Source organism: Chiloscyllium plagiosum, unplaced genomic scaffold (assembly GCF_037043375.1).
Source record: "Chiloscyllium plagiosum isolate Xiang-an unplaced genomic scaffold, Cpla_swu_hap1 HiC_scaffold_27, whole genome shotgun sequence".
Lineage (NCBI taxonomy): Eukaryota > Metazoa > Chordata > Chondrichthyes > Orectolobiformes > Hemiscylliidae > Chiloscyllium > Chiloscyllium plagiosum.
Window position 1 is genome coordinate 28,498,552 of NW_028270165.1, and position 72,089 is coordinate 28,570,640.

The window sequence follows — 72,089 nt, forward strand, 5'->3', positions numbered from 1 at the left end:
GACAACCACACCCTCTCTGCTGATCTGCTGATCTTTTCAATAGGATGTATATCCTTAAATATTCACCTCCTGATCCTGATCCCTTTGCCGCCATTTCACCACCACAACCTACCTGCCAATATCGATCTACGCCATGAGCTCAATTACCTTATGCCTCATACTGCCTGCAATCAGACCGTCCCTCTCCTCATTGTCATTCGTTTGTCCAGTGTGCTTGAAGGTTGATTGTCATCCCTTTCCAAACAGTCTGTCCTATTTGTGTCTGTGCCAGAGATTTTAACAACCTCTCACGAGTTCTGCATTCTTATGTCCTCCTTCAATTCAGGTTTTCTAATTTCCCCGCAAACTGATTCCCCCACCCCTTCACCCCTATTTCGTTTAAAGTCTTGTCTACAGCTATAGTTTACTAGGACACTGGCCCCAGCACGGTTCAGATCAAGGCCGTCGCATCAGAACAAGTCCCTTCTTTCCAATACTGATGCCAGTATCCCATGAATTCAAATGCATTTCTCCCACACTAACCTTTGAGCCATGCATTTACCTGCTTAATGTTATTGACTCTGTGCCAATTAGCTCCTGGCTCAGGTAGTCATCCAGAGATTATTACCTTTTTAGTTCCTTTTCTTGTTTTAGCTCATAACTGTTCATTCTCCCCTCGTAGAACCTATGCCCTAGTTTTATCTTCACCGTAGACAAAGACCACTGGATATTTACCCTCCCACTCCAAGTTCCTCAGCAGCCAACTCCTGTTCCTGGGCACCGGCAGGCAACACAACCTTTGGAATTCTTGATTCTGGTCGTAGAGATCAGCGTCTATGCCCCTAACTACACTATCCCCAATCACAACATCTGTCTTCTCTCCCTCCACTTGAAGGGTTCCCTCCATCAGTTAGTGCTGCGTTCGGTTGGCTCATCCTCTCTGCAGTCCCCGTTCCTGTCCACACAGGGAGCAAAAGCTTTGAATCTTTTGGACAAGGACAGGGACTGAAGCTCGAGCAGCTCTACCTCCTGGATCCTTCTCCCTGCCTCACTCACTGCCACAACCTCCTGTCCCTGATCACTGACCGCATTTGAGTTAGCTCGTCTAAGGGGTGTGCCTGTCTCCAGAAACACAGCTTTCAGGTAACTCTTCCCCTCCCTGATGTATCACAATGTTTGAAGGTCAGACTCTAGCTCATCCAATCTGAGCTGGAGTTCTTCCAGCAACTAACATTTGCCAGAGACATGGTCAGTGGGAAACATAATGGAGGATCCTTGGACCCGCAGCATTCACTCTGCTTTCTCTCCATAGTTGTTGACATGACCTTAAGTGGATTCAAACTACTTTATTTATCGCTTCAGAGACAGTAGTATGCAAGACATTACAAATTGCGGAAAGTCTAATAAAATTCACAATGCCTCCCTACAAAACGGTTCAGAAAAAATGAATGGGTAACGAGCAGAGGGATACAGATTTTTAGAAAATAGGCGACAGGTATAGATAGAAGGTCTGGATCAGTGCAGGCTTAGAGGGCCAAAGGGCAAGGTTCTTTGCAGTAATTTTCTTTGTTCTTTGTTCCCTCAGAGGTGCCCTGGACACAGTTGGAGTGGAAATCCTCTATTTGATGCATTTCATTTCAGCACTCCTGTGCAAAGACAAATACTTTTCAAATTCCACTGTGATCATATTTTGCTGAGCATATTTCATCCTCAGGGATCTCTTTAGACAAATGCAATCCTCGCCACACCAGCATAATGTTTGTGTGTGTGTCTCCTTGTGTGTGTTTATATCTCTGTGGTGCACGTGTTTATACCTGCGTGATGTTTGTGTGTTTATACCTGTTTTGTGCGTGTGTGTGTGTGTTTATATCTGTGTGGTATGTGTGTGTGTGTATGTCTCTGGTGTGCGTGTGTCTGTGTGATATGTGTGCCTGTGTCTGTGGGGTATGTCTGTCTGTGTCTGTTGATGCTATTGTGATCTACTTTTCCCTCTATCTCCTTTCTCTCTACTACTCTCTCTCCCTCTATCTCTGCCTCTATCTCTGTCTCTCTCCATCTATTTTTCACACTCTCCTTCTCATTGCTTTGCTCCCCCTCTCTCTCTCTCTCCCTTTCACTCTAACCCTCTGTCTCTCAGTAACTCTCCATCCCTCTCACCCTTCCATTTCTCTCTCTCGCACTCTCTGTCTCTCAACTTAACTCTCTCTGTCTCTCTCTCTCTCCTTCTAGCTCTAACATTCTGTCTCTCCTTCTCTCCCACATTGCTACCTCCCTCGTCGCCCCTACACTTCCGTTGTCTCTCCTTCTGTCTTTCACGCTGTCTCCCCCTCCCTCGAGTGCTCTCCCCATTTCTCACCCTCACTCCCTCTCTCCTTCTTCCTCTCCCATTTGCTCCCTTTCTCTCTCTCTCAGTCTGTCTCTCACTCTCATTGTCTGGATGTCTCCCTCTCTCGCCCACTCTCTCTGTCTCGCACCCTTCCTCTCACTGTCTCTATCTATTCCTCTCCCCCACTCTCCCTTCTTCTTTTCCTTTATTTCTCCCTTTATCTCTGTCTATCTCTCTTCCTCTATCTCTCAACCTCTCCCTCTCTCTCCGTTCCTCGCTCTCTCTGTTTCTCGTGCTGTCTTTCGTTATCTCTCTGTTTCTCTCCGTCGCTCTGTATCCCAACCTGGAAACACCAGATGCTTGGCGGGGCAATTGAAACTCAGCCTCCAGCCATCAGGAACCACGGAGTACCGGGATAATATAGCTCTGGGCAATCGGGAACAGTGACTCTCCGAATCAGGAGAAGAGAATAACAGTCTCAGAATAGGCTCTTCCTGGTTTCATACTCGTTCCCACGATATGGAATCAGGGCAATCCCACCAGCGAAGAACAGGGTGACTACCTCGGTCTGGAGGGTGTCCAACCGTTCGCCAACACTACAGGGCTGCAGGAAGTCGCCTAAGAAACGGACCACAGGTGAATAGGCCAGACACTTGGAATTGTGGACAGCAGCCATTTCAGAATGTTGTCAAGGAATACAGCGTACCTCGATCAGTTCCAGACATGGGTGGAGAAATAGCAGATGGTGTTTAAAACGGGCAAGTGTGAGCATGCGTTCTTTGAGGATGTGACGAGACAAGTTAACAAAGGTCGAGCCATGGATGTGGTGTAGATGGATTTCAGTAAGGCATTTGATAAAGTTCTCCACGGTAAGCTCATTCAGAAAGTTAGGAGGTATGGGATACAGGGGCGTTTTGGCTGTCTGGTTACAGAATTGGCTGGTCAAAAGAAGATAACGAGAGGTAGTGGATGGAAAATATTCTGCCTGGAGGTTGGTGACGAGTGGTGTCCCACAGGCCCTCTGTTCTTGGGCCTCTGCTCTTTGTAGTTTTCATGAATGAAGAGCTGGAAGGGTGGGGTAGAGTATGGTTGCCAATAACGCAAAAGTCGGTGGTATTGTAGATAGTGTCGAGGTCTGTTGCAGACTACAACTACACATTGACAGGATGTAGAACTGGGCTGAGAAATGGCAGATGGAGTTCAACCTGACTGAATGCGAAGTGATTCATTTTGGACGGTCGTACTTCAATGCTGAGTACAGGGTTCAAAACAGGATTCTTGGCAGCGTGGAGGAACAGCAGCATCTTGGGATCCACACACGTAGATTAGTCAAAGTTGGCATCCAAGTTGATAGAGTTGTTAAGAAGGCGTATGGTGTTTTGGCTTTCGTTAGCAGGGGGATTTGCGTTTAAGGTTTTGCTGCAGCTCTATAAAACCGAGGTTTGACTCCACTTGGAATATTGTGTCGAGTTGTGGTCACCTCATCATAATAAGGATGTAGATGCTTTAGGGAGGGTGCACAGGAGATTTACCAGGATGCTGCCTGGACTGGAGTGCATGTCTTCTGAAGAGAGGCTGAGTGAGTTCCGGCTTTTCACACTGGAGAGAAGAAGGAAGTGAGTGACTTGATGGTGGTGTCCAAGGTAATGAGATCTATCGGTAGAGTAGTCAGAGACATTTTCCAAGGGCAGAAATGGCTGTTACGAGGGGTCATCATTTTAAGATGATTGGAGGAAGGTTTCGGGAAGATGCCAGAGGCAGATTCTTTATGCAGAGAGCAGAATGCACTGCCAGCGCCGGCAGTAGAGTCAAATACATTTAAGCGACTGCTGGACCAGCACATGGACGGCACTAAATTGAGGGGTGTGAAGGTTAGGCTGATCATACAGTAAGATAAATGCTTGGCACAACATCCTGGGCTGAAGGGCCTGTACTCTGCTGCACTGTTCTATGTTCTCCATAGCGATAGAGATCGTAGTTCTCTCCTGCAACCCCGTCAGCCAATTGGGAATGTGAAATCGATTGGAAAGTTGGCTCGTGTCTCTCAGCGTTGTCTGGTTTCTTTTTCTGAGAATTATTGAGTGAGTCGAATAATGGGAGTGCAGGGATATTTCAATACAGTCTTCAGATGCTCTCTGAACTTCGTCTGGGTCACGGAATAAATCAGAGTGTTCGTGCAGCAACTGAGGAGCTGCAACATGAAGCCTAATTCCTGGACGAAATCATGTAACCAGATAGACAGATAGCCTAAAGACGACATTCGGCTCCAAACCGAATACATCATTATCACTGACCACAGCAGGACGAAATTTGCTGAGATGACAAAGAGTAAAATGATGGATTTCCTTCGACTCTCCATCTCTGGGTCGCTGGTGCTCTGGCGAATGAGCCTCCCGCGGGCTTTGCTGGTCACAAGAATCTGTCGGACAGTGAAAATATTCAGCAGCAGAATCAGGACGAACGGGAGAGCCGGGGTGAGAATGTGATGGAGAAACTCGATTGTGACCCAGACCCGAGATTTCCGAACGTCTTCGCTTACACGACAAAACCAGGGCCTGTTCAACAACCAATACCGATCTGTTAACATAAAGTACCAGAAAGTGTTCTTTAAACAGCTCAGTACTGTCACTGTTCCTAGAAACACAGCGACTGTTTTCGCGTTGCAATATTTGCTTTTCAGCTTCTGGCAACAGATGGCCAAAAATCGATCAAAGGTGAAGGTGACTGTGAACCAGACACAACAGTCAGTGACTGCATAAAGCAGAACGGCATGAATATTACAGATGGGGATAGACTCAAGGAAGATAAAATGGACGAAATAAACGATTGGCAGTTGTCTCAATATCAAGTCGATGATAATGACCAGTAGATCTGTTGCTGCCATGGCCACCAGGTAATAGGTGACACATGTGGAGAGCCCACACTTGTTGCGAGATAGGATCACTATTGTTATTATGTTAACTGTAAGGAAGGAAAAGCAATAAAAGTACACATCAGGCAACACAAAACCTGAACGCAACACTCCAGGTGTGTTCTCACCAACACCTAACATGATTGTAAAAGCACTTCTTCACTTTTATAATCCAGTCCTTTTGTAATAAATGTCAGAACACCATGTGTCTTTTTCTTTTTGTTTTATGCTGCACCTGCATGCCCACTTTCTGTGATTCATACACAAGCGCATCCAGATCCCTTTGCACTGACGCGCTTTGAATTTGATTCCCATTTAAATAATAATTTGCCCTTCTTCGTTTTCCAGTCAAACTGGACAATCTCGTATCTATCCACATTAAACAGCATCTGCCACATTGTGCCCCATTCTCTTAGACTATCAATATCCACCTGCAAACTCTTTATCTCATCCTTACTATCTGACATTTGCAACCTATTTCAATATCATCCATAAATGTTGCTCTGTTGCATCTGTCCCTGTTTGCTGATCAAGTACATCGATTGTTAACAGTAGCAGCGCAGTAACTGATCCAATAGGTGCTCCACCTGTTACGTTTCGCCTTTCAATGAAGAACCAAACTATAAAGGCCCTCTGTTTTCTGTCCGTCAGATAATCCCTCTCCAAACCAAGAGGACGCCAGACTTCATTGTTGATCACTTTGATCACTCAGAAAAAAAAATCCCCACATAAGAAGTCAGATTTGAGGTCCTTATTATGAGACATTGGCACGATTGTTTCATCTTGAGTCATTTAACTGTCGCCCTTGCCTTCCACATTACGACGAACTGATTTCGCACTTTTCCAATCCCCATTCCTGTTCTAGCATCACCGTGGCCTAACAGCTCAGAAAAAAGGCCCTTCGGCCCATTGAGTGTTCACGGGTCAAAAACATTCACCTAACTATTCGAGTCGCATTACTCAGCCCTTTGCCCATGGCATAGTCTGTCTTGGCATCGCAATGACTACTTCGATTTGTTGAGATTTCTGCATTGTACAGGCAGATTCTAGATTCTCACCATCCTCATTTTTCTTTCTCGTCCTCAGAACCTACTGCCCCTCACCTTAAGTCTATGACCCTTCATCATTGATACCTTCATGAAAGAGAAAAGTTTCTTCCTGTCTATCCTATCTATGCCCATCGTCATTTGATACATCTCATCAATGTGCCTGTCAATCTGCCACTCTGACGGAAACAACCCCGGTCTATCAAATTTCTTCTCATCATTGAAATTCTCAAAACTGGGCAAAATCCCTCTGCGCCCTCTCCAGTGCTATAATATTTCTCTTATAGTGTGGATCTCAGAACTGCCTCTGAACTTTGAGTTGCAAACTTTGGATTTAAGCAGGGAACTAGTGAAATAAATAAAAGCAAAGGGATGAATATAAGGGGAATGGACAGGGAATTGGAGTCCATTTGAAAGATGGGAGGTCATTTGACACGAAGACTGAGAAAATTGATATTCTGCTGAAACCAGATCAGGTAGATAGTCGATAGATAGTGAGGGTAGGCGTGAAGACTGAAGTGAGTGGGCATACTCTTGCGAGGGAAGCATTGGGGGAGGTGGAGGTGCTTGGTATTTGAACGCAAAACAAAATGAAATGCTTTTTTAGAAGCTGTAGACAGAGGAACAGCATATTGGGATCAGAAACAGGCTCAGATATATGTCATAGAATCAGCGAGGCCTACAGCACAGGAAAAATACTTTCAGCCTATGCTCTCACTGTCCAAGAGAGAAAACACGCCACTATTTCACTCCCACTTTTGCTCATAGCCTTCTCCATCGCACATTGAAATATTTGCTCAATGTTATGGGTGTTTCAGACTTGACCACTCTCTCGAGGCAGAGAGGTGTGATTGTGCACTTCATTCATCATTAACAAAGTCTCAACTTCAGATATGTATCAAAAACTAATTCCACCACCTACCGTAGTGGATTTGAACCCAGCTACCCGGGACCTTAATTGGGAAAATTTCCTGAATAAGAACAAATGAAATTACCACTCAGTCATCGTTTGAACTCAAGTAAACTTGCGCCTGAGACAGAACCTTTCAAATAGGAAGGGGAATCAAGGGGAAAAGGCAGAAAAGTGGGAGTCGAGGAGAATCGGGTCAGTCACTGAGTGGGCTGAACGTCCTTTCCCTTTGGTGATGTCAATCTGCTTCTACGTCTCACACTGTCATGGTGCAGTAGACGTTGGGGCTTGGGATTAGTACTGGGAAAGGGATGTCACACTTCAGAAAATCTAAATAAAAACGCTGCTGGAGTTAAACAGGCTGCCTTAGAATTGACAGATGGAAGAAAATATAATCATAGAGTCATACACCAATGAAGCAGACCCTTCGGCTCGATTCGTCCATGCTGATTAGATTTCTACTCAAGCTGAACTAGTGTGTTTTGCCTGCGTTTAGCCCTTATCCCTCTAAACATTTCTCATCAATGTCTTTTAAATGTTGCAGTCTTTCCAACCTTTACCCCTTCATCTGGCAGTTCCATACATGCCCCACCATCGGCACGAAAGGTTAGCCCTTAGGTGCCTTTTAAGGCTATTCCCGCTTAGTTTAAGCCAATGCTTTCTAGTTTTGGATTGCTCCACCTTGGGGTGGGAAAACCTTGACTATTCACCATATCTATGCCTCTTGTGATTTTATAAATTGTTATAATGTCACCCCTGAATCTCCCACACTCCAGACAAACAAGGTGCAGTGTGTGCTGTCCCTCTTTTCAACTGAAAACTGGTAACATCCTTGTAAATCTTTTCTCCTCGCCCTTTCCAGTCTCATAACATCTTTCCAGTAGCAGAACGAGCAGGGTTGAGCGCGGTTTTCTGAAAACAAAATGTCTCAGAAAATACTTACCAGGAACGCCAAGAATGGCTAGAATTGGATAGTAGACGCCCTGAATAATCCAAAGCACGTCCTGAATCCGCGCTGGAACAGATATCCAGCCTTGGGAAAGCCAGTAAAGTCCTTCATAGAAGCTTCGATCCATTGTCGTAATTACTCCAGTTGGTTGCTTTCAGAATCCAATCTCTCCCTCTCTCTGGAAAAACCAGTCCTCATTTAAATCAGGGAACTGGCATTCTGGCTGGCAGCAACCGGTAACACGCTGTACAGCCTCCCTCATTAATAAAGGAGGAGAACGCCCTCCAAGGACACAGTGAGAATTCGTAGAAACTGATGTTAATGAGAGATGCTGAGCAAGCAGGTTCCATTAACCTCTTGCAGTCCAGCAGCTTTGTATTACATGATAAAACAGAGCATCTATCCAGGACCAATTTCACTTGTGTGGGTTACTGAGGGTGTGGATGGGGAAATGGGCGGGTGCGGGGAGGGGTGACTATTGCCTTTAAACAGTTTTCTGATAACGGAGTTGGTTCAGAAAAATAGAGGGTTGTAAATGTCCCATCCTGTTTATTAAGCAACAACGATTTGTTTTATATTTAATTCATTCACTGGCCCCAGCATTTACAGCCCGTCCCGAGTTGACCCCTTTAGAAGGTGGTGGTCTGTCATTTGAGTGAATCTCAAACGTCAAGTTGCAGGTGACATATGGGACCCCACTGAGCCTCTCTCCATCTGAGCCTCTCTCCATCTTGGCTTGGAAACGTACCACTGTTCCTTCAGCGTCACTGAACCAAAGTCTTGGAACTCCCCACTTAAGGGACATTTTTAACCTAACTACAGCACATCGATTGCAGCAACTCAAGAATGTGGTTAAGCAGCACCTTCACGCACACAGAAACAGACATACACATAGACACAGACATAGAGTCATAGAGGTGGAAAACGAGGAAACAGACCTTTCGTTCCAACTCGCCTATGCCAGACAGGTATCCCAAATCAATCTAGTCCCATTTGCCATCACTCGGCCTATATCCCACCAAACCATTCCTATTCATAAACCCTTGCAGATGCTTTTCAAATGTTGCCATTGTACCAGCCTCACCACTTCCTCTGGCAGCCCATTCCACACATGCACCACCCTCTATATGAAAACGTCGCCCCTTAGGTCTCTTTTATATCTTTCCCCTCTCACCCTAAACCTATGCCCTCTAGTTCTGGACTCCCCCGCCCCAGAGACAACGACCTTGTCTATTTACCCTATCCATGCCCCTCATGATTTTATACATCTCTATAGGGTCACCCCTCAGCCTCCGATGCTCCAGGGCAAACCACCCTAGCCTATTCAACCTCTCCTTATAGTTCAAGTCCTCCTACCCTGGCAACATGCATGTAAGTGTTTTCTCTTCCCTTTCAAATTTCATAATAACTATCCGATAGAAAGGAGACCAGAAATGAATGCAATATTCCAAAAATTGCCTAACCAAAATCTTCAACAGCCAAAACATGACCGCCAAACCCCTGTATTCAATACTCTGACCAATGAAAGAAAGCATATCAAATGCCTTTTTCACTATCTTATCTACCTGTGACTCTACTTTCAAGGAGATATGAACATGCACTCCAAGGTCTCTTTGTTCAGCAATATTGCCTCAGACCTTGGGTCCCATTTCCATAGATTCCTCAAAGTTGCCACACAAGTTGGTAGGGTTGTTAAGAAGGCATATGGTGTTTTGGCTTTCATTAATGGGTAATTGTGTTTAAAAGCCGTGAGGTTTTGCTGCAGCGGTCTAGAGCCCTGGTTAGACGACAATGTAAGTATTGTGTTGAGTTCTGATCACCTCATTTTAGGAATAATATGGAAGCTTTAGAGAGGGTGCAGAGGAAATTTACCAGGATACTATCTGAACAGGATACCAGCTTGTCTTATCAACAGAGTTTGGGAGCCAGGGGTTTTCTCATTGGAGTGAAGAAGGATAAGAGGTGAATTGATTGAGGAGTAGAAGAAAATGAGAGGCATAGATAGAGGGGATAGTCCGATGCCTTTTTCCCAGGGTGGAAATGGCTATCACTTGAGGACATACTTTTCATGGAATCATAGAATGCCTGCTGTGTGAAAACAGGCCATTAGCCCCAGAAGCCCAGACCAATCCTCTGAAGAATATCACAACCAGAACGCTTCCTCTACACTATTTAACTACATTTCTCATAACTAATGCATGTAACCTACACAGCACTGAACTCAGTGGGTAATTTAACGCGGCCAAATGGAGCACCTGAAGGAAATCCAAGCAGACACAGGCAGAATGTGCAAACTCCACGCAGGCTGGAAGGAAACTTGTGTCCCTCGCTCTGTGTGGCAGCAGTGCAGCCACTGAGTTCTAACACAGAATATTAAAAAAATACAAATAAAAAGAGTGATCAGAGAAAGGTTTTGGGAAGTTGACAGAGGTAAGTTCTTTATACAGAGAGTAGTGGGTTCGTGGAATGCACTACCAGCAGTGGTAGTAAAGTCAGATACATTAGAGATATTTAAGGGTCTCTTGTATAGGCGCATTGATGATAGTAAAATGAAGAGTATGTAGGTTAGTTGGTCTTAGAGTAGAATAAAAGGACGGCACAACATCAAGGGCCGAAGGGCCTGTAATGAGCTGTACTGTTCTATACTCTTTTGGCAGAAATGTTTCTGTTCCCTCTACACACTGGTGAGGACGCATAGGACAAGAATAGCTAATGTTTGTTCTTTCTTTAAGAAAAGGAGCCTAGATAATTCAGGAAATTATAGATCACTCTGCCATACATCCGTACGACGGTAGTTATTGTATAAGATGATTAATGGGGAGGATTGAGTCTCATGCGAAGAGGATAATACGCTGAAAATGGCCAGAGCCTAAGGAGCATTGATGGACTAAGGGTCTATGATGTAGGTCCCTGAAAATGAATAAGATGAGAAAGAAGGCAGATGGCAGGATAACCTTCTTAGGTGTGGATACTGATAATTAAAGTATTTAGACATATTGCAAATGTATAAGACTTGCATCAGGCCACATTTGGAGTACTGTGCACTTTTCTCCTCGCTAGATGAGCGGAAGATGATGCAGGCTTTGAAGAGAATGCAGAAGAGGTTTAGCAGAGTATTGTCCGGATTGTAATGTATGGCTATAAGGAAATGTTGGCCAAACAGAAGCATAAACAGACAGAGAAAAGAAGGATTTTAGACCATATGAAGGCAGATGGGATCAATTTAGAACACTATCCTGGTCGATACAAGCAAGTCTGACTGTAAAGCCAATTCCATGCTATACATTTCAATGAAATTATCATAACGTTTGTTGTGCACTAGGCCAGACGACTCCAAACATTCTTCAGCAGGCAGTCCAGACAATAACGTTGCAATTTGTTTGATAAGTGTACAGTAAAAATTACCCGGATTAAGTTAGCAAGGTTGACTACCATGTTTGAAAGACAAAAACAAAATCTATTCACAATATTACACAATGAAACACGACGAACAGAATAAAGAACCCTGAAAAAACTCAATCTATCCAAACTAGACTTAAATATGAGATGCTGGTTCCTGGTAAGGTTAATTTGGGCATGACATATAACTTAATGGTAATGTCCTGGAGAGTGTGTCGAGCAAAGAGACCTTTCTCTGGAGGTTCACAGTTCACTGGAAGTGGAGTCGCTGGTTGGTAGCGCAGTGAAGAAGGCGATTGGTACGCTTGATCAGTGCATTGACTATTGGGGTTGAGGCGTCATGTTGTGGCTGTACAGGATATTGGTTTGGACATTTTTGTAACACTGCTTTCACTTCTGGTGTTCCTGCTGTAGGAAAGATGTTGTGAAACTTGAATGGGTTCAGGAAATATAAAGAAGGAGGTTGCCAGAACTGAAACATTTGAGCAATAGGGAGAGAGTGAACAGGCTTCAAAGTGTCAGAGGCTGAGGGGTGACCTAATAATGGTTTATTAAATCATGAGGCGCATGAATGGGGTGCATAGTGAAGGTGTGTCTGCTGGTGTAGAAAGAGTCAAATCGAGAGACCATAGATTTAAGGTGTGAGGGTTAAGATTAAAAAGGGATCTAAGAGGGAATACTTTCACACAGAGGGTGGTGCATGTATGGAATGAAGTGGCAGAGGAGGTAGTGGAGGCTGGCAAAATTGCAATGTTTAAAAGGCATCTAGACTGGAACATGAATGGGAAGAATTCAGAGGGAAAAGAGCTGGATGCTGTCAAATGTGACGAGATTAATTTAGAATATCTGGTCTGCATGGATGAGTTGGACCAAACAGCCTGTTTCAATGCTGCATATATCTATGACTAGATAACTCCAAGTTACGCTTTTTCAATCTGTTGAGATTTTTAGATTCGGGGCCGAAAGTATTATTATGTGCAGCATTGGAGAGTCTGAATGTATGGCGTGAATTTCGTTGATAATGTACGAGAAGATATATTCTGTGTAAAACAGATGACGTGAGAACACAAGCATGGGAAACAGCAACACTCGTACTTTTGAGGCATAGCATGTTGGTTTTGGGTGGTGCATGGGCTGGTGAACAGACAAAGAAGGAACCTATATATGATCGGTGAAAATCAAGGAACTGGCTGCTTGGTGATTGCAAAAGGTGATCGTGTTAAGCAGCCCTGGAAAAATGAGATTTAACAAACTTCAAGAAAGAATGCTTGCTTGAATTGAAATTTGCACAGAATTGTAGATGGATGACTGGGGAGGAAACCATTAAAATATTCATTTCTAACTGTAACAGAGTTTATTGCAACACCATACGTGCAGAAGTCAGGATAGTTCTATAACAGCATTAGGTGTTCCTGCCGATTGGATAAGCAGTCTCAGAACTGAGAGATAATGGAATTGGTAGCTTTGCGCTGGTGTCAGACCCTGCAGCCAGTTTGGAAATCAGTTCCATTGTTCGGAATATACGTGTAAGCAGCTGTTGCGCTGATGGAAGCTTTACTTTTCCCAGACAAAAGCAAAAATTACGCTTGTTATTAGCTGAGGAAAATAGCTTAAGAGGAAAGAGGTTGTGCAGAAACATCAGGGGATGGTTACGATTGCACTGAAGAGAGTGAAGAGGAGATATAACAGAGTTTTTCCTGAGATGGAGAAATTTAGTTATGCAGACAATTTGACAAGAAAAGACCAAGATTATTTTCTGTTGAATAGAGGACACTGATAATGGGCAGGATCTAAATATATAAAATTGCAATGTGAACAGATATGGCAGACAATAAGGAAGCTATCTCCGAAGTGAAGATATCAGTTGCCATTTGGCATTAAATGTAACGTAATCGACAGAAGAATTAGAGTGACAAGAGGCTACTCCTTTTCATCTAGACAGTTGTGGACATCTGCAGCTCGTTTGCAACAAGTGTGGTAGAGACAGAAACCGTCATAAAATGCATTAAATGTGTCCTTTGTGATACCATGGATTACAGATGTGCTGGGAAATGAGATTAGAGCATTTGGTTGCTTCTTCTGGCAAAGGCTGGGTGAGCTCCATGGCCTTTTTTATGTTCTGAAGACTCTTCAAATTGATTTTAGTCCTTTCTATCTGAGTGAAGATAGACATTAATCTGCAATGGCTTGTCCACTGTCGGGAATTATATCTATGCAAGTACCCAAAGAGCTATACCAGTCACTCCAATATTCATGTTGCCTTTGAATTACTTTGTACTCAGATACACGTTTGTTCACATTCCATGTATCTCTACGTCACGTCTACCTCTCTTCAACACATCACCCGTTCGCAACTGTGATATTGCTAGCCTGGCTTCGATTGTTGATAATGTAGTCTGTGTGGTTTGAAAGTGGTTTGAAAACAATTAGGTTGTGGAGATTAGCTGGATATGGCATTCACTCCCTCCTATGGTTCGTCCTTGGTCGATATCACGACTGCTTCATCTTGGTTGCATGGTCCCTCTCCCTGAAAGCTGTGGAAAGCTGAAGCATACTGATCACATTCTCGAGTGTTCGGTTTACCACAATGTGATTTTATTGCGAACATTATGACTAATGCCATCGATTTACACATCTTAATATTGGTGGACTACGGCCATAATTCAACATTGCTGACACCCTCATCTTTATTAAGTTTTGATCCGTCTTATGAAGCCTTAGCTTCCTTCCTTATACTCTCTTCATGTCCTGTCGATCAACAGTTGGCAAATATTGAGCTGCATCAATTCTGGACTTCTGACCATACTGAATTTAATTGGCTCAATCCAGTCGATAACAGTTGGCTTTCCGAAGACTACAACATTCTGAAATCAAATTTTAAAACTTATTTTTCTCTCAACGTCGTCTTGTTCGCATGATTTTTCAAAGCAAACACTTAATCACGTTTATAGCTGACTCAATAAGAATCTCATTAATCACTTCTCTGTGAACATTATCGTGGCGTCGCTCCTGTATATGTTTTGCAATGTCTTATGCAACTACAGTTAATGGCTAAAAATATGTGGTTGAATGAAGGATGAAACAGGATTTATTTGGGACAAAGATGTAGTTCTCAGTGCTTTAAAATGGAGCAAACATTGAATGAAGTAATCATTGAATCACTGACAGTCAGAAACCGTGTGACAGGATACACAAAGGAAAACTCCAAATGATTGCGCAATAATTCACAAAGTATTCAAAACAGAAAGGGAAACTGAAGCAGGCAGCACCGGATGCAATAAGACATTCTGAAACATATCTCCACTCTACATTCTCGCTTCAAGGATACATTCAATCGATTAGTATTGAAAGAAGTCATATTTCATAACTTTTCACACGGGAACATTAAGAAATGTTTTTTTTTCCTGTGCCTATACACTATGTTGGATTGAGTGATGAAGGGAATGTGTAATGAATGTAGAATGATATGTATTACTCTCGAACAGAACTCTTGCAGTTAAGGCTGGCAGATGGTGTAAACCTTTATGCTGGTCGAATGTAGATTTATTACAAAATGGCTTGGGGCTCAATTGTGATGATTCCATAGATTCCATAGACACCGAAGTGATTTGAAAACAATTGAGTTGTGGAAATTCACTGGATATGACATTCCCTCCCCCACACGGAACGAATTCAGGATCAGTTTGGTTGAAAGATGTGAAGTGCACCAGAAATGAATTATCTCTCTGCGAATGCCCTCCAGCACCATTGGGTCACCAAGACGATTGTTCCCAGCAAAAGGATGTGAGAATTAAATGTTCTTGTTTTCCCAGTACATTGTAGGTGATGCGTCATGTTGATGTTTATACACTGAACAGAGAAAAAAGAACATTTACAGCCCAGGAACAGGCCCTTCGGCCCTCCAAAACTAAGTCAACCCAAATCCACTGTTTAAACCTATCGCCCAATTCTTAACCATCTGTATCACTCTGCTCCCCAGATGCATCTTAAATAATCTACCGTGCCTGTATTTACTACCTCTATTGGCAACGCGCTCTGGGCACATACAACCCTCCATGTAAAGTATTTGCCGTGTGTATCCCACTTGAACATTTCACCTCTCTTTATTGAATCCTTCACCTGGGAAAAAAAGCTTATATCTGTCTACCCTGTCAATACATGATTTTGTAGACCTCAGTCAGGTTTCTCCTCAATCTCCTTTTTTCGAATGAAAACAAGCCTAACCTATTCAATCTCTCTTCATAGCTAGCAGCTTCCATACCTGGCAACATCCTCGTAAAACCTTTTTGCACCCTCTCCAAAGCGCCCACGTCCTTTTGGTAATGTGGCGAGCAGAATTGTACACAGTATTCTAAATGTCTGTACGATTTGAACATGACCTGCCAGCTCTTATACTCAATACCCCGTCCGACGAAGAAAAGCATACCAAATGCCTTCTTAACCACTCTATCCAACTATGCAGCAACTATCAGGGTATAATGGACCTGAACTTCCAGATCTCTCCGCTCATCAACATTCCCAAGGCTCTTCCATTTACTGTATAATTCACTGCAGAATTAGACTTTCAAAAATGCATCACCTCACATTAGCCTGGATTGAACTCCATCTGCCACTTCTCCACCCAACTCTCCAGTCTATCTGTATTCGACTGAATTCTTTGACAGTCCCCTACGCTTTCTGCTACTCCACCAATCTTCGGGTCATTTGCAAACTTGCTGCTCATACCAACAGTGCCCTCTTCCAGATCATTCTTCCAGATATCATAAACAGCAGTGGCTCCAGCACTAATCCCTGTGGAATACCACTTATCACCTTTCTCCTTTTCGAGAAACTCCCTTCAACTACTACTCTCTGACTCCTTTTGCTCAACCAGTTCTTTATCCACCGAGCTCGAACATCGTGCACACCGCGTGACTTCACTCATTTCATTAGTTTACCAGGGGGAACATTATCAAACGCCTTACTAAAGTCCATGTATATGACATCTACAGCTCTTCCTTCATCTGTCAACTTGGTCACTTCCTCAAAGAATTCTATGAAGTTGGTAAGGCACGATCTCCCCCGCACCAAACCATTTTGCCTATCACTGATAATCCCATTCTTTTCCAAATATAAAGATACGTGGGAAGAATATAGAGCAGCGACAGGAATTGACCTAAACAGTCCTTGATGTTCACGTGCTGCATGGAGCATGAAAAGCAATTCTTTCCTCTATTCCAAAATGCTTTTCTATGGAGTTATTCCTCTGTCAGGTGCATAACAAGTTTGGCATTAAAGGTGACATTGGTAGTCCATTGTCAGTAATCGAGCTGATGTAAATATTTGCCTGCATGTCAAAAAGGACTTATTTCATCTTATGTATCCAACCACTATAAATATGATTCCTGCCTGTGTCCCTCAAGCTTTTCACGATTGAAGAAGGAAAGAGTGCTTGATTTCTATACACTTCCTACCAGACTTCACCACCTGAGACACCAAAACTGCCCATGTATTTCCTTGTATTTGTACTTTTCACGATTTTCCTGAGTAGGTACAATATTCTGTAATTTGCTTTCAACTGCAACATATGAAATTGTCTTGAGTAACAAAATTCAATTTGTTTCTAGAATGGGCCATGACGTCAGCACCGGACCCAAAGGATCACCCCTTCCAGTGCTCTGCAAATCTGACAATCTACTTTCACCACATACGTTCTGTGTGCTGTCAGTTTCTTCTTCTGAACAGTTGCACATGCTCAATCTTATCACATGATTACACTGGAACCTTTCTGAAATTCCTTGTAATCTCCATGCACAATGCATCTTCTGGCTTACTTCTATGTACTAGTTCTGTCATTTCTTTCAATTGTTTATTCTGGCATGAAATGTATGATGAACAAAAAAACAAAAACTAAAAACTACAGATGCTGGAAATGTGAAACGCAAAGAGAAATGTCTCGGGAAAATCTTTAAGTCTGGCAGAATCTGTTGAGACAAAACAGAGTCAAAGTTTTGGATTCACATTGACTCTGCTCTCTATTCACCGATTCTGCCAGACCTGTTGAGTTTGTCCAGCCATTCCTGCTTTTATATCATGTGTGATGTTCGGTTCGATACCGTATGTTGGACATCAGGCGTCAAACATAGGTATGCACCGAAAACATAAGCAATTTATCAATCTGGATGTCTGTTATTGTATGAACAGGGTACAAGGCGAAGCGGTTGGTGAATGGAAATCATCGCTGTCAGAAGAGAGTGGAAATGTTCTACAATGGGACCTGAGGGACAGTGGGATCAGATGGCCTGGAGTCACACAATGAGAAAATGAGAAATTGCGCTGTGGTGCTGACAAATATATTGATTATGACACTCATTCGGAGCAGGAACAGGCCATGTTTGGCTCGATGAGATGGAGTGTTTGTCATACGGGTCTGTCCTGTGGCAATTTCAGACAGAACCGTGGGGCCAGCAGTACAAAGATGCAAGTATTGTATGCTCAAGTAGCAAGATAGACCTCAATATTCGGTTATTATTTCAAATATTTACATCCAATAAAGTAAGCATCTTTCTCCTCTTAGCAGTGATTGATGTGAGAAAGGAGCTGCCCCTCAGTTCAAATTCCTGCCATCAACAATCCCGTCCTAATCATGAATATGTCAACTCTCGAAATGAAATTTCTGCTTTGTACTGCGTTCAATAACAATCGGCTCTGTGCCGCAGATTCACGACACTGCGTTTGCCTGGATGGAGAAAGCAGCTACTGATCTAAGAAGCTGGAGATCATGTGCGATGAAAGCCGGGGGACATTGTGTGGTAATTCCTAGTACAAAACTGATGCCAATGTTGTCTGCATTCAGCTGAGATGTGGATCGACTCTACTCGCTCAAGGAGTGTCTACTCGCTGTCTCCCTGGGTAAAGACCTGATCTGACAAAATGATGAGATGTTGAAGGGAAGGGAATCCTTTCTGTCCGACTGTCTCTCCTTAGCTCCAGCTCAAAGGGACTGCAATCACAAGGAAACTGCCAGTGTGATCTATTCTGTTATGCTGACTGGTCCCAACCAGTAATCAAAAACGTCGCAAATTAATGTCAGCAATTGTCTTCCGAAATTAACTTTCGCGTTCATGAGTGCTTGTGCAATCTATCCCTCTAGAACAGAGCTGCTGCCAACTTTTCCTGTACGTCCACTTGAATGTATTCATGATTGAGTCAATTGTTAATATTTGAGTTAATGTTCGGTCCCTGACTAATGACATTGATGGTTTTGGCATTTTCATTGTTTGAAGTTAATGCCGGTGTTTCCATATTGATGGATTTGCTACAATTATACAAGACAGCTCATAACTAAGCTAAATCTCTGTAATCCCTTCTTCAATGACAGGAACGTGAATCTATTTCGGTACCTGTTATGGCCTGCCTGCGAGTCCTGTTCGTCAGTGATTTGATTCCAATACAGGGAGCGATGCAGAGAAAATTACGAATGAAAGTTAAGCCTTATCTCTACTGACTGAGCTAACACTGAATCACTATTTTTCTTCCTGGATGGCAATGATTGTGTGGACGTCTCTGGATATTTGTTTTCTACAAGGGCTTTAGCCATTGAAATGCTAAGTTTAAATTAACACTGAGGTAAAAAACGTCAAGCCAGTAAATGGAAGTTAAAACAAGAGTACAACGACACGAAGTATTCATCAAATTCCTCAATATCTTTGGAGTGAAAAAGAATTAACTTTTAATGTGGAGTTGTCCCAAATGATTATCATTGAGAAATAAATTCAAAGACTGTACATGCTTACCTTTCAATCAGCCTGTAAACTACACTCCAGAACAAGTTACTGATCGCGTCGATGTTTCTTTAAGTTTCCTAGTTCTTAGAAGATAGCACTGTACAGCATTGTAAAAGCCCTTCGCCATCGATATTGAGCCGACATTTTGTCCAAACTAAGATCAAACAGCCTGCAGACTCTTCATTTTAATATCATCAATGAGCCTATCCAAGAGTAGCTTAAATGTCCCAAATGTATCTGACTCTACTATATTGATGGCAGCCACCACTGTCTGTGTAAAGAAGCTACCTCTGACAATTTCCAGAAACCTTCCTCCAATCACCTTAAAATTATGCCCCCTCGTAATAGCCATTTACGCCCTAGGAACAAAGATTCTGGCTATCCACTCTTTTTCTACATCTCAGTATTTTGGACACATCTGTCAAGTCACCACTCATTCATCTTCACTCCAATGTGAAACGCCATAGCTTCCTCAAACATTTTCATAAGAAATGCCCTTCAGTCCAGGCGGCATTCTAGTTAATCTCCTCTGCATCCTCTCTGACGCTTCCACACTATTCCTATAATGAGACGACCAGAACTGAACACAATATTCTCAGCGTGGTCTTACCAGGGCTTTATAGAGTTGCAGCATAACTTCGCAGCTCTTAAACTGAATACCCTTGCAAAATGAAAGACAACACATCATATGCTTTCTCAACAAGCCTATCAAATTGGGTGGCAACTTTGAGGTTCTTAGATTCCAAGATCTATTGTTTTCCCACATCACCAAGAATCCTGTCCTTAACCCTGTAATCTGCATTCAAATTTGACCTTCAAAATTAATCACTTCACACTTTTCCAGGTTGAACTCCATCTGGCACTTCTCCGCTCAGTTCTGCATCCTGTAAATGCCCCTTTGCAACCTACAACAGCCATAATCAACTCTATCAGTCTTCGTGTCATTGGCAAACTTAGCAATGCACCTTTCCATTTCCTCATTCCAAGTCAGTTATAAAAAACACAAACAGTAGAGGTCTCAGAACAGAAACCCTGTGGAGCACCACTGGTCACCGAGCTCCAAGCTGAATTATTTCTACCTACCAACACACTCTGTCTTCAATGGCCGGCCAATTCTGTATCGAGACAGCCAAAGTTCCCTGTGACCCATGCCTCCTTACTATCGCTTCGACCCGACCATGGGGAACCTTATCAAACGTCATTTTAAACCCTATGTACGCCAAATCCACTGCTCTATCTTCATCAACGTGCTTTGTCACATCATCAAAGGCATGCTGCCTAATTGTAATCAAACAAGGCTTTTCCAAATAATGATAAATCCTGTCTCTCAGAATCTTCTTCAATACTTTGCCTACCACCAATATCAGACTGACTGGTCTGTAATGCCTAGGGTTATTCATACTCCCTTTCTTGAATAAGGGAATAACATTTGCCATCCCCCAAATGGTACGACTCCTGTGGACAGTGAGGATGCAAAGACGTAGCAATCTCTTCCCTCCCTTCCTGAAATAAAATTGGGTACATCCCCTCTGTTCCAGGAGACTTATCTGTCCACATGTGTTTCAAAATTTCCAACCAATCCTACTTCTTAACATCAACCAGTACGAGACTATCAACGTGTTTCACGCTGTCCTGACGAATGGGAACGTCTCTCTCACTATTGAATACTGAAGCAACATATTCATTAAGGGCCTCCCCTACTTCCTCTGACTCCAGGCACAAATTCCAACCACGGTCCCTTATCAACCCAACCCTTACTCTGGCCATCCTCTTGTTTCTCACATAAGTGTCGAACGCCTTGCGGTTTTCATTAAACATACTTGTCAAGGCTTTGTCATACCTACTTCCCACTCTCCTAAGTCTACAATTTTCTTTCCTGGCTAGCTTGTAACCCTATAGAGCACTGTCTGATCCTTGCTTCCTCAACCTTGATAAACTTCCTTCTTCCTCTTGACTACAGGTTCCACACCTCTTGTCATCCAAGGTTCCTTCACCCCTACTATCCCTTCCTTACCTCAATAGGACAAACCTGTCAAAGCACTCGCAGCTAGCACTCCCAAAACAACCTTCACGTTTCTGTCGTGAATTTCCCTGAGAATATCTGCTTCCAATATATGCTTCACACTTCTAGCCTAATAGCATTGGAATTCACCCACCTCAATTAAATGCTTTTCTAAACCGTGTGCTCCTTCCCTTTCTATGACTATTGTGAATGTCAGGGAGCTGGAACCATTATCAATGAAATGCTCTCCGACCGAGATATTTGACACCTAACCATGTTCAATGCCAAACACCAAATCCCATATGGCCTCCCCTCTAGACAAACTATCAACGCATTGTGTCAGCAGGTTTTCCTGGACACATCTGACAAAAACTGCTCCATCCAAACTTTACGAACTAAGGAAGTTCCAATGAATGTTAGAGAAGTCGAGGTCACCCATGACAACAACCCTTTTACTTCTGTACCTTTCCAAAATCTATCTCCCAATCTTCTTCTCCGTGTCTGTTTTACTATTGGGGATCGATAGAAAACTCATAATAAAGTTACTGCCCCTTTCCTCTTTCTGACTGTCACCCATAATGACTCATTGGACAAACCCTCCTCAACAACCTCCATTTCTTCAGCTGTTGTACTATTCCTGATTAGCAATGCCACCCACCCAACTCTTTTAGCTCCTGCACTATTCCTTTTGAAACATCAAAACCCGGACCGCCTAACAACCCTTCTTGCCCTTGCGATATCGAAGTCTCCGTCACGGTCACAACATCGTAGCTCCAAGTACTGATCCACGTTCTAAGTTCTTGTCTTTTATTCCTGCCACTTCTTGCGTTAAAACAGACATACCTCAACCATCATAATAACTGCAGCTTTGCCCTGTCTATCTTTCTTCACAACATTGTTATCGTGCAATTTTTCAACCGGACGGTATCTTGAACATTGATTTGTAACCTCCTCACGGTCATCAAGTTTATTTTTTTTCTTTGTCGATAAATTATTACCGTTTTCATTTGTTCATTGCATTAAACAGTTTCAATTCCTGCAGTCAACATTTACGCTCACGCTGTAGCTGAGAATTTTATTGAATAAACTTTTGTATATGAAACATTTGAACAGAACTGCCCATATACGTTCCAAAAAACAACATCTCACTCTTATGTTTAACATACTAAGTTTCACACACTTTTGAGATACAGCCATTAATCGTGGTTTGCTCAGTCGTTTTTGCAAACTCTTCCTGCCCTCAGTGATCAGTCAATATTGTGTCAATGTCCTCTTCTACAGGATTGCGTGAACTCATGTTTTATACTAATGTTGCGTCACAAATAAACACAGTGTTGTTGCGGGTGTTCAACTATAAATGCTTACCCATCTATCCTTCCTTCAACAGATATTTCTTGCAGAGGCTTTAGTCTTGCTTCGTACCAAGGAATTTATGCAGGAATTGAAAATATTCACCCTGACAAGAAGACAGTTCAGAAACTTGGAATAGGTATATATTCCCTACTTCATAATGAATCATGACTGAATAAGAATGGCCTGACTTCAAGTTCCAGTTTTCAATGATTAGTGAAGTGAATGAACATGATCATTTGTCAAATTACTGTCCTCATGTGAGAGAAGCTATCACAGAAAATGTGTCTCTTCCTGTGTTTCGTGCAAGGAAGAAATTCCGACTGCTCTCCATTTTTGTTAGATTATTTCTGACGTTTATTTGCAAATACAAACACAACTACGCTTTTTCACTTCGTCCCTGGTTCCACGCTGACCCCTTCAGATATCTGAACAATTAATACATTTGTGATTGGTTTTACAATAATATAATCATGCTAATAAGTCTGGGTTACATAGCACCTGATAGTGCAAGGAAAACTGAGGAATTATGATGCACAGAAAAATGGTGAAGTACAGAAGTCTGAATAGTGCAAACTGAAGCCGTTCCGCCCATTGTGCCTCGACTTGTTCTAATACCTGATGCCAAAGAATAATAGACCAGTGAAACGTTTTACATCTATGATGTCACTTGTGTGATATTTGGGGAAGATCCGATAAATGGACATATATATATGAAAAGGTAATACGATTTGAGTCTACCAAGATTGTAAAAATCCCACCGGAGAACTTGATCAAGATGCATCATACATCTTGAATTAAAATAGCAAACTCTCGATAGGTTCAATAACAAGGGGGCATATATTAACAGTGAAAGCAAGGAAATCGAGGAGATGTGAGGAAAATATTCAATGTTGTGGTTCTGTTCGCCGAGCTGGGAATTTGTGTTGCAGACGTTTCGTCCCCTGTCTAGGTGACATCCTCAGTGCTTGGGAGCCTCCTGTGAAGCGCTTCTGTGATGTTTCCTCCGGCATTTATAGTGGTTTGTCTCTGTCGCTTCCGGTTGTCAACTCCAGCTGTCCGCTGCTGTGGTCGGTATATTGGGTCCAGGTCGATGTGTTTGTTGATAGCATCTGTGGATGAGTGCCATGCCTCTAGGAATTCCCTGGCTGTTCTCTGTTTGGCTTGTCCTATAATAGTATTGTCCCAGTCGAACTCATGTTGCTTGTCATCCGCGTGTGTGGCTACTAAGGATAGCTGGTCGTGACGTTTCGTGGCTAGTTGGTGTTCATGGATGTGGATCGTTAGCTGTCTTCCTGTTTGTCCTATGTAGTGTTTTGTGCAGTCCTTGCATGGGAATTTGTATATACGTTGGTTTTGCTCATGCTGGGTATTGGGTCCTTTGTCTTGGTGAGTTGATGTCTGAGAGTGGCTGTTGGTTTGTGTACTGTTATGAGTCCCAGTGGTCGTAGTAGTCTGGCTGTCAGTTCAGAAATGTTCTTGATGTATGGTAACGTGGCTTGTCCTTTGGGTTGTGGAATGTCCTCATTCCGTTGTCTTTCCCTTAGGCATCTGTTGATGAAATTGCGGGGGTATCCGTTTTTGGCGAATACATTGTAGAGATGTTCTTCTTCCTCCTTTTGCAGTTCTGGTGTGCTGCAGAAGAAGAACACCTCTGCAATATACAGTCCTCCTGAATGCCACACCAGCATTGTTCAGCTTCCTGACAGCTCTGAAAGGAGCCAATTATTACTTGAATCATCTCAGTCAGGTCATCACTTGCAATGGCTGGTGTTGCAGTCTTACCTGTGTTGCACTCTCAGAAAATCCACCTTTTTCTTTCTGGTAACAGACGTTCCCATGATGCCTTTAACACTGACATGCACGGGAAATGTGATACACAATTTTAAAAAGTCCAGATCAAACTGATAAGAGTTACATTTTACTGCTGTTCCAGTGTTGCTGATGCAGAGGAGAGAATGGGATTCTCTGGTGCTTTGTGGAATTGTGAAATATATTGAAAATCATTATAGAAAGCTTGACATTTAGTTTTCATTTCAGCAGTTGATACATGTGATGTGAATTTTCAAATTAATAAGGAAAATAATTCTTATCCTGTCACAGAGATGATTGAAATTGTTTTACCAGAGCGGAAAGAAACACGACAGAATTTTCTTTATGTTGTACTTTCTACAAACATCCCACCTGCAAAATCACGCATGGCAAATGATGTACGTTTGCAAATGTCCTCTCTGCTGTGATTTAGTTTAAGCCGCATACAGCATGTGCATAGCAAATTCTCACAAATCAGTAGGTGATACCTATTACACAATAAGTTCAGTATGATTGTTGATTACAGACTAGGTATTGGCTGAGTGACCACTTGCTGCCCACTCCTCTGATAATCTTCAGAATCGATTCCAGGCTGTCTTTTGCATCCAGCTAACCGCATAGATAGAGACACGCATCAATGCACCTTTTAAACATGGCCCGTCTTCAGTCTGACATTACAGAGGCACTTTCAGTTTCCCCCCCCCCCCCCCCCCCCCCCCCCCGAAGCCCTGGATTGAGAGCTTCAGCTGTGAATTGACAGGCTTATGTTTTGCAAATAGCGCCAAAGGTGACTTGAACTCAAATGGATTCAAATTATGTACTTTATCATTTCAGTAAAATTTCAATGTCTATTTCAACACGGGACTTGCTGCAGCAGATAATATTGAGAGAATTTGTCCACTATCGATCCAAACAGCCAAATATTTTTTTCTTAGTGTAAGTTGAACTTGATTGTAATTCACCAGCATTTACTTTGTTACTGAAATTGCTATATTTGCATTCTCCATCTTTTTAAGTTCACCTTGTCTTTTTTAATATCGGGCGATTGTGCCTATGATTTATCAAAGAAGTATTTAAGAAATTCTATGTGCTTTTGCATAACCCATGGAGGAGAATTTTAAAACTTGTCGAGATAAAGAATTCTACAAAGTGTTCTGTCGCTATTTAGTGAATGCAATGAGCGAGGTCTTAAATAAATACTTTGTGTATGTATTGAGCAAAGCATTCCAATCGCTGGAAGATGATCTCAGAGCAAAGATGACGAATTTCTAACACAACTTGCTTTTAAAAGGGAAGAGATGGTGCACATTAAAAATGTATTAAGGTGGATAAGTCCCTTGGTCGTTAGGAGATCTATCCAAGATTGTTGATGGAGGTAAGAGAATACTTGCTGGAACATTGACGGACATCTTCGTACTCTCTTTGGACACAGGCAAGGTCCCAGAGGACTAGAAAATAGCCAATTGTTTAAGTAGGGTAGCAGGAATAATCCAGGAAATTACAGCTCTGTGAGTATCACGTCTGTGATTGCGAAAATATTGGAGAAAGTTCTCAGGGACAAGATCTTTCTGAATTTTAAAGCAGTTGGACATTTTAGCAACATACAACGTCATTTTTGCATGGGGGAAGTTGTGCCTCACTAACTTGATTGTGTGTTTTGGGTAGGGGACAAAGATGTTTGATGACGGAAAAGTGTTTGATGTTGCCTACATGGTCTTCTGTAAAGTGTTTGACAAGGTCCCTCATGGCAGACTGGCAGAACATGAAATTATATGGTATCGGATTGAGCTGGCAAGATGGGTACAGAACTGGTTTAGTCATAGGAGATAAAGGGTAGCAGTGGAAAACTGCTCTTTGGAATGAAGGGTTGTGACTAGTAGTGTTCCACAGGCATGAATCCTGGGACTTCTGCTGTTCGTGGTCTACCTAAATGATTTGGAGGAAAACGTAGCTGCGCCAGCAGTAAATTTGCAGAGGATGCCAAGATTGGTGGAGTTGCAGATACTGAGAATGACCATTAGAGGATACAGTAGGGTGTAGATCATATGGAGGTATGGGCAGAAAGAAAATGGCAGGAAGAGGTTAATCCAGAAACGTGGAAGGTCAAGTACAAGCGGAAACTGTACAGTGAATGGCAGAATGCTTAAGCGTATTGATTTGCAAAGGGATCAGAGGTGCATGTTGACAGATCACTGAAGGTGGCAGCTCAGGTAGATAAATTAATTTTAAAAATGCCTATGGCATGCTTGCCTTCATGGGAAGTAGCATTGAGTATTAGGATAAGCAATTTATATTGCAGCCTTATAGAACTTTAATTAGTTCACACGTCCAGTACTGCAGACATTTACGGTCAGCGTACTACCAGAAAAATGCGGATGCTTTGAAGAGAGTACAGAAAAGCTTTTCCAGCATGTCGCCTGGGATGAGGGATTTTAGCTCTGAAGAAAATTTGGATAATCTGGGTTTATTTTCATTTGAATGCAGGAGTTGGAGGGCGACGTAATAGATATTTATACAATAGTAAATGGCATGGCTAGAGTGTAAAGTATGAGTCTTTTTTTCCAGGGTGGGGTGGGGGTCAATTATTAGGTAACACAGATTCAACATGGTGGGGGTTGGAGGGTAAGTTTAAAATAAATGTGCGACACAGGTTTTTCAGACAAAGGGTGTTGAGTGGCTGCATGGAGCTTCCACAAAAGGTGGCGGAACCAGACACAGTAACAGTGTCCAAGAAGACATGGACGAGAAGGTAATAGAGGGACATTTATCCTGTAAGTGTACAAAGCTTTACCATGGAAGGAGAAAATGGCTTGGAGGCCCTCCTGTGCTGTCCTGTTCTTTGTTCTTTGTTTCCAATCAGAACAAATTTAGACGATATGAAATGATAGACTGGTATCCATTACTCAGCAATTAGATGGTAGCACAAAAGCAGAAGTTGAAAATTCATTAAACGTCCCTTCACAATACATGATCTCAGAGTTCCATGCCACCTCTCACTATTCTTTTGGACCAACGTGGATGCAATCGGTCAAATGTCTTTTATCATTAGCGTAGATCTCTGTGACTCTTTAATGCCTCAGTTAGACACTCTTTTTTTATCCTTGACATGTTAGGAGCTGCGCCCTATCAACCTCATGATTTATGCAGAATTACACAGGATGAGCACGAAGGGAAGGTGGCAGAAATGGAGGTGGAGATGGAGATAAATAAGGAGGAAGGAAGAAGCAGGAAGGTAACAATCAGAAATGGATGAAGAATATGTAAAACTAAACCGAGGAACAAGAAGGGGGAATAAAACAAAGTGCAAGAATGGTTCTTCAGGATTCTACACTTAATTAAAGACAGTGAGACTCATTATTCTTTTGGATGTTTTATTCTTCCATTTAACGCTGTCTTTTATAACGCAAGAATGCAAGGCAAAACAAAAATATTTTAAAAAACGCAAACTTCAGAAAAAATCTTCTTGATAAGACTATTTTTCTGGTCAGAGAATGAGGATGTTTTCAATGCAGGATAGTACCTATTTATCCCATACAATATGCCAGCGCAAATCCATCCAAGTTCCTGGTTGGTACCATGGCAATTTTAAAAGTCCCAAAGGAGAGCTGACTCAATCAGCTAACATAGGCGTTTAGGATAATTTATGACTGCTTACAATTCCTTGTCAACACGGGGGTTGCATTTCATTAACTAATCAGTATATTCAAGACATAGATAGATGGATTTCTGTAAGTATTACAAAGAACTGCCTATACTCAAAATCTGAAACAAAAGAAACACTGAAAGCCTTAGGAAACTCCCAGCAGGTCTGGTAGCATCTATGGAGAGCCTTCAGAAGAAAGAGCAAAGAACTCGAAATGTCAATTCTGTTTTGTCTCCACGTCGACTGCCAGACCTGCTGAATTTCTCCAGGCATTTCTGTTGATAGATTTCTAGATTTAGAACCACTCAAAAGAGACAGTGACATGGCAAGAGAATGACATTGGAATAGATCATCTATAATCAAATGAAATAATGGAGCACATTTAACGATAAGTCACATGCTTCCACCATTCTTTCCTCTTCAAATACATTCTTCAATTCAAGCACTGGATAAAGAAAGTGCAACTTGATAGGAGGATATTACGTTCGAAGACAATTTTGGGATATGGTGCAAACCCAACAGGAGTTCAATATGGATTATTCTATTTGCGAAAAAGAAATAGTTTGACAAAGTATCTAAGGATGCATCTAACGCCACTTCTGAACTCATCTCTGAATTTTCGCTGGGTTCCAGCATAAATAAAAGGATTGATGCAGGAGCTCAATAATTGCAACATATATCCACTTTGTTGGAGAATGTATACAAAATTGCGGTTATCTAAACCTGAGGAATAAGTTGTGTTTGCTATTCGGACATAAAGCATTGTTACAAAAGACACCACATACAATAGAATGAAACTGGCTGAGATGGCAAAGAGTAACACAATGGACTTTCTCCGCTTTTCCATCTCTGGGTCAATCAGATTCACGCCACTGTTCTGGTTCCGAAGTCTCGTACGGGCTTTATTGGCCACTCGAATGTGTCTGACTGTCAGAGCATTGAGCAGCAAAACCAGAATGAATGGGAGGAAAGGGGTTAATATAGAGCATATCCAGGCATAGACAATCCATGCTGGAAAGGTATAAATTATATCTTTTATGTTACAGAACCAGGGTATATTGTCAATTATGTATCTAGGTTCCAATTGAAAATAGATAAAGATATTTTTTACGCAGCTGAGTATGCACACGGTTCCTATAATGCGTGATGCCATTTTCTTGGTGCAGTATTTTATTTTCAGCTTCTGACAGGAAATAGATACAAATCGATCCATGGTGAAGACTACCGTTAACCAGGCAGAACTGTCAATTGCTGCAATATTTAGGGCGGAACGAACACTGCACACGGGTGTGATCGACAGGAAACTGGATGAGAAATAAATCCCAGCAATCCGGTTTAATATTACAGCTGTTATCATAACCAGAAGATCTGCCACCGCCATAGAAACCAGGTAATACGTGATACACCCAGTGAGACCACATCGGCTTCGAGACAGAATCATGATCACGGCAAAGTTAGCTGTAATAATGAGGCAGAGAGTGAGGGAGGAGTAGGAGAGTGCTGTGAGAGCGTATGAATGAGAACTGGATGTTATTACTTCAAATTCCAACACAATTAGATCTTTCGCAGTCTTCTACGCTAAATTGCAATGTTTTGTCATAATATTAAGGTAACAATTACCCCTTACCCTCAGATCGAACAATTACTGATTTTGAAATAGCAACCAAGATTTAACTTCAAGGAGGGAAATAGCATAATGGGACAATGGGGACAAGTTTAGCGCACTCAGTCCCTCAAACATGTTCTGGCTTTCATTGGAATCATGGCAGATCTCTGGCCTAACTCAATTTACCTGTTTTATCCATTGTTACCCTTCGTTAATAAAAAAAAACTATCACCAATTTCGAATTTAACAATGGAACAATACGTCAACATAGCCTAATAGGAACCAACAGAGGTCAACAAGAAATCAAATTCACATCACAAGCAAAACAAAAGACATCAAATACACAAGGAAAATAGTACATTAAAAACCTAATGTGGAGAATATCAATGCAATGAAATAACGGAAATTGCCAAATTGTACAAACGAACTCAAACACAGATTGTACTTTACTGAGGGCCAATTGTTTTCGTTGGAATAAATTATTTTAATACCGTTCACTGTTGGAAAAGTTGAAAAGTACTTTGCTCAAAACTGTTGTGAAACAGAAGAAAGTGGATGAAGATTTCATGTTTCTACCAGTTTTCAGGTCAGGTGTCAGTGACATTGTGTACCGGTGGCTTGAGGATCCCTGGGGGTGTTATGAACGGAACTGAACTGCTGAATGTCGTCAATGAAGATGCGTCCCTCTGACAAAACCTTTTCGTGCAATGCAAAACCTTCATGATACTTAACACACCGAGAATAATTGATTCATGTTGGCCCAACTGAACGTTTGAATAAAAAGATTTATAGTGAATGCGAGGTTCAACGGTTATGACGTCTCTCTTCATGTGAATAAAATAGTGAAGGTGTGAACAACCTGAGACATTACCAATTGCGAAGAGTAGAAAATAATATCTCTCGTAAGCAGTCATACGAACTCAGAAATAAATAAATTAATATGTCAGTATAGGAACGGGAAACGACTACTGTGTCCCTTTAGCTTCATCCATTAGTCAACAGGATCATGGATGGTCTGATTGTGGCAATAAATCCATTTTGCAACCTGCCATTCTTCTCTGTGCCTCTTTTGTTCATCAACACTATATTACAAAATTCAAAGAACATGGCTACACCACTCTCTGTGGGAGCCAGAATTCCATGGATTCAGGGGCCTTTATTAGAAATAACCGGGAACATTGTTAGAACTCCACCTCAGATGTGGGATCCATTATTTTTAAATAGCATCCACTTTTCTCGAGGAAATATTATTTTACAATTCATCAGTCATGTCCCCTCGGTGCCTCTCATGTTCCAGGAAAATCAGCTGCCATTCTTCTGAAGTCCAATGAATACAGACTGCAGCTGTACAATCTTTAATCATCACGCGTTCATTAGTGTTCCATGAACTGTTCTTGCGCAATATTGTCCCTTCTTAAATAAGAAGACTAAAGCGTTACCTAACTCTGGATATGGTTTCACTGCATAACTGCGGCTAAACAACAGTGTTCAAGTTTCATTTCACTAGCAATATTAGACACCATTCAATATCTTGTGTCTGGAAACCCTTTGTTTATTTTTTCTGTAAAAGGACATACAAATCCACTTGTACTCGACTTTTCTGCAAATTCTCCCATTTTCCTACATGCCTTGCGATTCTATTTCGTCCTATCAATGATATCAAGTTCATACTTTCTCACATTGTCTCCATCAGTCATATCTTTATCCATTCATTTGACCTATCTATTTACATTTGGTGACTCTGTAAGTCCTCTCCATAATCATGAGCCTTCTAGTTATCGTTGTGCAATGAATAAAATGTGGAATTATGCATTGGATCTATTTGTTCAATCATGAGACCATACAGTACGGAAGTAGCCTTTCAGCCCATTGACTCTGTACCATCAAAATTGCACTGTCGCATTCCCCTGTGCCACTTTCCCATACTTGTCATGCTCTACGTGCTCGTCTACTTCCTTTTCAGAGGTGTGAGGTTTCTCGCTTAATTACCCTCCTGCAAATGCATTCCAGACTCCCAGAAGATGTGCAGGTCAGGTGAATTGGCCACGCTAAATTGTCCGTAGTGTTAGGTAAGGGGTAAATGTAGGGGTATGGGTGGGTTGCGCTTCGGCGGGTCGGTGTGGACTTGTTGGGCCGAAGGGCCTGTTTCCACACTGTAAAGTAATCTAAACTGTCTGGGTGCAAACTATTACCCCTAATCTACACGAAAGTTCACTCTTTTCGCTTTAGAAAGACAACCTTTTCAGTGACTTTTGACGAATGAGAACAGCCGTTCTCCATATACTTTAGCTGTGACCCTCAGAATCTTATCGACCTCTATTAGATGCCTCCTCAACCTTCTCTACTTCAACGAAAATAGCCCGGGCTCACCTAGTATCTCGTTAAAGCTGAAATACTCCACGCTGGAACATCGTGCTGAACGTACTTTACACCCGACCAGTGCAATCCCAATTCATCCCAATGTTGACCAGTGTGGAATTCTACGTGTCATGTCTTGTTAACCAGAAAATGTATGTCTTCTCTGCATTTCATAGTAGCTGAACGATAATATGTTCATGCTTTTGAATTACACCAGAAATCAGCAATTATTCGATTGTCGAACTTGTAACTTCAAAATTGGGTAATTTTCAATGAAGCAATCTGCAAATATGACATGTTTTATAGACTGAGAATAGAAACGATGTCAATTCCAGACAAATACTACTGTGCATGGACGGGCAACGATAAGGCAGTTCGCAGAACTGCCAAAATGGAGGTCCAAATGGTGTTTGTTCCCTACATTTACACAGTTGGAAATTATTTAATGGTTCAGTACACTTCAATGCTGTGTTAATTTGTGGAAATTATTCCGTCATGATTACTGACAGCAATTGCAATGTGATAATGCATCTGCACATACACTTGCAATCAAATAACATAGCTCCATTCACCAGCAAGATCAACGGGCATACCACAAGGCAACTACACTTAAGTGAAATGTGTGAAAACTGACCAACAAAGATATTTCAACCTGACATCAGAACCACAGTCATACTGTAGTAATAACTCAGTCGCAAGAAATTTATGATTGATAGATCAAACTACATTCATACCAGATGTTTAGCATCCTAACACAATAGCATCGATTATAACACAAGGCAATCGTAATATTTGTGAGAACAAGTGTTGTCATCATGCCAAAAATGCAACAAAATCTAATTGCATTGTAAATGTGAGAATAATCCACTGTCAATACGATAAAATATTAATTACAAAGTGTAACAAAAAGCTGGCAAATTCGACATAACGAGTTTTTTTGCAAGGGTCTGAAATTAGAATGTTTAGTGGAATGAATTAGACATATATTGGTAGAAATATATGCAAAAACACCGAAGAAATTATAACGATTGTAAAAAACTGATGCTATAAAATAACGAAAATGATAGGAAGAAAGATATATCATGTAAAATATAGGTATTAAATGGGTGAATAGGACAATACATCATATTCAATGAAATAAAGCAGATCAGGAAAGTACAATGCGCTACTGGCAAAATGTAAAAATTGTTGCAGTTACCAAATATCGACAGCATTTTACCTGGAACTCCGATCATTGCAATCACGGGATAGTAAATGGCAAACAGCAGGCCTGATGGCACTTGGTGCATTTTTATCAACGACCTTCTCTGCATTCTACCTTTCACTCTATTTAGTCCTTGTTATAGATCATTAAGGACTCCTGGGAAGTAAGAACTTGGGTTGGTTTTGCATGAATTAAAGCGATTACAAAAACAGGTTAGTGCAGCTGATGCCCGGCAGGTTTTAAGGTTTGATTGAACTGAATGTTTATATTTTCATGGGAACAGAGCATGGCCCTGTCAGGAAATACCCAGAAATTGTCGCAGTAGTATTGTGCACAGATATAGAAACTGTCTATATATGGGTCAATGTCAAAGCAGTGGTTTTCATTGTTGACCACATTTGATAAGTACCAATATTCTGAGGGAGACATGATTAGTTTCTCGCTTCAGCTCATTTCTCTGTCCACATAATTGCTGACGAGATGCAACATGTTTCCAGATCTCGGTCAAACGCTTTTTGTCAGCAGTCCAGGTCCTTTGGCCTTTAAAGTTGTGCCGACCTTTTCTCCTACTATTTATATAAGGCCAGCCTATCAAAGAATCGCTTAAATGCCCCGACTGTGCCTGACTCAACTACCAATGCTGGCAGTGAATTCAACTCTCTGTGTGAAGAACCTTCCTCTCACATCTCTCCTAAACCTTCCTCCAATCACATTAAAATTATGGCCCCTTGTGATCGATAATTCAGCCATTTCCAGTCATTTCAATGCAAAAATTTCTGCAATTATTGCAGATAGGTCCAGTCTAAGATGATTGCATTTAATATATAAAGGCTCAGTTCTTTATTAAAATATTCGCTATGGACTTTAGCTTGGGACCTCCTAATGATCAATGTGGAGAGTGCCAGCTCACCATGAACAGGTGACAACACAGTCATGTTCAGTATCAATATGCCCTAATCATTACGTGTAAATTCAATGTACAAGTTTTTTTAAAAACTAATGACATACATATGTACAGATTTTGATCCTTGAGGCTGCGTTCAGTGAGTACAAAATTGATTCAAATAATTGCAGACCTATCACATTCAACGTGTAGGAAGCTCGGTGGAACAGAGGCAGCTTGGGATGTTTGTCCACAGATCCCTGAATACAGCAGGACAGATAACTTGGCTAGATAACAAGGCATAAAGGACACTTGCATTTATGAGTTGTGATGAAGATTATATGAGGATGGAGGTTATGTTGGCGCCTAACAGCAATTTAGCTATGCCACAGCTGTAGTACTCTGTAAAGTTCTAGTCACTACACGAGACGAAGGGTGTCGTTGCATTTTGTCGACAATGTAGAAGCTATTTGTCAGAATGCTTGATATGAAGCGTTTCAGCTATGAAGAAAAGCCAGATCAAAGCTAGGTCAAATCAAAGTGTTCATCTTCAGAGCAGTGAGGAATAGTTGACCACAATTCAGTTCAGTGTGGACAAATCCTGTTCCACAATCTTAAAATTAATATGTACTTAGATGGGTCAGTATGGTTTTGTCAGCTGCGGAGAAAATCATTCAATAATGCATTCTGAGATTTAAATCAAATTAACAAATATTTTCCACATGGGCTAGTGAAATTCAGAATGCTTAAATGATGATATATTCATCTGAAAGTGCTTGATTTCAGCGCAGATATGTCCAAATCCATACAGGTATATTCTGAGGTGACTAGGTTCCCTTCAACCCAATAAAATTAACAGATCACTTCAATAAAACCAACACACTGTGTATGCGAGAATTAAATTAAACTACAAACAGAGTAGGAGAGGGAGCATTGATGGAGAGATAAAGGATTAATACTGTGAACACAAATGTCTCAACCAAGATCCACAAAGAAAATTACAGCACTGGAACAAGCCCATCGACCCTCTAAGCCGGCACTGATCCAGATCCTCCATCTGAACCTGTCGCCCATTTTATCCCTCTGCTCCCTACACATTCATGTATCTAGATATATCTTAAAAAGAACGTTATCATGCCCGCCTCTACCATCAATGCTGGCAACGCGCTCCAGGCACCCACCAACGTCTGTGTAAAGAACTTTCCATGCGTATTTCCATTAAATTTTCCCCTCTCGCTTTGAAATTAGACCCCTAGTAATTGAGTCCCCCATTCTGGGAAAAACCTTCTTGCTATCCACTCTGATTATACCTCTCATGATTTTTTAGACCTGTCAGGTCCCCCCTCAACCTTCGTTTTTCGAATGAAAATAATCCTAATCTACTCAACCTTTCTTCACCCTTCACAGCCTCAATACCAAGCAACTTCCTGGTGAACCTCCTCTGCACCCTCTCCAAAACATCCACATCATGGTGGTGACCAGGACTGTATGCAGGATTCCAAATGTAGCCTAACTTATATAACTATAACATGAACTGCCAACTCTTGCACTCAATACCACATCTGATGAAGGAAGCATGACATATGCATTTTGACCACTCTATCGACCTGCGTTGCAACCTTCAGGGAACAATGGACCTGAACACCTAGATCTCTCTGTACACAAAGTTTCTACAGGATACTACCATTTACTGTATAATTCGCTCTTGAATTGGATCTTCCAAAATGCATCACCTCGGATTCAGATTGAACCCCATCTGCCGTTTCTCTGCCCAACTCTCCAATCTATCCAAATTTTGTTGGGTTTTCTGACAGTCCCCTTCACTACCTGCTACACCACCAATGTTAGTTTCATCTGCAGACTAGCTAATCAGACCACCCATACTTTATTCCAGATCAGCTATGTAAATTACAAACAACAGTCATCCCAGCACGGATCCTTGTGGAACACCACCAGTCACATTTCTCCGCTTGGAGAAACTCCCTTCGACTATTACTCTCTGTCCCCTGTTGCCCAGCCAGTTCTTTATCCATCTAGCTAGTACACCGTGGACCCCCTGCGACTTCACTTCCTCCATCAGCCTACCATGGGGAACCTTATCAAATGCCGTACTGAAGCCCATGTTTCTGACATCTACAGCTCTTCCCTCAGCAATACGTTTTGTCTCTTTCTCAGAAATTCTACTAAATTGGTGAGACATAACCTTGCCTGCACAAAACCATGTTGCCTATCACCGATAAGTCCATTTTCTTCCAAATGGGAACAGATCTTATCCCTCAGTGTATTCTCCAGCAGTTTCCCTACCACTAACATCGAGCTTACCGGTCTATGACTAGCTTGATTATCTCTACTAAGCTTCTAAAACAAGGGGACAACATTAGCAATTCGGCAGTCCTCCGGTACCTCACCCGTGTTCAATGATGCTGCAAAGATATCTCATAAGGCCCAAGCTATTTCCTCTCTTGATTCCCCCAGTGACCTGGAAAATATCCTATCCGGTCCTGGGGACTTGTCTATATTAATTCCGTTTAGAATACCCAACACTTCCTCCCTCCTTATGCCGACATTATCTACAGTAATCAAACATCTATCCCTATCCTCAAAATCCGTCATGTCCCTCTCTTTAGTGAATGCCGATGCAAAGTACTCACTCAGAATCTCACACATTTACTCTGACTCAATGAATTACTTTCCTCCTTTGTCCTTGAGTGTGCTAACCCTTTCTCTATTTACCCTCTTGTTTCTCATATATGAATAAAAGGCTTGGGGATTTTCCGTAACCTTGTTCGCTAAAAAACATTTCGTAATCACCAGTAACCCTCATAGTTCCTCATAGTTGTAGATTGGTCCTACAGTCCTCTATTCTTTCAAAACTTCGTCTGTCTTCTGTCGACTCGACCTTACATATGCTTCCTTTATACTCTCAGCTGGTCTCACAACTTCAACTGTCATCCATGGTTCCTTAACATTGTCATTTCTATCCCTCATTTTCACTGGAACAAAGAACAAAGAAAATGTGCAAGAACAGGCACTTCTGCCCTCCAACCCTCATCAGATCCAAATCCACCGTCTAAACCTATGGCCCAATTCCTAAGCATCCGTATCTCTCTGCTCCCCACCTACTCATGCATCTGTCCAGACGCACCTTGAATGAATCTACCGTGCCTGCCTCTACTACCTCTGCTGGCAACGCGTTCCAGGCAGCTACTACCCTCTGTGTGAAGTGCTTTTCACATATATCCCCTTTATACTTTTCACTTCGCACCTTGAACGCGTGACGTCTCGTTATTGACTCCCTGACCCTAGTTTAAAGCTTATCTGTATCTTGTCTATACTCTTCATGATTTTGTAGACCTCAATCAGGTCCTCCCTGAATCTCATTTATTCTAATGAAAGCAATCCTAACCTACTCAACCTGCCTTCATACCTAGCACCTTCCATACCAGGCAACATCCTCGTAAACCTTCTCTGCATCCTCTCCAAAGCATCCACATCCTTTTCACAATGTGGCGACTAGAACTGTACACAGTACTTTAAATGCGGCAAATTCTTGTCCAATTTTAACATAACCTGCCAGCTCTTATACTCAATACCCCATCCGATGAAGGAAAACATACCACATGTCTTCTTAACAACTCTATCCAACTATGCAGCAACCTTCAGGGTACAATGGACCATAACTCCAGATCTTTTTGCTCATCAGCTTTTCCCAAGGCTCTTCCATTTACAGCTTTTAGATCAGGGTGGTACCGAAAAAGCATAGTAGGTCAGATAGCATCCGAGGAGAAGGAAAATTGACGTTTCGGGCAAAAGCCCTTCATCAAGTTTCCTGATGAAGTGTTTTTGCCCAAAACGTCGATTTTCCTGCTCTTCGGATGTTGCCTGACCTGCTGTGCTTTTCCAGCCCACTCTGATCTAAACTCTTGTTTCCAGCATCTGCAGTCCTCACTTTTGACTCTTTCATTTGCAGCATAGTTCGCTCTAGAATTAGACTTTTCAAAATGCAGCACCTTACATTTTTCTAGATTGAACTCCATCTGCAAGTTCTCCACGCAACTCTCCAGTCTGTCTATATTCTCCTGTATTTTTTGACAGTCGCCTATGTTTTCTGCTACTCCACCAATCTTTGTGTCATCTGCGAACTTACTGATTAGACCAACAATGCCCTCATCCAGATCATTTATGTATATCACAAACAACAGTGGCCCTAGCAGTGATCCCTGTGGAATACTACTGGTCACGTTTCTCCATTTCGAGAAAATCACTTCAACTACTACTCTCTCTCTTTCTCTCTCCTGTTGCTCAACCAGTTCTTTATTCATCGAGCTAGAACACCCTGCACACCATGTGACTTTACTTTCTTCATTTGTTTAGCATGGAACCTTATCAAACGCCTTACTAAAATACATGCATATGACATCTACCGCCCTTCCTTCATCTATCAACTTGTTCAAATCCTCAAAGAAATCTACTAAGTTGTAAGGTACGACCTCCCCCGCACAAAACCATGTTGCCTATCACTGATAAGCCCATTCTTTTCCAAATATAAATATATTTTATCCCTCAGTACCTTCTCGAGCAACTTTCCCACCACTGACGTCAGTCTCACTGATCTGTAGTTATCTGGAATATCCTTACTACTCTCCTTGTACAGGGGGACAGCATTGGCAACCCTCCAGTCCTCCAGCACCTGAACCGTGTTTAAGATGCTACAAAGGTACCTGTTAGGGCCCCAGTTACTTCCTCTCTCACCTCCCTCAGCAACCTGAGATAGATCCCACTCTATCCTGGGGATTTGTCCACCTTAATATCATTTAGCCTATCCAACATACCTTCCCTCCTTATGTCAAAGTGACCCAGAGTAAACAAATTTCTATCTCTAATCTCAACATTCATCATGTCCCTCTCCTCAGTGAAAATTGATGCAAAGTACTCTTTCAGAATCTCTTCCATTTTCTCAGGGTTCGACGCACAACCGTCCTTCCTTATCCTTTAGTGCAATAACCCTTTCTGTAGTTTCTCATTTGCTCATTATATATGAATAAAAGGCCTTGGGATTCTCTTTAATTCTGTTTACTGAAGTTATTTCATGACCCCATTTAGCCCACTCAACTTCTTGTTTAAGATGGATCCTACTCTCCCGATATTCCTCCAAGGCCCCTTCTGTTCGTAGCTGCCTGGACCTTATGGATGCTTTGCTTTTCCTGTTGGCTACTTGCACGATTTCTCCTGTCACTCATGATGCACGAATCTTGTCTTTCCTTTCCCCTGTTTTCAAAGTGACATCCCTATCCTGCCCTACCTTCAACCTATCTTTGAAAGCCTCCCACATGTCAAATGTGGACATCCCTTCAAATAGCTACTCCCAATCCACATTGCCCATCTCCTCCCGGATTTTCATACAATTGGCCATGGCACAGTTTAGTACTCTTCCCTTAGGACCACTCTCATCTTTGTCTGCGAGTATTCTAAAAATTAGAGAATTCTGGTCAATATTCCCAAAGAAATCCCCCACTACAACCTGGCCTGGCTCATCCCCCAACACCTGTCCAATATGATCCCTTCTCTCGTCGGACTATTGACATACTGCTCTAGAAACCTTTCCTGGATGCTCCTTACAAATTCTGCCCCATCTTGACATCTGACCCTAAGTGTATCCCAGTCAATGTTGGAAAAATTAAAATCTCCCATCACCACTACCCTGTTGCCTCGACATCTTTCCATAATCTGTTTACCTATTTGTTCTTCGGCCTCAGTCACATAGTTGGGAGGCCTATAATACAACCCAACAATGTAACTGCACCCCTCTTATTTCTCAGCTCTACCCATAACGCCTCACTGCTCTCCTGCACATGTCTCTCCTGCACTCTAATCCACTTCTCTTTCAAAGCCTCTCACAAATCAAATGACAATTTATCTTCAAGCAGCTGCTCCCAATATATATTCCCCAGTTTCTTGAGGACCAATCTCGTCTTTGTTAATGGGTATTCAAAAACTTATGGAATTGTGATGACTACTCCCAAATAGTCACCTACTGAAACTTTTCCCACCTGGTCTGCCTCGGTTCCCCAATGTCAGATCCAGTTTGTCCCCTTCCCGAGTTGGTGTATTTACATGCTGCTCTATAAAAGTCGTCTGGATGCTCCTTACACATGTTGTTCCACATAGACCTCTAACACTAATTGAACCCCAGTAAATGTTGGGAAAATTAAAATCTCCTATCACCACCACCCTGTTGCTCCTGAACCTTTCCATAAACTGTCCACATATTTGATCCTTTATTTGGGAGACCTGTAGGACAGCCCCAACATTGTTATCACAAGCTTCCTTTTTTCTGAGCTCTACTCTTATTGCCTCATTGCTCGAGTCCTCAATAGTGCCCTCCTTCAGCACTGCTGTGATATCCTCTCTGACCAGAAATGCAACTCCTCCACCCCTTTTACCTGCGTCTCTATCCCGCCTGAAACATCGATCTCCTGTGATATTTAGTTGCAAATCATGCTCCTCCCCCAATCAAGTCTCAGTAATCGCAATAACATCATACTCCCTGGTACTATTCCAAGCCCTAAGTTCTTGTCTTACCTCCTGCACTTCTTACATTAAAACAATTGCACTTCAGACCACCAGTCCCTTTGCATTCAACATCTGCTCCATGCCTACTCCTACCCTTAGTCACGCTGACCTCATTATCTATTTCCATACAGGTTTTAGTTACGACCTCTTTATTGTCAACTAACTTTCTCATTTGTCTCCCAGCCGATGCTACATCAGTTTAACCCTCCTCGATATTAAAAGGGTTTTGTTTCCATTCCGGCCCAGGGACTGTGCAATTTGCAATTGTACTACCTCCCCCATAACCAGTCCCAAATGTCCCAAAGAAACTGAACCATTCCCTCTTGCGCCATTTCTCAACCACTCTTTCATCCTGCCTATTCTTTCATTTCTACTGTGATGAGTACGTGGCACTGGTTGCAATCCTGAGATTACTGTCTCTGTGGCCTTACCTTTTTACTTGGCTCTTAAATACCTAAATTCTGCTTGTAGGACCTCCTCCCATTTATTACCTATACAATTGGTGCGGAAATGCACCTCAACAACTGGCTGTTCACCCTCCCCCTTCAGAATGTCCTGCAGCCGATCTGAGACATCCCTGACCCGTGTATCTTGGATGCACCATACCATTCTGGAGCCAGGTTTTCGACCACAGAACCGCCGATCTACTCACCTTACAATTGAATCCGCTATAGCCATAACCCTTCCACCTTCTTCCCCGCTCGTCTATGCAACAGAACCTGGTTACTGCTACCTTCTCCAAGTGAGACATTTCCCCCAACAGTATCTAAAACGGTATACCTCTTTTGGAGGAGGATGACTGTGGGGGATATCTGCCCTGCGTTCGTCTACCATTTGCTCAGCCATTTCTTTTCTCCCTCAGCAATCCTAATCTGCGGTGGGGCCAATTCATTAAACGTGCTATCCTCACCCTAAACGAATCACCTTCAGAAATCCTTTCGAGGAAGAATAATACTTGACTAGAAACATTCATTTTATGTATCTATCCTCAGAGGCGGCCATCTGTGGTGACCTTCGCTAAAACTTCGTGTTTCTATTTGAAGACTTATCACAATGAGCTGGTCCAGGTGTTTGAGGTTACATTGTGTTCTAAATTAAATATGAAACATTGGACATTCTTGTCTGGTTAGGCAGAACCTTCAACATGCATCCTGAACATCATATGAGATGTGAACATCAAAGTACAGCAGATCCTTAATGCTACCCAGAGTCTTACTCTTCACCATGTATTTCCTGTTCTTGTTTCGTGCGGAAGTGAATCGCCTCACACTTATCCTGATTGAGTTCCACTGATCAGCCCATCTGACCAGCTTGTCGATATCCTTAAGTTAACTCCTCTATCTCCCTCATTTTTCATAACCTCATCACTTTTCACATAGTCTGTGAACTTACAAATCAATTCTCCTGCACTCAGATCTAAATCATCTCTAGGTAAAACAAAAAGAAGGGCTCCAAAACTGGATCCTGCAGATTCCCCACTGTACATCTGCTTCTAAACACAAAATCAACCTCGAATGTTCTGAACACCTCTGCTTCCTGCCACTCAGAAAATTATGGATCGGATTAAACTGACTTTTGTACGCCATCGAATCGTCCCTTAGCCAACAATCTCCCATACAGGGCTTTAGCAAATCTAAGGGACTCTATCATAGAACATAGAACATTCCAGTGCAGTAAAGGTCCTCGGCCCTCGATGGTGTGCCGACCCGTAAACCAATCTGTAGCCCATCTAACCTACACTATTCCATTCTCGTCCCTATGACTATACAATGACCATCTAAATGCCCTTAAAGTTGGCGAGTCTACGACTGCTGCAGGCAGTCTGTTCCACGCCCCGACTACTCTTTGATTACAGAAACGACCTCTGAAATCAGACTGATATCTATCACCCCTCAATTTAAAGCTATGTCCCTTCGCGCTTACCATCGCCATCCGAGGAAAAAAGGCTTTTACTGTCAACCCTATCTAACCCTCTGATTATCTTATATATCTCAATTAAGTCACCTCTCAACATTTTTCTCTCTAATGAAAGCAGCTTGAAGTCCCTCAGCATTTCCTCATAAGACCTGCCCTCCATACCAGACGACATCTTAGTAATTCTCCTCTGAACCTTTTCCAAAGCCTCCACATCCTTCTTATAATGCGGTGACCAGAACTGGATGCAATACTCCAAATGCGGCCACACCAGAGTCTTGTCCAGCTACAGCATGACTTCATGGTTCTGAAACCAGTCCATCTACTAATAAAAGCGAACAAGTTGTCTGCCTTCTTATCTGCCCTAAAAATCTAGGAGGCCACTTTCAAGAAACTATATACCTGGACACCGAAATCACTCTGCTCAGCTACACGATGAAGAATCTTACCATTAGATCAGTACCCTTTATTCCTGTTACTCCTTCCAAAATGAATCATCTCACACCTTTCCCCACTAAACTCCATTTGCCACCTCCCAGCCTAGCTATGCAGCTTACCTAGGTCCCCCTGTAACCTACAATATCCTTCATCACTATCCACAATTCTAGCGACCTTAATGTCATCCAAACATTTACTAACACAACCTTCTTTGCCCTCATCTAGGACATTCACAAAAATGACAAACAGTAGTGGACCCAAAACAGATCCTTGCGGTATGCCATTCCAGGATGAATATTTCCCACTAACCACCAATATCTATCTTCTTTCAGCTATCCCACTTCTAATCCAAACCGCTAAACCACCCTCAATTCCATGACCCCGTACTTTGTGCAATAAATTACTGTGTGGAACCTTATCAAACGTCTTACTGAAATAATGCCACACACTTGGAAAACTCTTCAAAAATTCTATTCAAGTTGGTCAGACATGACATCATTTTAACAAAATTATGCTGATGCTTCTTGTTTATTCCCTGCGATTCCAAGTGCAGATTAATTTTATCTCTTAAATTGCTTCCAATAACTTCCACACCACAAAGGTTGGGCTGACTGTACTGTTTCCGTCTTTATGCTTGATCCCTTCTTTAACAATGGGACCAAGCTGTCTGTCCTCCAGTTCTCTGGCACTTCTCCTTTCGCTGGAAAGCAATTGAAAATCATTGTGATCGCCCCTGTTATATCTTTGCTTGTTTCACTCGACAGCTAAGATACTTATCGTCCAGCCCTTCAGATTTATCAATTTTTAATCCTCCCAGACCACTCAGAAATTCCTCTCTCGCTAAAGTTTTTCTTTTCTTTAAATGCATCACAATCTTTCTTCCTGTTTTTTTAAAAGCCATATAAACCCTCTCGCTTGTAAAAACCGGTACAAAATATTAATAAAGATACCTGCCTTCTCTGGCTTCATGCATAATTAATCACTGTGGTCGTTAACTGACTAACTCTTTTCCTAATGATCCCTTTACCATTAAAGTACTTCTAAAGTATTTTACGATTTTCCCTGTTCTACATGTCATTATACTTTGATGATCACTTTTAGGTCTTCTAATTTCGTTTATAAGTTCCCTTTACACATTCTGTATCAATTAGGGCTGCGGGTTTTTAAGCCCTTCGTATTAGCCAGAAGCCTTCCATTTTCTCTTTATCCAATCCTGTATATTCCTCGATATCCAGAGTTTACAGGATTTATGGATCTTATCCTTTCGCTTTAATGCAAAGTGTTAGCCCAGTATCTTGAATGTAAACCTGTCCTCTGATGTAGGTTTACCTAAAAGTATCTATTCCTCGCCAATTCTGGCCAATTCAGACCTGATCGTATGAAAATCGGTCTCCGTGCATTTTCAAACTTTGAGCTCAGACACATTCTTGTCCTTTTCAAGAACAATCCTTAATCTATCAAAATTGTGATGCTGTTCCATATACTGACAACAATCCCCATAAATACCCTTTGGCACAAAACGAAAAATCAAACACAGTTTCTTACAGGAGGGAGGTCAGAGAGAGGGATGGAGAAAGTGAGGTCTGCAGATGCTGGAGATCAAAGTTGAAACTTTATTGCTGGAACAGCACAGCAGGTCAGGCAGCATCCAGGGAACAGGAGATTCCTTCGAGGAGAAAGTGAGGTCTGCAGATGCTGGAGATCAAAGTTGAAACTTTATTGCTGGAACAGCACAGCAGGTCAGGCAGCAGAGAGAGGGATGATCAACATGGACCTGCTTCTCTGAGTCCAACAGCTTCAAACTCTGCTTTGTTAAACTAAACCAAACCAGAGATAAACTGAGCTCGGAGACCTGGCCACTCCCTTTTAATTGTACAGGTATTATTTTGTAAAACTTGAAAACTTTTTGCCTGAAACAGTATCTCTTAGCTAAAATCAAATTGGCTCTAAATCCCTTTGGAATCGCTGCTTTTGTGACCTTTCTGAAAAACAAAATGCCAAATATACAAGATCCGTTTTAAAGGAGCTGCATCATCACAGCCCTTTTTTGCAGAGCCCTCAATGCAGAACCTCTTTAAAACCTCTCCTGAATGCATTTTAAGAATTCAGCTCCCCGAATCTTGTCACACTGTGAATACCTGAGTTACTGTTGAAAAAGTTGAATTCTGTCACGATTCCTATTCAATTACTTTTAATCTTCCTTGGAACAAGTTCACATATTTACTACGACATTTCTCCATTTAGGGGTTAGAGTACACCTCCAGCAATGTGATTGTCCCGTTTTTTTGTTCTGATATCTTCTTTTTTGCTTCATTTGAGAACCATTCCAAAATGATCTCCTTCCTTCACAGTGTAATTGAATCCATCATCTATGTTGCGACATATCCTTCATTTTCGTCTCTATCCTTGACAGAACGAAAAGTTATATTCCACTGTACCAATCACCCTGTTATTATTTCTACAAATTACGAAACGATGACAGATGCCCATGAATATCTTTCTGTGCCGCCTTGTTCATTTTCACATTAATTGCATGCAATTGGTCTGACATCGTGGCACAGTATTCCCATATACACATCAAATGTTTTACAATTATTTCGTGGAGAATTATGGAAATCGTTTGTGAGTTGCAACGTAATTTGTGAATTTACAATACATTGCACTAATGTGAAGTTTCCTTTTAGTGTTCTCTACATCTAGTTTTGTTGATTCTGCTGTGCCTAAAATATGATTTACATCAACTGCATTAATATAATTGTTCGATCACTATATTCAATATGAATATTATTGTAACCAAAGCTATTTGGGATCGTGTTGTATAAAGGATCAGCCATGATTGCATCGAATGACATAGCATCGTTGATGGACTGAATACCATTTACATCTTGTGATATTATATTTTTAGCAATCATTTGGGGAAGTTCTCAGGTGCACCAAACACTATCACGGGAAATCCTAACTCGGGGAGACACTGCGATCACGAAATTATTGAAGTAATCTTTTTTTAAAGTTAACCATCTTTTGGAATGAACTGTTGAGAGATATTGTTGCTCACCTCTAGAGCCGGTGGGAATTGATCCCGGCTCTCTAAGTCCATGGATTTCCACTCTGTACCATAAGAGAGCTCATTGACGGTAATGTTGAACATCAGATGCAAACCACATTGGCAATCTAATGTCAAGCCGAGCATATATCCTTCGGACTCCAATTTCAATAATGTTATATTTTAAAGATAGTCGGTATTTTTCTCTTTTTTTGGAAATGTGAGTTGTAGTCGAAGATTGTACTTTGAGCTTTGAACAGCAACTTTTCTAAGAGGCAAAGAGAGAGAGAGAAAATCGGCACTGAGATATCTGAATGCTCAGGAACTCTCAGCTGGTTCCATTTTGAATCGGTCAATGATTGGAGGACACGTAATGACGAAACACAGTAAATGTTGTGAAATAAAGAGAAAACAAAGAATGAAGCGGTGCTGACTGGGCTTTTAGCAGGGGACAGCTTTGCTTTAGAAGCTGCCACACTGCCAAACTGATTTATTTCCTTTTTGTCTGCCATTATTCTCCTGTGATTGACTTATTGGAAGTTCTGACAAAAGAACACTAGTCTTCAGCAGCTGTTTGTACTATCCAATGACTTCAGAATTCAAACAAAATACATAGTCTTGCGTACCCGGAATGCCATCTATCATCAGAAGATTTCATGAAAGCTTGGTATTCATCTTAGAAATGATTATTGAACGACAAAATTAGAATTACTTTTAGACATACAAATATCCTTCAGCTGTGATTTTTTGCAGGTGGATGTATGAACGGGGTTTAATATTCAAAGAACATTGAGTCTGTATCATAGACGTTAATCAATTTGCCCCGCAGTTTATTTATATTGTGCATCTTTTTCTTCGTTAAAGTTGTGAACTTTCTGTAGAGAATTTGTTAATTCTAAAGTCTGATTAGGAACAATTGAACTTTTTTTCCCCGGCTTTGAATGTTATGCTATCACTGTATTGTAATCCTAGTGACAGAGAGAATGATTTGGTTTGGGTTGCTGTCCCTTTGCTATAATGACAAGAATTGGCTTGAGGCAACGTAATGAACCTCTTTTGCAAACTGAATATTAATTTGCTATTGCAGACTTTATTAATTTATGTTTTATGCACCAGGCCAGACCCCCTCAAAACATTTCAAGAAAGTAGCCAGGATCATAGTTTTGCTAGTTGTTTTAAGCATGTGCAATGCATAAATTCCAGAAGAGATGCAGTTCATCAAACCACTTAGCTTTAAACAAAACAGAATTTATTTACAAGATTACCGAATGAAACATGAGCGAAAAAGAACAGAATCCTGAATAACTTAACGTATATGAAAACCCAACAGACTCTACCAACTTAATGATGCTGTTCCCAATACTTGCACCAATCCTCATATACATCACTTGGCACGAAAGTTAAGTCAAAAACAGATTCTTACAGGAAAGATGTCAGAGAGAGAACAGCATGGACCTGTTTCTTTGGTTCCTGCAGCTTGTCCAATGCTTGACTGCATGCTAAACAAAACAGAGTAAACCTGAACTGGGAGAGCTGGCCACTTCTCTTCTATTATAAAACTTTTTAAAAAACCTTAAAAAGCCTTTTGCCTGAGGCAGTATATGTTAGTTATAATCAAATTGGCCGTGAACACTTCAGCTCCATACCGTTTGGAGCCTGTGTCTTTGACAAATTCTCTGAAATAAAAACAAGGACAGCTTAACTTTGTTAAAGTAGCAGTATCTTCACACCTACAATATTTGAAACTGATCATCATGCAAAGAATGCGTTTTTAGTGCTTAGGAAAGAACCCCATTCGAAGGACAACAAATTATTAGGATTACATTTATTGTTTTATACAGTCGTACAGTGAAGAATGTACAAACTTTCACTTTATTGAATAGATGTGAAAATTGAATAGACTATTTTAGGAACGGATACTTACAATTTATGAATACCTTAGATAAAATGTTTATTTATTATTTGACTTGAGAGTCAGTCAGCTGAGTTATTTCAAATTCATGAATTTTATGTGCTTGCCAATTACTGTGCACTTAACATGTTTGTGATATCTACTTCTCTTTCAATTTCTGTTATTCAGTGCCTCTCAGCTCTGTTCACTACATTAGCAATAAGTTAGTAATCAGATTTTGGATGCCAAGCATTTAACAGATTCGCTCTTTGCTATTGAAATTACATTCCCACCTTTGTACTGCAGTGAATGTAACGAGATCACTCAGGTGGACCAAATAGAATATGAGTTTCCAGATGGAGGATGTTAATCTGGTCTAATCATGGAGCCTTGGCTGACAAATGTAAATGGAAAGTTCTGTTTACTCTAAGAGATGGATTTGAGGTACCTGGATCTGTGTCATAGAACATAGAACATGGAAAAGTACAGCACTGTACAGGCCCTTTGGCCTACATCGTTGTGCCGAGATTTACTCCTAATATAAATTATAGTTACTTTACCTACACACCTCTCAACTTACTGCTTTCCATGTGCCTGTCTAGCAGTCGCTTAAATGTCCCTAATGACTCTGCTTCCACCACCACCACTGGCAACGCAATTCATGCATTTACAACTCTCTGCATAAAGAACCTAACTCTGACGTCTCCTCTATACCTTTCCCCTAATATCTTAAAACTATGACCCCTCGTACCAGTCAATCTTGCCCTGGGGAAAAGACTCTGGCTATTGAGTCTATCTATTCCTCTCATTACTTGTATACCTCGATCAGGTCTCCTCTCTCCCTCCTCCTCTCCAGAGAGAAAAGTCCGAGCTTATTCAACCTTTTTCATAAGGCAAGTCCAGGCAGCATCCTGGTAAATCTTCTTTGCACTCTCTCCAAAGCCTCTATATCTTCCCTATAGTAAGGCAACCAGAACTGGACACAATATTCCAAGTGTGGTCTCACTAGGGACTTGTAGAGCTGTAGCAAAACCTCACGGCTCTTAAACTCAATCTCCCTGTTAATGAAAGCCAAAACACCATATGCTTCCTTAACAATCCTGTCCACTTGGGTGGCAACTTTGAAGGACCTATGCACTTGCACACCCAGCTCCCCTGTTCCTCCACACTATCAAGAATCCTGTCTTTAATCCTATATTCAGCATTCGAGTTCGACCTTCCAAAATGCATCATTTCACATTTATCCTGCAATTTCTCAGCCCAGCTCTGCATCCTATCTATGTCGCGCTGCAGCCTGTAATAGCCCTGATACTATCGATGACACCTCCGACCTTTGTGTCAGCTGCAAATTTACTAACCAACCCCTCACCCTCTTCGTCCAAGGCATTTATAAAAACTACGACGAGCAGAGTCCCAAGAAGAGAGCCCTGCGGGACCCCACTCAATACTGACCTCCAGGCAGAATACTTTCCATCTCCAACCACTCTCTGCCTTCTGTCAGCAAACAATTCTGAATCCAGATAGCCAAATCTCCCTGTATCCCATACTTCCTGGCATTATGAATGAGCCTATCATGGGGAACTGTATCAAATGCCTTGCTGAAGTCCATATGCATCACATCCACTGCTCGACCTTCGTCGACCTGTCTTGTCACCTCCTCGAAGAACTCGATAAGTTTTGTGAGGCATGACCTGCTCCTCACCAAGCTATGCCGACTGCCTTTAATCACGCTATGCTTTGCCAAATAGTCATAGATCCTAACCCTCAGAATTCTTTCCAAAACTTTTCTGACCACAGACGTAAGATTGATTTGTTTGTGATCACCCGGGATTTCCCTATTACCCCTCTTGAAAGGGGGAACAGCGTTTGCCTTCTTCCAATCCTCCGGTACGACTCATGCGGACAGTGAGGAGGCAAAAATCTTCGCCATCGGCATAGCAACCTCCTTTCTCGCTTCCCGGAGCCACCAAAGGACCCTCCACGTGTAAGTAAAGGTTGACTTGGTGAAGGGATACCCACCTCTGCGTAATTATTTCACTAGCGATGAGAAAAAAAAGAATGCTGCTGAAGACATTCACTTGCAACAGTAAACTTGAAGTTGGGATAAGCATTTTTGGCACAGGTTGTCATGTGGGAAGCTTGAATTCTGCAATTCTGCCATCGCTTCGGCTCAGTATGTGGAAGGAAGAAAGAAGAAAGAATATTACAGCACAGTAACAGGCCTGTCGTCCCTCTAAACTTGTCACCAATTTTCCAAAGATCTGCATCCTTCTGCTCCCTGCTTATTCATGCATCTGTCTGGATACATTTTAATGATGCTATCGTGTCGACATCTAACACCTTCATGACAACGGGTTCCAGGCACCCACAACGCTCTGTGTAAAACGTTCCACGCATATCTCCCCTAACCTTTTCCCCTCTCAAAGTGAGATCGTGACTCCTAGAAATTAAGTCCTCCCATCTGGGGAAAAGCTTCTTGGTATCCACCCTGTTGATGCCTCTCATGATTTTGCAGACCACATTCAGCTCTTCCCCATCTCAACTTCCGTCTTTCTAAAGAATGCAATCTTAATCTACTCAACTTCTTTTCATAGCTCGCGCCTCCATACCAGACAACATCTGGCGAACCTCCTCTACACCCTCTCCAAAGCATCGGCATCCTTTTGGCGATATGGCAATCAGAACTGTACACAGTATACCAAATGTGGCCGAACCTATACAAATATTAAATGACCTGCCAACTCTTGTACTCAATATCTGGATTAGAGTGGTGCTGAAAAAGCACAGCAAGTCAGGCAGCATCCAAGGAGCAAGAAAATCGACGTTTCGGTCAAAAGCCCTTCATCAGGAAAAGAGGCAGGGAGCCTGCAGAGTGGAGAGATCCCGTCCGATAAATGAAAGCAGGCCATATTCATTCTTGACCACCCTCTCGACCTGCATTGCCACCTTCACGTTGCAATGGACCTGAACACCCAGAACTGTCTGCATATCAATTTTCCCCAGGGACTTTCCATTAACTGTATATTTCGCATTTCAGGTGGATCTTCCAAAATGCATCACCTCTCCTTTGATATCCATCTGCCACTTCTGTGCCCAAATCTCCAAGCTATGTATATTCTGCTGCATTCTCGACAGTCCCCTTCACTGCCTGCTACTCCAGCCACTGCCGAACTATTTCAGTTCACTTACACTCCCAGAGCGCAATTCGCCATGCAAAAGTACCTACTAACTGAAACCCGACTAGACTTCAAACAGCCACCACAACTGGCTTTACAATCGGAAAATGCAGCAAGTGGAGCATATATTTTCAAGTGTATTCCAGTGGAACTGGAGATACTCGTCAGTCCGCCTGAGCTTGGGGCACAGCGCTTGAGTGAAAGTAATTGCATACCTCCACTGAGGTCATATCCTCAACAGAGGGACTCTAGGTCAGCTCACAGCAAGACCCAACAAAAGCCAAATCTTGAATTAGCAGTCAAATTTTATTCAGAATCCGGGCCAGCAGCAAATCGTAAACTATTTTTTTGTAATTGGATGTATACCCAATCCCTGGCATGGAGGACTTAGACATAAAGTTATTCACGAAGTTGTATATAAGGCATATATGCATGCAATTGCGATTAGATAAAGATTCCCAAACGTATGCTACAATTAATATCCATAAGGTTTCTTCGGTTATGCGAGACTGCCTTTTGGGTTGTGATAAGTTGATGAGAATTTACAGTAAATAATGCAGAATATTTTACCATTGGTCATTAGTTATCTCGATGTTGTGCTAATAACATGGAAGAGCAATAAAGAAAATTGAAAGAACTTGGAAATCGTTCTTAAAAATTTCTCCAAACAAACTTGATTGAGTTTTTTGAGGAACTAACAAAGAGAATTGATGAAGGCAGAGCGGTAGATGTGATCTATATGGACTTCAGTAAGGCGTTCGACAAGTTCCCCATGGGAGACTGATTAGCAAGGTTAGATCTCACGGAATACAGGGAGAAATAGCCATTTGGATACAGAACTGGCTCAAAGATGGATGACAGAGTGTGGTGGTGGAGGGTTGTTTTTCAGACTGGCGGCCTGTGACCAGTGGAGTGCCACAAGGATCGGTGCTGGGTCCTCTACGTTTTGACTAAGAGAAAGTGAGGACAGCAGATGCTGGAGATCAGAGCTGAAAATGTGTTGCTGGAAACGCGCAGCAGGTCAGGCAGCATCGAAGGAGCAGGAGAATCGACGTTTCAGGCATGAGCCTTTCTTCAGGAATCTGAAGAACCTCCTGAAGAAGGGCTCTTGCCCGAAACTTCGATTCTCCTGCTCATTCGATGCTGCCTGACCTGCTGCGCTTTTCCAGCAACACATTTTCACCTCTACTTTTTGACATCGACATAAATGATTTGGATGCGAGCATAAGAGGTACAGTTAGTAAGTTTGCAGATGACACCAACATTGAAGGTGCAGTGGACAGTGAAGACGGTTACCTCAGATTGCAACAGGATCTTGACCAGATGGGCCAATGGGCTGAGAAGTAGCGGATGGAGTTTAATTCAGATAAATGCAACACGCTGCATGTTGGGAAAGCAAATCTGCTTTACACTTAATCGTAAGGCACTAGGGAGTATTGCTGAACAAAGGCACCTTAGAGTGCATGTTCATAGCTCCTTGAAAGTGGAGTCGCAGGTAGATAGGATAGTGAAGAAGGCGTTTGGTATGTTTTCCTTTATTGGTCAGAGTATTGAGTACAGGAGTTGGGAGGTCATGTTACGACTATACAGGACATTGGTTAGGCCACTGCTGGAATATTGCGTGCAGTTCTGGTCTCCTTCCTATCGGAAAGATGTTGTGAAACTTGAAGGAGTTCAGAAAAGATTTCCAAGGGTGATGCCAGGGTTGGAGGATTTGAGCATTACGGAGAGGTTGAATAGGCTGGGGCTGTTTTCCCTGGAGTGTCGGAGGCTGAGGGGTGACCTTATAGTGGTTTATAAAATTATGAGGATCTTGGATCGGGTAAATAGGCAAAATCTTTTACCTGGAGTGTGTGTGCGTGTGTGTGTGTGTGGGGGGGGGGGGGGGGGGGGGAGGGGCGGTGGGGTTGGGGTCCAGAACTAGACGGCATAGGTATAGGGTGAGAGGGGAAAGATATAAGAAAGATCTACGGGGCAACGTTTTGACACAGAGAGTGGTACGTGTATGGAATGAGCTGCCAGAGGAAGTGATGGAGGCTGGTACAATTGCAACATTTAAGAGGCATTTGGATGGGTATATGAATAGGAAGGGTTTGGATGGATATGAGCCGGGTGCTGGCAGGTGGGACTAGATTGGGTTGTGATATCTGGTCGGCATGGACGGGTTGGACCGCAGAGATTGTTTCCATGCTGTACATCTCTATGACTCTATGTATCTATGAGTGTATGGCTTTGGAGGCAAACGTGTGCTTTGCAGGCAATCGATGTGACCTGCTTGGACTAAAGAGTCCACAGGACCTTATTAAGACCACTGGAAGATAAAGTTGCCCAGGCGAACAAAGCTTCCCAGACTTGTATGTTTCTAGGCACTTTGGTCTTTCCTTGAGTTGGTGAATGATTATGGAATATTCGCACGTAATCTGGCCTCCATGCTGGAAACCTTACAATTAAGATTGAAAAATGGTCAGCTTTGGGAATGGCGTCGGAGTCAATATGTAACTTTTAGGGAAATAAAGATGCAACCAACGTTGGCACACTACGATCCGAACCGAGATGAAGGGCTGGCATGCTATCGCTTCTTGTGTAGTATCAGGACTGTGCTGGCACATCGGTGGTCCAGCAGAGAGCAAAGCCCGTGAATGCATGTTTCCAGTATTTTGGCTAATACAGAATTAAATTAAACCAAGATAGAGAAGGAAAGTTTAACGGTCACCTTTGATGAGAGGAAGTTCCACCAGTACTTTTAAAGACACAAATTTGCAACAGCAACAGATCACAAAAACTCGTACCAGAGCTACTGAGCACCGTGCTGCCCATAACTTCAGCTCATAGTCAGTGGTGGACTCTTATTCAAAGGGTATTCTGTTAGAATTTGGAATGCTGTCCTGGAGGCCACGAGGCAAATACGGATGCCTTGAGGGCCTCACACTGTTGGATACACTGTTGTGGTACGGTCACTAGAAGAGTTTGCTTCCTTTACGAACTCTCTGGAAATCTGGACGGCACTGTAACTCAATGGTTAGCAGCTCGATAGCAGCATGGGGTGACTGTCATGGTGGAGTATACACATTATTCCCCGTGTCTGCGTGGGTTTCCTCTGGGATGTGCAGCTTGGTGAATTGACCAAGCTAAATTTTCCACAGTTTTCAGGGATGTGTAGGTTAGTTGCATGAGTCAGGGGAAATGTGAAATAACAGGGTAAAGGAATGGGTCTGGGTAGGATACTCTTCAGAGGGCTTTTGTGGGCTTATTGGTCAAAATAGCCTTCCTCCACACAGTTGAGATTCTATCCATCTGGTCACTGCTGACAATATCAGACAATGGAAGCAAAGAGATCCCATCCTGGCAAAACTGAAAGAGCTGATGGTGATGAGGAAAACGAAAAGGCCATTACAATCGGACCTGAAACCTCTCTGGACCCGGTGACACAGGATCACTAAATAGGTTGGCCGACAGGGAGCAGCAGATTGCCCTGAGCAAATTATTCTCTCCGAGACTGTGTCATTCAAAGGTTTTAAAATTAAGATATTGGCAAGAGGTTGTTTGATGGCCAGGATTGGATGCTGAAATGGCGGGGAAGTGCCTATAGTGCCAAACAAGGACAAACATTACGGGCCACGGCTTCCACAGATTCGTACTAATTGTTGGTCACATATTGACAGTGTCAAACCTTCCATAGGCTCAATGTTCTTAGTTATTGTGGTTGCACGTGCTTAGAGTTCATTTATCAAACACAGGGACAATGATTTAAAAACTGCGAGCATCTGTTAAAATAGTCAGACACCCAGATGCACTGGTCACTGTCAGCGGGCAATCCTTCACCAGCAGGGAATTGGATTATTTCCAAAAGTCGAATGGCATTTTATAAAGTAGTAAGGACAGCTCCATACAATCCAGCGTCCAATAACCTGGTGGAAAGATTATAGCAAACTTTGAAGGCAAGCTTATAGAAACAGTTTACAGTTTCACTCGATACCAAACTGTCCCAGTTCCTAATTGATTATCGGCTGACCCCACATGCAACTACAATGACAGTTCCAATCGAGTCGCTGATGGGCCGAAATATATGCGTCAAATAAAACCTGATATTCCCAGATCTGCTGTGGCGTCTTGAGTTGCGGAATGCTGACAATGAATCAGGAAGGCCAATGTCGGACAGAAGACTCCTCTAAATGAAAGACGACCTTTCCTTTTGGGGGAGGAAGTTCACTGTTGAAATCACGTAAGTGGCCCTGCATGGTAAGAGGCATGTTCGACATCAGGTCAAAACAAGTGATGCATCAACTTAGGGTAGAAGAGGATGCTCTGAATAAGCACGTGGACTACATGAATTTTGCAACCTTGAATATGGAGCAAGAGGAAAATTTATCCGGCCCCTCAGAACATCCAGCAAGTCTCTTAGACTCCATGAGCTCTCCTCCTTTTTGCGGTGATGCGTAAGGCAGGTATCACATCATCGACGGAGCTACCACCTGAAGAGGTCGAATCTCTTCTAAGATACTCAAGGCACAAAGGCATGTCATGATCTGATACACGCTGCCAATTTCAGAGGCAGAATCGGATGAAGTGAACCTGGTGCGATAATGCCCTCGGAGAGATTAGTGACTTGGTGATGGGATACCAGCCGCCATGAAGTAATTTCAGCCTTGACATGGTCCATGGCTTCTATCCCTTGCCTATTCACGCCTCTGTTATGATGACCTTAAAACCTCGCAAATGTTCACCACTACACTTTTATAGAATTCGTATTGAGCTAGCCTTAGTAATTTAATTCAAATGTGCTGAGTAAGATCTTGTCAATGCAAGATATTTGCGCAATAGGAGCCTGTGTACAACGAATGAAATCATTTTCTGATGGACTTGGCAACAGTGAATGTCAACTGGCTGACTTGTAGTGAATCACATTTCTCGCAAGTATGCTGAACAGAAGCACACTTGTCAAGTCTGAATGTAGATTTACTCAACTGATGATGTCCTAAATAGATATAACTGTGCTGATTTATTAAAAATCCACATGGATTTTAAAGCTGATGAACTGGAACAGGCCGTGCTGAACTTAACCACGATGAATCATATTTCAACATATTGGTTACAGATGCACTGCACTGAACCTGAATCTCGCTCTACAAAATTTAATTGTCGTGAGATTACATCAAAGAACCGTGAATCTAACAAAGCTGACGACATCTTAAATCCATCTGTTCAGATGAATATTTTACTGGATCGATATTGACTAGATTCATGTTGCAGCTAAATCATGGCCCAAGTGATAGAGTAGTCGTCGAACCTGACTGTGCTTTCTTTGAAATATTTGCTTATCTCATTAAAGTTTCTCGAGAACGTCAATGCTTTGTACTGAAGACAATATTCAGGTAGCAATGTTTTTTAAAACAAAATAGAACCTTGATCCTCAGGTAATTGTAGTACGTGTCACTTTAGATCAATTTTATGCCTCATGAAATAAAAATCCAATCCAATAAGAGGGCAGCCAAGGAGAAACTGCACTAATCTGTTTATTGCAATAAACATAATTACAAAAAAAATTCTTACTAATTAACTCCCTGGAGCCTGCAATGCATATATCACCCTGTATAAACGTTGTCCCGTTCGATGATTCTTGGAAAGTGCTCTGAATATCTGTCAGAAATGCATGAGATACCAAAAGGATTGGTCTTTGCCATTTACTATCCAGTCCTTGCAGCTATTGGTCTTCCAGGTTAAATGTTGCAAGTGTAAACTGCATATAACGTTTGACTTCAACACTTTGATATGTTGAATACGCATAGTTTTTGTATTACATTTCCACTGTATTCAAGGCAACTATAACGCAAATGAGTTATAAGTACTGCCACACTGCCAACCCAATTCCACTTTTGAGGTGGCAACACGATGTTGCATGCATTACCAAATAGATCCACTGTGGCATTGATACTTATTCAGGTGACTTCTCCCGTTATTCTCACATTTTAGATAATTTTGGGGGTTATTTCCACAGTCATCCCGAAGTGTATGCAGTTTTATCGTGCAGTTTTCGTTGGAAGTACGAGGTAATAACCACGAGTGAGTTTTGCTTGAGTAGTTTGAACTATTGAAAATATTCCATCGGTATTTAATGACTGATTTTATTGAAGGTGAATAATTAGTTTTCGAAATGGGCGGCACGGTGGCACAGTGGTTAGCACTGCTGTCTCACAGCGCCAGAGACCCAATTCAATTCCCGCTTCAGGCAACTGTCTGTGTGGAGTTTGCACATTCTCCCCGTGTCTGTGTGGGTTTGCTCCGGCTTCCTCCCACAGTCCAAAAATGTGCAGAGTAGGTGAATTGGCCGTGCTAAATTGCCCAGACTGTTAGGTGAAGCGTAAATGTAGGGGAATGGGCTTGGGTGGGTTGCTCTTCCGAGGGTCGGTGTGGAATTGTTGGGCCAAAGGGCCTGTTTCCACACTGTAGGTAATCTAATCTAATCAAATTTTCCAAGATATATAGCAATATTCTATTTTCTCTTAAAGGAAGATTGGAAGTTGGCACTAATGCACAGATCATAGATTACTGTTTTCAGTCCATAATGATTACTGTTTTAGGATTGCACTCCCATTCTGCATTCACTGTTTCTAATTATTCTAATGTGATGACTGCTGATTTGGGATTTCCACATGATTCCAGAATCTGTCAATGTCTTATACTATTTCTAACTTGGCTGTTCCTCACAGATTGAGTAAATCCATCGATCTGCTGGCATCAATTGTATTTCATTTTGAAGCCTTAATTTCGAAAATGAAAATGAGGAAGAAATCATTATCTACATTGACAATACAAAGGAACACTGATAAATTTCTATAGGAAGTTCTTAAGATAAATAAATGATCAGCAGCAGTTCGAATGGTTAGCATTAATACCAAAAATCACAGATGATTGTCACATGAACAGCTGCATTCTTGTCTCCATCCCAGCATGTCCTGCATGAATTTGGAGAGTTACGATGTGTCAGTTTCTTTCCAACATAATATTCAACAAGTCGAATGCCTGCTTTTCCAACAGTGAAAATGATTCCAACAATTCATTAAAACGGAGCCATTTTTATTGTTAGTTTCCAATCTCATTGTTGGTGTTTTGTAACCTATCCCTTCAACATAGTCTACGTTTTATTTTTCAATGTGATTTTGCTTCAGTTTGCTATTGATATGTTTGCGATAAATTAAATGCATTTTTAAAACGTATACTCACTCTGGGATGAGTCGTAACTAAGTATTTTTCCTTGCTGCATCATGAATTTGGTTTCTATTTAAACGGCATTTCAATGTTTAATTTAAAAATTAATTATTTGTCATTTGAGAAATAATGTCCCAATTAAGATTTTCATTTCAAATCTCACACTTGCTTAGAAAATCCTGTAAACGTGGCTGTGGTCGGAAGGACAAATGCTCCTACTAAAACTCATTCTCTACCTTTCTTACAGCTAATCTGGCAGTAGTTGCAATCCTGTCTCAAAACACCTGTGGTCTATCGAGGTGCATCATGTACTACTTGGTGTCAATGGCAGTGACAGATCTCTTGGTCATGGTCACAGCTGTAATTTTAAATCGGATTGTCGGGATTTATTTCCCATCCAGTTTCCTTTCTATCACACCAGTGTGCAGTTTTCGCACTGCACTAAATATGGCAGTTATTGACAACTCCGCCTGGTTAACCATCGCTTTTACCTTTGATCGATTTGTAGCTATATCGTGCCAGAACCTGAAAGCAAATTATTGCACTAAGAAGGTGGCAGCGTGGGTGATAGGGGTAGTCTCTACTCTGTGCTGCATGAAAAACAGTTTCTTATATTTTGTATTGGAACCTAGGTATGAAATTAACAGTATACCCTGGTTTTGTAGCTTAAAGGAAATATATTATACATCATCTGCTTGGGCTGCATATGACTGGATCCGTTCTATTCTAAATCCGTGTCTACCTTTCATTCTAATTTTACTACTGAATGTGCTGACCATCAGACGCATTCTCTTGGCTAATAGAACCCGTAGGACACTTCAGATTCAGAACAATGGAGAGAATCAGTGTGACCCAGAGATGGAGAAGCGGAGAAAGTCCATTATTTTGCTCTTTTCCATTTCGGGCACCTTCATTCTGTTATATTTGCTATTTTTCCTAAATATTCTCTATGTTCGAGCTGCGAATATCACTTATTCCTCAGGATCTACATCACGTTATTCCATGTTTTATTTGGAGCAAACGGGATACATGCTACAGTTTTTGAGTTCCTGCATCAACCCATTCATTTATGCTGTGCCGCAGAGCAAAATTAGAGATGAGTTAAAGAATGGAGTGAGATTTGCTTTGAACATATTTATTAATATATTTAAGTATTGATAAGGGGGTAATCAAAAATCATTTGTATAATGTAGGGCAGCAAATGCTTTCTTTGACACATAGCATCACATAAGGGACTTTTCAGACATTGCCTAAGGGATAAATTTAGAAATGCATAACGAATGTTGCATGACTACAAAAGTCAGTGTTTTAGTTTGCAGTCAATTTCCAATTTTCTTACACCTACATATTGAAGATTATTGTGGGGCGTGAACGTGTCTCAGTGGTCAGTTCTGCTGTCTCACAGTGCCAGGGGCCTGGGTTCCAACACTAAGCCACTGTCAGTGTGGAGTTTACACGTTTTCCCCATGTCTGTGTGGGGTTCCGCTGGCTGCTCTGGTTTCCTCCAACGTTTCAAAGATGTGCAGGTTAGATGGATTGGCCATGCTAAATTACTAATAGTGTTCAGAGATGTGTAGATCGGGTACATTAGCCATGGGGAATGCAAGGTTATAGGGATAAGTTAGGGGAATAGGTCTGGATGGGATATTCTTAAGAGGGTCCGTATGGACATGTTGAGCTGAATGGCAAGTTTCCATACTTTTGGAGATTCTGTAATGTATCCAGAACACTGATGGCAAGAGTTGTATTCATCATATAAGTCAGTCAGGGAGGATTGCTTGAAATTATTGTCGCATATTTGTTCGTCGTCTGTAATTTCTTTTTGCGATCAGAGACATGGGGGCAATTCTGGTCATGTGGGCTTCGCCTTTTTCCACGTCTGCACACGTCCTTGAATCTACATCAAATATTTGCAGACTTCCGGCACAGCAGTTGTGCCTTCAGTTTTGTTGATGACTCACAAAAAATGCTACCGCCCTGACATTGAATATCACCCGATATTGCCATTTCATTTCAAATTATAGACACAGTAGTCTTCACTGCCCTTGTCAGCTGATCAAACATGACTGAGGTAGAAACATAGAAAATAGAGCAGTAGTGGTCCAATCTTCCCATCGAGGCTACTGTGCCATTTAATATGTTTATGGCTAAAAGGGTGTGGACTCTGGCAGTTCCGGACAGCCAACCTTTCAGTTATCAGCCAAATGAGTTGACCAATTAAGACACAAAGATTGAGGCAAAATAGCCTACAATATCCTATAAAGTAGCATGGCAGCTAGTTAATGCTTCTTGATCCTAATTGGAGAGGTATCTGTTGTTGATCAGTTTTATCTTCTGAAGGAAAGGCTAGAGCATTCATTCTGGAGAAATTGGAGCAGTCCAATCCCATTTACTGCAGACATTGCACTGTTCATTCCACCCCTTCACCACATACCTCTTAATCCCTTTAGCTGTAAGAATTGTACCTGACTCCTTCTTGAAAACATTCAACGTTTTGGCGATAACTGTTTTCAGTGGCAAATAATTTCAAAGGCTTATCGAACTCTCCAGGTAGCATAATTTCTCCTCATCTGAGACTAGGCTGTTCTGTTCCTTGATTGGTGACCCCTCTGTCTGGATTCCCCTGTCATCAGGAACATGTTCAGCCCAACATGCCCTTCAGAAAATGTCGAATCTTCCCTGGCAATTCCTGCTAGAATTTTATAGGTTTCTATGAAATATCCCATTCCCCACTCAGTTTTTCTGCACTCCAGATATGGTATTGATAACCAGTCCAACCTCTTGTCGTATGGCAGTCCGGCCATCCGAGAAATTAATCTGCTAAACTCCCTCTTTAGCCAGAACATCCTTCCTCAGATAAGGAGATCAAAACTGCACAATATACTTCGCGGGTGGTATCACCTAGGCGCAATAGTATTGCAGCAAGACATCTCCGTTACAACAGTTACATCCTGTCACAATAAACGCCACATAACAGTATTAGTTATCATGCCTGTATGCTTACGTTCATCAACTCAAAACAGCTCCTCTTTTCGAGAAAGAAGTTGAAGTGATTAAATTATACCAATCAAAATCAGGCAGCTATTGCCTAATTGAACAATTTTACTTACTTCCCAAATCTGACTGTAAATCCACAAACTGAAATTAGAATATGTATCCAATTGAGTTTCCAGTTTGAGTAAAATTTCCAATAGTAGTCAGTCAGCAATTCCCTCGGCCGTGGTCACTTTCCTTTTGCAGTTTCACTCTGCTGGGTTCCACAATGTTAACTTTGTCCAAAATGACTCTCGAAGTCGCGAAATGCGTAAATGCTGTTGATGGTTTACTGAATGGAACATACTCTCCTGACTGAGTTCAATGTATTGCGAGATTTCACCCGGTATGGAGGATCTTGCATTTCAGATTTGGGCAGGAAGCCACTGCTGAAGCTAAATGGTCGGTTTCTGCTGGCAGTGGGGGATTGCAGAACGTGGGATAAAATCCTGCTCCTTGTCCCCGTCTCATTCAGTTGGAGAAGAGAAAAGCAACGATGTGTTTGTTTGAATTCAATCTCTTCATAAAGGTATACTGAGTTAAATGTAAGTATATATTCTGTCTAATAATTTGATTATTGCAGTGGAAATATTCATGCAATAAAAGTTGCCTGTTGGTGTCTTCCAGGATAACAATGAAGCTAGCAGTGGGACAAATCGTCTTGCAGTCAGAAGTCCCAGTTGACGATTTAAAAATCTGTCAAAAAGAATGCTGATGAGGAAAGAGCAACAGGGTTATGGACCCTGGGAGCTCCGGATAGCCAGCCTTTCAGTTAACAGCAAAATGAGTTGACCAATTAAGACAAAAGATTGAGGCAAAATAGCTTGCAAGATCCTATGAAGTACTATGGCAGCTAGTTAATGCCTTCTGCTGCTCATTGGAAAGGTATCTGTTATTTATCAGTTTTATCTTCTAAAGGAAAGGCTAGAGCATTCATTCTGAAAATACTGGATCAATCCAAACCCATTTATTGCAGACACATTCTTGTCTCCAGGTATCCAGTATCTCTCACACTGGGGTAGTTCCATTTCGAGGCTTTCGCTGTCTTTTTTGCTTCCAAATTCTGAATGTTCCAAAGCTGAGATAAGGTTTGAATGTTCCATGATCAGGAATGAGAATTCTTTCATTGTCTCAGATCAGCTAATGTCACCAAGAGGCAATAATTTAATGTCGTAAAGAAACGAAATGTCCCTTGACTGTTTGTGCATATTAGTACAGCTATTATCTGACTCGGATTCCCGGAGAGTTTCGAAAGATTCACAAAGAAGGAGACTAGAACTTTTGTTTTCTTTCTTTCCAATTTCCCATCCTGACAACGCTCAATATTTTCCACGTGCACAAATGAGGAATTTTGGAGAAATTTCAGAGGCTAAAATTGCTATCTTCCGAGTAAAACAAAGTTAATTAGAGACTTATTAAGTTAATCATAATGATTAAGGGTGTCGAGAGGTAAGTAGGCACTTTGACCGAACTCAAGGCCCCAAAGGAGCCTTTCACATCCATCAGAGTTTTATCTGCACTTCCACACGTCATTTCTGTACCTATCACTCCAGATGCTGTCTCCTCTGCATTGACGAAATAAGACACCAGCCTGAAGAGCACTTCAGAGAAAATCTCTGGACACCTGCATAACCTAGCCCCACCCGCACCGTGGCGAAACACTTTTACTCCCCCTCCCACTCCGCCAAGGACATGCTGGTCCTGGGCCTCCTCCATCGCTATTCCCTAACCACCCCACACCTGGAGGAAGAGCGGCTCATTTTCTGCCCTGGCACCCTCCAAACATACGGCATCAATGTGGATTTCATCAGTTTCCTCATTTCACCTCCCCCCCACCTTATCCCAGATCCAACCTTCCAACTTGGCACTGCCCTCATGATCTGTCCTACCTGTCCATCTTCCTTCGCACCTCTCCGACTCTCTGACAAATGTACATTAGTTCACGTCAATCTAACAGTCGCACTCTCAGTTACCTTCTGCCAGCCCCACCCTCCCTCCCACTTGTCTCTCTACAGCCTTGCCTCACGGCCTCATTCCTGATGATGAGCTTTTGCCTGAAACTTCGATTCTCCTGCTCCTCGGATGCTGCCTGATCTGTTGTGCACTTTCAGCACCATACTCTTGAATCTAATCTCCAGCATCTACAGGTTCATTTTTGCAATTTTGATGGAATAGACAGAGACAAGTTGTTTCAACTGACCAGGTCCACGAATCAAGACACGAATCTGCCTCCCTGCTCCGACCTCACTTCCGCCCAGCTCCCGTCACTCTCGGCTGTATAAAAGGTAGCTGGTATTTCAACTTAAATTTAAAATTTCACCAAGGTGCATAGAATGAATGATCAGTTTAACGGAGTAAAATCCATCAGTCATGAACACTGTTGGTAATATCATCACAGTACAATAGCTTTGAGCAGTCCAGCAGAGTAGGAAAATGTGTTAGATGTGTGGGGTTGAGCAATGACACGGCTCATGAAGGAAGGCTTTGAAATGATATTTTACATTGCCCTGACATTGTTACAGATGATGTAAGTGGACACCATGTGGGAAGAGGAAAAGAAAGATGTAAAAAGCACTGTGCGTTCACACACAGTCATTGTTATTAACCTGTGGAATGCATGTAAATAAGTTCAAATAGTGCTCTAACCCACTGAGACAGCAGACTGCCAGTAGGACTAGGCTGTGTTCGGCTTCCATGTTTTGCACAGAACTTCCTTCACACCTTCCACTTCCCAAATCAGTGTCATAAGGGAAAGCGATTGCCTAATGCTGTTGCCACTATATTGTTAATCCGGAAACCCAGGTAATGTTCTGGGGATTGGGTTCGAAATAATGCAATAACTTCACGACACGTGTTGGAATTTGAATTCAGTTTTTTTTTCCTGGCATTAAGAGTCTAATGTCTACGAACCCATTGCAGATTGTCCAATTTAAAAATAAAACTTCATCTTGCTCACTTTGGAGAAGGAAACGATCGTCCTTAACTGGTCTCGCCCCCATGTGGCTCTTAATTGCCTTCTGGACAATTTTAGTTTAGCAATAAATGCTCCTCATCGCATTGCGATTTGTTTTTGAAACATCAGTATTCCATGATTCAAATGCTCCTCAAAAATAATGACACGTCCACATATTCATAGTTAGGGGAAGTAATGTCATAAGAAGAGGCAATAGCTTGTTAATTTGGGGACCCAGGTAATGTTCTGGGGACTTGGGTTCGATCCTATCACCGACGCTTTTCAACTGAATGTACAACATTTGGAGGGACTTTCGGTCCGCTTGGAGAAGACCTGTTCCTCCTATCCATCCTTTACAGTCATAAAGTAGTCCATTGGGGAATTCCTTTAAAACTTCATCCCAACATTGCATTACCGTAACTCATTCAATCATTTCATTAGAACGGAAAAGCCATCCGAGGACACCGAATGCTTTCTCCTTGAACGTCGTGCTTAGGTCGTGATTGCAACGTCAAAAGTAGTATCAGTCCTTGGAGAAGTGCCACAAAGAACGTTTGATCAAAATTAAACCAAAACGTCAGTGTGCTCAGATGTAATATAAAGTTATTAGCTTCAGTTATTTGATTTCCATTAAAATATGTATTAGGTTCAGAAATTGCTTAGCTTAAAGTAATTGGATATATTCAAACAAGTATGTCTCGTGTCCTTTTGTACGTTGAGGACCCCATCGCCATGACAATGGAGCTCCGCATTAATTTCCATGGCAGCAGTCGCAAACTCAGCACGAATGCCAAGTCTAATCACAGTCCAAATATTTCTTTATGTTTGGTGGTCAAAATTAATTCCAAGTATCGTAGCAAAACTATCTCTTCTCAAGTCAAGGCCATCTTCATGTAAAACAGCCTGGTATCACGTGCATTTTCATTCTTCAGTAATTGCTTATTGCTATGCATATTTAATGCCTTAAATATATGGTTTGAAAATATCATGTTTGGTCTCATGCACGACCACAACTTGGCTCATCATATATTTGTTGAGACATGTACTGGACAAAAAGGCAAATGCGGCCAATCTTGGCAAGCTTTCAGCATTGATCATTAGTCAATCCATAGGACAAGGGCTCACAGGCGATATGATTACATACTATCCTGAGACTGTACATTCACTTTAGTACAATTATCTACAGTGTGACATATTCCTGTTGCATATAGATGTGTGCTCTCGGCTTAGCACAACACTTCACAATTACATTCAATGCGAGTTTATCCAGGTCAGTGGTTTTATATCCAATGTGGCAGATGTTTCAGATGTGAAAGAAGGCATTATAAAAGATATGGTGAAGTTGTATTACCGGTAAAGGAGTATCTCAAGGCTGTATTAAGGGACCATATATCAGAGGACCCGTGCAGCGAGGTTATATGGGTAGACCACCGGAATAGGAAACATGAAATCGCAATGCTGAGCCTCCTGAGCCTCCCAACAGTCAGTGGCACATAGAGAAGAGACTACGTAGATAGATTTTAGAAACATGCAAAAACAGCATGGTTGTTGTAGAAAGTGATATTAACTTCCCCTATACTGATTTGGACTCACTTCATGCTTGGGGCTAGGTTGGGGCAGAATTTTTAAGGGCCATTCAGGAGGGTTTGTTTACACAGCATGTGAACAGTCCAACCAGATAAGGGGTTATGCTGACCTGGCTTTTATAAAATAAGCCCTGTCAGGTGAATGAAGTTCCAGTGGGCGAGAGTTTTTTGCAGTGTGAACATAATGCAGTGAGATTTAAGATACTCATAGATAGGTAAAACAGCAGTCATCGGGAAAAGGTGTTAAAATTGGGGAAGGCGAACTACGACAATATTAGGCAGGAACTGGAGAATGCTGATAGTCCGCAGCTGGTTGAGAGGTAACCCAGCAGCGGACATGCTGGAGCATTTCAAACGTCAATTGATAAGAGTTCAGGAGCGGCACAATCTTACGAGAATGAAGGATAGGAATGGCAAATTACGTGAACATTGTATGAAGAGGCACGATACGAACTTGGTCAAAAAGAAGGAAGAATGCATAAGGTCTAACAGGATGTGAGCAGATGAAACCATTGAATTGTATAAGGCAAGTAGGAAAGAACTGAAACAAGAAACTCGAACGACCACAAGGATCGTGAAAAGTCGTTATCAAACAGGATTAAACAGAATCCCAGAAGCTTCTTAGACATATATAAACAGCAACAGCATAGCCAGGGAAAGGGTTGGCCCACTCAAGAACAAATGAGGGAATCGACGTGTGGAACCAGAAGACATAGCTGAGGTCCTAAACAAATACGATGTCTCAGTATTCACTAAAGGGAGGTAATTGACGAAGGATGATCTCAAGGAAGGGAGTGTCGAATTTCTAAGCCAAGTTGCTCCTAATAAGGAAGAGGTGTTGAACATCTTAAACAAAATAAGTATTTATCCAGATAGGCCCCTGGGTCCTGATAGGATCTATCCCAGAATCTGGAGGGAGGCAAGAGAACACGTTGCTTGAGCATTTTTAGATATCTTTGTATCCTCTTTGGCCACAGGTGATGTCACAGAGGACTGAAGAACAGTCAGTGTAGTCTTATTGCTTCAGAAGGATAGAAAGAATAATCTATAAAATTACAGCACTGTGAATCTCAAGTCGATGAAAGGGAAATTGTTGGAAAAGATATTCAGGGGCATGATCTATACAAATTAAAAAGCAAATGAACTATTAGTGAGAGAGAGAATGATATAGTGCGGGGATGATAGTGACTCACAAACTTGACCGAGTTTTCTCAGGAAGTTTCGATGATGTTTGATGATGGGAAAGTGATCAATGTTGTCTACAAGGGCCTCTCTGAAGCCTTTGACCAGGTCTATCATGTCAGTCTGGTACAAAAGGAAAAGTCAGGGGTGATTTGGCAAGATGGATACAAAGCTGGCTTAGTCGTGTAATCCAGAGGGTAGCGGTGGCAGGATATTTTAACAGATTGGAGGGTTGTGACTAACTGTGTTCGTCGTTTACATAAATGATTTAGAGGAAAACGTAGCTGGTCTAATTAATAAGTTTGTAGATGATGCAAGAATTGGTGGAATTGCGGATAGTGAGGATGACTTCCAGAGGATACAGTGGGGTATTGTTTATTTAGAGGCATGGGCATAAAAATGGTATATGGAGATTAATCCATACTATGGCAGTGCTGATCCTGCAAAAAGGTTACGTTGTCCTTGATAATATTTTAAAGAGGGTTCATAAAGTCGTGGGTTCCGAGATGCCTTGGTTTATCTACTTGTGGAAAACTTTAAGTTAAATAAATGCACATGTACGATGAAAGAGAAGTGGCCAGTTCGCCCAGCACAGCTTTTCTGTGATCAGCATTAGCATTAACTCTCTGGCCATTGAGAGCTGTTGGTCAGTTTCAACTGGGAATTCCAAAGAAATAGGTACAGTGGAAGGTGATCCCATTCGAGTTCTCCCTGTCATCGTTCACTCAGAGTTCAATAGATTCGGGGTCGGTTCCTGAGGATTGGAGGGTGGCTAATGTTATACCACTTTTTAAGGAAGGTGGGCGAGAGAAAGCAGGTAATTATAGACCAGTTAGTCTGACCTCAGTGGTGGGAAAGATGCTGGAGTCTATTATAAAGGATGAAATTACTGCACATCTGGATAGTAGTAACAGGATAGGACAGAGTCAGCATGGATTTATGAAGGGGAAATCATGCTTGACTAATCTTCTTGAATTTTTTGAAGATGTAACTCTGAAGTTGGACGAGGGAGATCCAGTAGATGTAGTGTACCTGGACTTTCAGAAAGCTTTTGATAAAGTCCCACACAGGACGTTAGTGAGTAAAGTTAGGGCGCATGGTATTGGGGGCAAAGTACTAGATTGGATTGAAAATTGGTTGGCTAATAGGAAACAAAGGGTAGTGATAAACGGCTCCATTTTGGAATGGCAGGCAGTGACCAGTGGGGTACCGCAGGGATCCGTGCTGGGACCGCAGCTTTTTACAATATATGTTAATGATATAGAAGATGGTATCAGCAATAACATTAGCAAATTTGCTGATGATACAAAGCTGGGTGGCAGGGCGAAATGTGATGAGGATGTTAGGAGATTACAGAGTGACCTGAACAAGTTAAGTGAGTGGGCATATGCATGGCAGATGCAGTTTAATGTGGATAAATGTATGGTTATCCACTTTGGTGGCAAGAACAGGAAGGCAGACTACTACCTCAATGGAATCAATTTATGTAAAGGGGCAGTACAGAGAGATCTGGGTGTTCTTGTACACCAGTCAATGACGGCAAGCATGCAGGTACAGCAGGTAGTGAAGAAGGCTAAAAGCATGCTGGCCTCCATAACAAGAGGAATTGAGTATAGAAGCAAAGAGGTGCTTCTGCAGCTGTACAGGGCACTGGTGAGACCACACCTGGAGTACTGTGTGCAGTTCTGGTCTCCAAATTTGAGAAAAGACATTCTGGCTATTGAGGGAGTGCAGCGTAGATTCACGAGGTCAATTCCTGGAATGGCAGGATTACCTTACACTGAAAGACTGAAGCGACTGGGCTTGTATACCCTTGAGTTTCGAAGACTGAGTGGGGATCTGATTGAGACGTATAAGATTATGAAAGGATTGGACACTCTGGCAGCAGGAAACATATTTCCACTGATGGGTGAGTGCCGAACCAGAGGACACAGCTTAAAAATACGGGGTAGACCATTTAGGACAGAGCTCAGGAGAAACTTCTTCACGCAGAGAGTGGTGGCTGTGTGGAATGCTCTGCCCCAGAGGGCAGTGGAGGCCCACTCTCTGGATTCATTTAAGAAAAAGTTGGATAGAGCTCTCAAAGATAGTGGAATCAAGGGTTATGGAGATAAGGCAGGAACAGGATACTGATTAAGAATGATCAGCCATGATTATATTGAATGGCGGTGCAGGCTCGAAGGGCTGAATGGCCTACTCCTGCACCTATTGTCTATTGTCTATTGTCCTCGAAGGACGTGTGTCTGATTTTACATATTTGTCGAGGGTCTGTTTATGGGGTCTGTTGCAGGAATTTGGAATAGCTTCAATTTTTTTCCGATTAGATTAAGTTATTCTCTATTCTGTTCTCTCTCGTTTGCGTTTAATTGGGTACTCTTTTTTGTTTAAATTTGAGGGCTTTTGAGGAGCTGCATCACTCCTGCAATACCCACTATACACCTACCAAAAACAAATAGAAAATTTAGGGTGTGAGATGCCTTCTTCAGCTGTATTGAGGGGGTTCTGGCTTGTCCAAAACAGACTGGGGTCTCAGTCTGGACTTGTTCTACTTTTCTGATTTGGTATTAGGGTTTTTGGACTGGAAGGCAGTGTTAGTGTCTTTTGCTCTTGGTGTTGATTTTATTTCGTTTATATATGACTGTGATAGCAATGACTTTGTCAGTTATTGCGATGTTTCTGGGATGGAAGAAGTGACTTTGGGGGTTTTACAAAAGGTGAACAATACAAAACTACTGGAATTCGCATTCAGGCTGGAACTGAAATTGCCGATGTCATGGGAAATCTTTGTGGTTATTACCGAAATAGCCCAACGTTTAAATGTGCTTGAAAGATAGTTAGAGCTTTGGAAAGGGCTCTGAACATTGCTCAATATGTTCTGGCGTTTGAAGCTGCTTCCCAAATTTGCTAAGGCAGTTTAGAACGACGCAGGATGAGGAAAAAGGTTAGGATTGGATTTAACCGGGGACAGAATGAAAGGTGAAATGTAATGGCATCGGTTAAGTGCTTGGGTCAATCGGATAAATAACCAACCACAGTGGAGATGGAAAGTTTTAAATTTCTAGTGAGGCAGCAGGAGTTAGAAGATAAAGAAAGGGAGAGAAGTGCCATGTTCGAAGATATAGAAATGCGAAGAAGGTTTTCAGCTGAACAAAAGGAAAAGGACAGAAAGACTGGAACACAGGAAGGAGAAGAAAATAACGAATCGCTTTAGCAGACAAAAAGAACGAAAGCGAGAAGAATAAGAATAGGAAAGAGACGACAGGAAGAAAGAGATAGAGCTTGAACTTCTGAAATTGGCACTGAGACAGGAAAGTCAGCTTAAAAGGATGTTGATGAAGGCTGAAAGTAAGCCTAGTGCAGCAGACAGTGAAGAGGCGCTAACCTGTGATAGCCAATGCAGTGGTGAGAATTTGTTTTAATTATATTCAAACATTGACTAATTTTGATGAAAAGGACGTGGATACCTTTTTCAACTCATTTGAAAAGTTGACGAAAAAAATGCAGTGACCAGTGGCGATGAAGGTTTTGTTGATGCAAACAAAACTCTTAATCACAACTCGTGAGGTATTGGCATCACGATCAGAGGAGGAATCTATAGCGTATGAGAAGGTGAAGCGATCATCTCAAGTCCATATGCTCCTGTGCCAGGAGATTCGAGACAACGTATCAAGAATCTAACGAGGAACCTGGTCAAATTCACATTGAGTTTGAAAGGATCAAACGAAGTAATTTTGGTAGCTGGATAAAGGCATGATGTTACTATTCATAAAGGCTTATTTATTTCATAACAATTTTAAAACTAATAGAATTATTATCTTCACTTGTCTGAAGGTGATCATCATTATCACTTCAGTCACTTGATCTCCATATTACCCAAGAGACGATCAAGCTTTTCACCTTCTCCGTCAGAATATTTGCATATGGTAAAGAATTTTTTTTGGAAAACATTAACGAATTCTTCACCATCAAAACCTTTAATACTATGGTACTCGCAGCCAATATTTTGAATATTAACGTCTCCCACTATTGCAACCTAGTTATTCTTACACATATTGGAAATCTCTCTGCATATTTGTTTCTGGAATTCCTTCTGACTGTGTTGGGGGGCTTGGGATTGTCAGTGAGGTGGAGGCGGGCGCTATAATACTATCCTAACAAGGTGCTCATTTCTGTCATATTTCTGATTTCAACCCCATATATTTGCATGGCACAATTATGTAAAATACCTTTCTTTTAGTCGCAACTGTATTGATTTCCTTAATCCAAAACGCCACTCCCCTTTTCTTTTGTCTCTTTCATCCTTCTTGTAACATGTGAATTCAGAACACTGTGCTGCCAGTCTTGCTCTTTCACAGCCAAATTTCTGTAATACCTATGACGTCCCAGTGCCACGTTCCCAAACAAGCCCCGAGTTCATCAACCTTACAAATAAAACCGCCGAATTAAAATAAATGCAGTTTAATTCTTCAGAGTTACTTTGTTCTCTGACTTACTGTTCTCTGTCCTTTCCAATTACCTTGTTTTTGTTTTAACATTCAGAACCATTCTCATGTACACTTCTATTGACTCTGCTACATCCAATGGTTCCAATACCTCTGCAATAATTTGTTTTATAGAAGGAATGAGGAATGAGACATGTTGGGACTTGAAGATTTTTAAGTCTTATCATAAAGTTTTATTCACTCTAGTCCATTTTATCCAGTGTAACGTTATTTGTATCAGATGACACAATGATCGTAAACACATAGATACAGATAGATATTAAACTCTCTTTATTCATTGCCAGTCTTTTGATTCCTGATCTTTGTCAGCAGAATAAATTTCTCTCTGCCTATTTACCTCCCCACGTCTTAAATCATTGTAAACAACTTCATTAATGTCTGTTAAACTTTGTTTTTTTTTGCTTTCAAGTTAACAATTCCAGTCAAAAGGTGGTGCTAGAAAAGTGCA

At 41.8% G+C, this 72,089-nt stretch overlaps 1 protein-coding gene across 1 annotated transcript; it reads right to left on the reverse strand.

Moving 5' to 3' along the window:
* Positions 1–4,379: 4,379 nt before the first annotated feature.
* Positions 4,380–8,254, reverse strand: LOC122543627 (putative G protein-coupled receptor 139). Its single transcript, XM_043682450.2, has 2 exons — positions 8,116–8,254; positions 4,380–5,266 (listed from the first exon to the last, which is right to left on the reverse strand). The coding sequence occupies exons 1-2, from the start codon at positions 8,246–8,248 to the stop codon at positions 4,380–4,382; spliced, it is 1,020 nt and encodes a 339-aa protein (XP_043538385.1). The 5' UTR covers positions 8,249–8,254.
* Between the last annotated feature and the right edge of the window lie 63,835 nt (positions 8,255–72,089).

Bases quoted from the DNA above. Each gene is read 5' to 3' on its own strand.
- LOC122543627 (XM_043682450.2), bottom strand. From the start codon at position 8,248: ATGGATCGAAGCTTCTATGAAGGACTTTACTGGCTTTCCCAAGGCTGG. The intron at 5,267-8,115 runs GTAAGTATTTTC...CCTTCCTTACAG, and splicing joins AGCCATTCTTGGCGTTCCTG to TTAACATAATAACAATAGTG.